The following is a 72,089-nucleotide window of genomic DNA, read 5'->3' as shown; positions in this document are numbered from 1 at the left end:
TCTTGTTTATGTTCAGCGAATTAAAGAGGAAATACAATAAAGAAGTACTGTAGGGATTCACAGGGTGCAGATTATTGGATTTTTAAGTATTTAACCCACGTGGTCATATAATGCTGTCTGGTCAGTGTCCAAATATGCAGATTTGACTACATTCATATGAATATAAATTATTATAAGTGTTCGTTAAGGACAGATTTAGTCACAGGGACTGTCCTTTCTTTGCACTTGAGGATGAGGTCTGTGTTCAACTCTTACCCTGCAGCGCCAGTGTGAGCGTTGCGGGTGCTGTTCTAGTATTACCCAGAAAGTGTCAGGTACCCTGGGTGCACTTGTAAACAAATCCAGTCCTGCAGGCAGAGCGAAGTGGCACATCCAAAATGAAGAGCTTCTGCCCACCTTTCCAGAAAAAACTGACTGATTCAACGGTGGCTCACACTCACAGGGCTAAACTAGACACAAAACACACGCACAGACCGTCGGCTATTCCCACAAATACGGAAACCTTATCACATAAATGTACTATTTAACACATGCCTTCTTAATGAAATGTCATATTGCATGTATGGTGGATAATGAGAGCAGCTACTGAAGACATATACGATAAATGTCTCTGCAAGCACATTCATGCATGTGTGCACAAACAAAGGTCTGTGGAAACAGGGAATGCTAACTAGGCAATGCTCGTGCCCATCAGCGTTAGAAGATCTTCCATATTCATCAGTCAATGGATTTATTCAGCCATAACTATCCCTTGATAAGGTAAAGAGCAGCAAGTGCACAGATGGTATATATACAATTTATCTAATCAGATGCCCTTTAATCAATATTAATGCCGAGAAACAAATTAAACGTTAGAATGTAAAGACAATCTACCATATAGATTTTTTTTCACTCAGGATTTTAAACCATGATTTTATCAGGGCTTTATATAGGCTCCTTAATTATAGATAAGGCCTATATATTTACATATAATCACACTCTCATGGATGAGGGGCTTCCCTAATAAACATAAATCTCTGATAAGGAACTGGAATTGTGCACACATTAGCCTTCAGCTGACCAGCCAGAATGAAGTTACAGCGTGCCTGCAGGTACAGTTAACACATTATTATTATGAGTATCACCAGGTGGTTGTGCTGCTAATACAGAGACAGGAGACTCAGTTTCTTAATATGAGGCTATATAGCACTGTGGATTAAAAAAAATAATAATAAAAAAACAGGCATCAAATCTACATCTTTCTTGGAAAAAGCCTGAAGGACCATGAAGCATATCTTTAGGGAGAAAAGCAAAAGCAAACGAGTTGCATAATGAGATGAAACTAGGGGAACTGGAGGAGGAGGGGGCTGATCCACCACATGTTACACTGGCTACATTATCAGTATGATGATTTTTAGTAAGTATATGTGAAGGCAGAAGCAGTGAAGAACAAGCTGACACACTGTCCTGAATCATGGCGACGTCTGAGCTCATCACTCACAAAAGGGCTTGTCAGAGGCATTCTTGGTTCCACCAAACCACATCATGCCCTGACTGTGGAAGACGAAGGAACCCCGTCCCCTGATGTCCACGGAGGTGAAGAGTTGAGAGCAATCCATCAGTGACTCTATGTTCTGGCTCTGAAACCTCATTTTCTGGAAAGCTTCCTCATGGTTATAAGATCAGTCAATGGCTGGACGCTTTGTAACCGCTCAGCTGCAGCCCTGCTGTATGAATTGATAGCTCTCCGTCGGTGAGGTTACAGCTGCAGAGCCAAAGGTTTATCACGTGTGATGCAAGTAGGTGGACTGACTCTGAATCATCCAAAATCAGATTTATTGTCATCTGGTAAGAGAGAGTATGGATAACCAACAAGAACAACCACGGCTATAAACTACTGTGAACACACAGACATATTGTGTCAGTGGATGTGTTTACATCGATATTAAAACTGTTTTCTAATCACTGTTAATAATTCATGGAAGGCAAAAATGTTGCAGTCCAGCAAGAAAATATCAGAGAACTTAAACACAACAGCTCCCAAAGAGAGGAACAGATACTTCACTATCAGCTGCTCATTAGTGACTTCATCCGGGGCAGATTAGTTATCTATAATCCAACACATGCTGTAAATGTAGAATGACAGCTTTGTTATTTTCTTTTTTCAAAGCCCCGCTCAAGAATTCATACACTTTCTGAGTTTCATTATTTTCAGCAGGCCTTCCGCCAGAACTGTTGATAAAAACGTTGACTTACAAATTTCCATTGATGGGTAATGACATGAGAGTGGTTAAGAGCACACAAATACTCACGATCGAATGGTGCGAAATGAAATATTTCTCTTTTTTTGTTGTTGTTTGTTTCTTGCCTTTTTTGCCATGGGCAGGTGGAACATACTACATCATCTGAGCAGCAATATGTCTTCAGGGCAGGACTAGGATGCTAATATCAGCAATGCAAAAGACATGATAGCTACAAGAGTTAACATGGACGTACTTTCCACCGCTGGAGACACGAAGGAAGAACAGAAAACACAATTTAAACTGTCAGTGTTGTTGCATATCTAACAAATGACAGATAGTCTGATTCCTGAGCAGAGGTTGGAGACATTTAGCACCTTGTTCCCTCCTTCCTCGTAAAAATGCAGCCGATCGCTCTAAAACCTGCAGCAAAGAATGCCTATTGTATTGGAATCCTCTTTGTTGAAAACTGTTTGAAAATATAAACTATAAAGTATTCACTGCCATTTTTAGCCCTGGTTTGGTCTGCCAAATCCTGAGAAACAATATCTGGCTCTCCTGCGCTGTTATTCTATCTTCACCAGCCACTTGTTTACTTTGGCTCGCTGCCATCTTGTCCTGTCCAGGTAGTGTATAATCAGCTTGTATAAGCTTGAGGGTTGAGTGTTTCTGCTCACAGTTTTATGAATTCTGTTTTTGGTTTGCCAGAAACCAATATTTACACTGTGACCTCTCAGCCATGGGGGCTGGCAACCACATCTCAAGGAGCAGCAGGGTTTGGTGTTTTTCCTGCATCTGAGTTCATTTATGTTCAGATATTTTACTACCTGCTGCCCTGATGAATGATGGAGCTATTCTCCATCACCAAATCCAGAACACATAATTGCTAACAGCATAATCAAGTTTGATAAATATTATTCATGTCAGCATTTTTGGAACCGCAAGTCAGCAGGATGTAACGGAACTTGCTAGATTGTTAAAGTACACATAATGAATGAATGCTGATGATTTCTTATTATTTGAAACACTATCAACACTAACAGTTTTTAAAACACTGAGTGTTTCTTTCCCTCTCGAATCTTTAGCTTGTTTCTATTTATAAAGTAAAGCAATACAGATAAATTCACGTGTGTGCACGCTAATGATCTCAAAGTGCACATTGCTGTCTGAACAGTAGCTATATATTTTTTTTATGGTTAATACACGAAGCCATTATTCAGAGTTAAAGAGTCGGGGAAAAGTGTGAAAAACTGCCATGCTGTTGCACAACAGGCCACGAAAACACAAGGCAGTAGCAAATTACACTCGGCTAATAATGTGCCACGTAACCGAGCGCATAAATCCACCCAAAGAGAAGGGACATTAAAATGCAGTAAAAACAAGATTAGGTCAGAGAATATAACCTCCAGCCTGTTAAACCCGCAATGTTTCAGAAAAAGACGACAAGAAGGATAATAAAACAGTCACATCCTCCGGGGAAATAAGTGTTGCAAGAGACGAGTTGTAAGTTGTAAGAGGAGTTTTGACACCTCGAACCAACACTTGGAACTAACAGAGTCACGCTGAAGTGCTGTTGGTTAAATGTTGGGTCTACTGATGTCAAGCCTGATGGGCTAAGTGAGCAATTAGTGACAGATTCATTAGCTTGGGATCGAAGTAGGGCACCTTGCCATTGTGGGCTTCTTAATTATTCATAAGGGAGAGCTCAAAGGACTAAAACCTGGATTTAAAGCTTTGTCCTGGGCCTCTTTTGCCACTAATGAATATTGAAAAGATAGAGACGCCACGTAAACCACTGTCAGTATATGTCACTATTAAAAGAGCAGATTTGCATATTCGTGTAGATCAGCGAGGGTAAATGAGCATGTTTCACTGGCGACCGAGCAATTTACGGTTCGGTTTAGCTGATAATACAGAAGAGCAGAGGCCTGTCAGTTCATCAGTTCTCCTGCTGGGCCTGTGGATGAAACAGTTTCTCTCCTCTAAACTCCGCTGGGCCTCATTAAGGAAAACTGTCTTCATAGAATGCATCTTCTAATCATCTCTAACAAGTTATGAACAAATGAGATAAATCACTCACAGAGAAATGACATGTTTAATTGGGGTGGCTGTTAAAGCGGACACCGCACATTAAAAAAAAAAACAAAAACTTGATCCCCGTTGTTCAATTAAACATTAAGGGATCATGACACGATAGCTTTGACCAGCAGGTTCAGATCCCGGTAGTCAGAAAAGGCAATAAATATTACATCAGTTTAGACTGCCATGGCAATCGAAACCAATGTGGTGAGTCAGCAACAGAAACTGTATGACGTTAAACAACCAATTCATCTGGATAATTTGTAGTCCTGTCTATAAAAATCCACAAGTAAAATGAAAATTTACTCCGTACAAGCAGCAAACAAGGTATTTGATATATGCTGCTTCTCTCTTCAGGACAGAAATCTAACAAAATTTAAAGTCATATTTCAATATCTAATCAGGCCGTGTGCCATTTTGCTTACTGTACCACTGATGGATTTTATCAGCAACACAAGGAAATGCAAAAAGAAGTTGGGTTTGCCAAGTGTCAAGTCTGTTATTACAAGTCTATGCATATATAATTAGATGTTATAAGGCATGCTGATGCCTTGGTGATCCTGGTCCAATGTGCAGCGAAAGAAATCAGCTGCTCCTTAAAAAAAAAAAAAAAAAAATCCTTTTCTGAGGAGATTCTTTATTGGCTATTCACGTCTCCGCTGTTTCCATCAGGAGTTGGCACCGTTACACAAGGTGAACAGGGCGCTCTCACATTGGACACTTTGACACATCAGAGCAGGGAAAGCACACGAGTAACTAATAATTACAATGCTCCTCTGAAGCCCTGCCAATCAGACCGACTGCACAAGAGCAGGACGGACTCGCACACTGGAGCTAATGTTATTAGTTATTGCTGTGTAAGATGCGAGGGAGGCCTACGACTTGATCTTTGGAGCAAAAGTAACATTATGAGAGAATCGTGTAATTGCAGAAACATATTTTCGGAAGAATTCGGCCTTGTTTTGAATAAATCCGTTAAGCTTTCTAAAAAAAAAAAAAAACAAAACAACAAACCCATGCGCTTTTCATTTTCATGCTTTGGATTAAAGTAATGAGAAGAATATAATCTGCAACATTAGCATTTTAAGGGATGATTTAGTCTTTTTTAATATATATATATATATATATATATATATATATATATACACTATTGTTTTGTCCATTCAGTGACAGTAACTGACTGTTTCCTAAAGCCAACGCCCAAACTGTGACCCTCCACTGCAGATATTGTTGCAACTAAATGTGGAAATGACAGAAAAGATTTCTCTGAACGCTGAGGTTTTCAGCATACCTAACCTTTCCAGTCCCAACAGTCCAAAATGTGATGTGTACACTGCTATTGTTTGGCTATGTTAATATAGCATTACGCTCTAGGACTGCAAAGTCTGTACTGGTGAATACAATTACAGCAAAAGCGAACAAAAGTCTCTAACTGTAATAAACCAGATATTTATCAATAAATCTCAAAAAAAAAAAACCTATCCCAGTTTAAATTCTTCACCTTGGGACTTTTCCTGTCACAAGTGGAGTGCACCAGAAAACTCGCCGCTTACAAATCCTGATGTCTTCTTGAGGATTTGCAGACCTTAAACATAATCATCTGATTGGTGGAGCTCGTTGGGGGCATCTTGGGATTAAACGCTGACCGAGGGGCTGAATTCGAGACAAGAAGGTTCAAGGATAAGAAGACTTGCTCAGTGTCAAATGACCCTAAACTGCTCCCTGACACCTTCACCTTCTTCACCTCCGGGGCATTTAAATGAGCTTCGGAGCGCACTTCTCAGACATGACAGTAAGCAAAAGTGTGGACTGCATTGATTGAAACTGATGGAAATTCTAATCACACAAGGACATGAATCATGGTGCCCGTATTTTTGTATGCTTCCCCTTTGTTTACCCTTTTAGTACATGAAATGTGTAATCAAGCCTGCATGAACACTGTCAGTCTTCCAAGGTGAGGCCACCGTCTGTGGTAATGGGTAGAGCTGCAGGGAACCTCTTTCTTTTGGGAGATTTAACCTTGGTATGCTGCTGAGGCTGCAGCCTGAAACACCAGGAAGCCTTTACCCCCATGACAGATCGGGAAAAATACAGAGGGCTGAGTGACAGGTTCGGGTTTAGGGAGGACGGATGATGAGCTACGAGGTAACAGGAGGATAAAAAGGTTTGGGAATAAGGGAGGGTTGGTGTCACTTTTAAAATATGGGCTGAGCAGAAGTGTCGACAGGGAGGCTCAGTGTTTGGACAAGAAGAAAGGGGGATAAGAACAGAGGATGGATGAGAGAAGAGGTGACGTCACAGGCTGCGTAGGTTTGTGAGTAACCCTTCACTTCATTTCCCCAGCCTTGGACCAGAAACACATCCTCTTACCCTAAAACGTTCAGAAATCATTTAAAGTAATTCCCTCCTCTTGTTCCCTGCCCCAAATGCAGACGGACACACACATATGCACGCACACTTGTCTGTCTGCAGCTGGCTGAGGTCTGCGCTGTCTGGGGGCTGGAGTACTTCAGATCACCATGGATTACTATGGGATTTTCCCAACAGCCTCTAAAATCTCTGGCTTTCAACGCTTAGGCGATTTGACTTTTTGGAGATATAATTAACATTTAGATTCTGCTCGTCCTCGGCCAGCTGTGACGTGGCCATTGTTTTCCTACGGGCTTTCAACATGCTCATGGCTTTGCACACATCTATGTACAACCTCTTTGATATTATAAGGTTAAAAACTGAACTGCGGATATTTATTTATGCAAGGAAAAAAAAAAACAAAACTGAAAAGTCGCACTATTACAGATAATTAAACCAAAACAGAAACAGCGGCCCCATCTAATGAGGGGAAATCACTGCATGCGCCGCTTGCATCAGAGACGCATTATCTAAGACGCACGCTGACTAAATCACAACAAAACAGCAGATATTTGAAGCAATGATGCAGACAGAGCGGCAGCACCACAACAGCTCCAATAGTGCTGACCTTAAGTGAATATTGTTGAAAGTAAGAAAACAAAAAGAAACTCCTTTTTGCCACTAAACTGTACAAAGTTAGGGTGGTCTTGATAGAAAGAGCAGAGAAGTCCTTTCTTTTCTCTCCCTAATTGCCAGATGAAAGTGTTTCCAAAGATTCAGAGGGGTGTAAAACACTCTGTTCCCTGCTGACTGAGGCAGCAACACGAAACTGCGACAAGCAATTACAGATGTATTAGCGGAGCCACTCAAAAGGCAGATCTGGTTAGAAATATAGTCGGGGTGTCAGCGCAGGCAACACTTTCACATTATTTGGAAAATTGTAAAATCAGATCAGTGGAACAATGAGGTCTTGGTAATATCTTCTATCATCTATCTTGTGTAGGTCAGATGACAGTTTTCTATTCGTTTCCAAAGGCCTTTTCCTCTGCTTCTTTCATTTCAGGTCAGCGGGTTGACAGGATAGGAAGACGGCAAAAGAAACGAGGGGAAAAAGGACCATCCAGCAAGGTGTTTGAAAACACAATGAAAAGGCCCAGCACATAATCACCATGACAGATTCTTGTTGGGGTTCAGGTAAGATGGTGGCATTGCAGCTTTTGGTTTGTGGCTGGACCTGCAGGTGGATGGCTAAGTCTACACACACACACACACACACACACACACACACACGTGCATTGATGAACACTGCTCAGCAAGGCCGGGATGGCTCGCTCTTCCATGACTGTTTTGAAAGACGCCACCCATCAAGGGATCAACGGACGTCAGTAAATCCATTACTAAAAATACTTGCCAATCCTTTGGGATTACTACGCTTAGCAAGTGGACACTGTGTATGCAACAAATCTGGAATTAGGCAGTGAAAGTCTGTCAATGGTGCATCAACACCTGATCCACTGTCTAGGCATATGTGTTCACAAGGCAAAGGTGCCTGTAACTGTGCCACTGCAAGTGACCCCCACCATATGGTCCATCGAACTGCCTCCACCTTAAAAAGGTTGAGGAGAAGCTGGGCGGCAACGCTACTTCAAATCAGTTTCATTGTCTTGATGAAAATAATGTGCATAAACACATTACCTGTTCCAATGCCGCTGAAGTCTGAAGCGTTTTAAAACTCAGCAAATTTGACATGCATGGAGAGGAAATCTATTATAAAAGTAATAACGCACACAAACGGTTTATTGGAAAGCCCACATGTACTGGAAGAATTGGTTGCAGTGTTTGCCTCTCTGCCAGAGAACTTGGGGGCACAGACCCAAAGGAGGTGGGGGAGGGTGGTTGATGATCTGTGAAGGTGTTCATATTGTGCTGTAAATAGAAAGAAGACTTTCATTTGCTTGTGCAAATGGATACAACAAAAAAATCTATAAACTAATTTACATATATAAAAACTCATCAGGTTCAGGTGCTGTGCCAGTATCTGATGTCTAATTGGGCTGAGCTGCATCCAGGTTGGGCAGGCTGCCCGCTGCAGTATAAACAACTAACTGTGACTCTGTGCTGCAGGATACTTGGACCTGCTGCACATACATTTTCTCCACACACAGAGGAGGAAGCCAACAGAGGAAATGAGTTGATATTGTGCAACTTCAGAATATCACAGCCCATCTGAATTCGCATTTCCGAGCTACAAACGGAGGACTCTCCCACCTCCTCCCATTCAGCATAAGTCTATGATCACAGCCTGCATATGTACAAAGTAACAATTCAACAAGAGTTTTCAAATGCAAGTCAGAAGTCATGGATAGAGTCGTACATTCACCGACTGATCGCTTCATTTATCAACAGCGACTTTACTTGGAATTAATGTCACAGATTTGTTATTTGAGGAACTTTCTAAACAAATTCAGCTGGTTCTGGGTGTCCCACATTTACTTTTTATTGGGTGTCAGACATTTAAGAAGCTGTCCAGCTGATCAATTAACTAAGAAAATAATTAGCAGATGAATCAGTAATGAGAATGACAGTTGCAGCCCTTAATGCACCGACCAGCCCAGAGCCATTCTCCTCTGACAGGACTGTGTTAGAAAATCTCATTAGCTTTGAGAGACACAAAATCTCCTTCTTCTGTGGCATTGATAAGCAGCAAAATTCATGGATATGAGCTTAAAGGTTGCGTGCAGCTGGAGCCTAGTGGCTGATAATCTGTGGAGGTTAAACAAAGCTTAGTTTGGAGAATCTAATTATGATATGCCAACTGTTACATTAACCTCACTAACATGTAACTGCTTTACTTATTTGATTGAACTATTAAGTCCTGCCCATTTTTGGTCTACATTCCAATTTGTAAGTAAATATTTCATTTTTGTTTCTAATGCCAGCAGTCACAGTTAGAGTTAGAGGCATAATGTTGTTTTCAGAGTGTCCACATCTACGAAGTGCTACCTCAGTAACGCCTTGACAAAACACAACAGTGGGATTGCGTGTCTGCACATTCTATTAATTGGGTGTGTGTTGTGTTTACAAACGCATACCTCATGACTTTGATAACCAGCTTCGTAATGCCCTCATTTGTTTATACCACTCAGTTTGCTGATTAAGTCAACTTCGGCCTCAGCTGGTCTCCATCCAACGCCTCAGCCTCATCCCCAAGTTCCATGACACCCTGATAGCCTCAGCTGGAGACGGACCAAAGCCTGAAATTCCCTTACGACACTACCATCTTCCGAGCCCCAATCATGGTTTAATTAAAGTAGTCAGTCATGGGACAAGAGTCCAAAGAGGACAAGTGAATTAGTAGACATGCCTGGCTCTGGAAGAGGAAGATTTGTATTTTTAATTTGCGTTGGTTATTGAGCTTCAGTAAAATGGGTTATTTACAAGACACGACATGTTTACTTCCATATTTCTTTCTATAAATGGTATTGGTGATACTTTGACAGAGCTGATGATGAAAATAAAAACAAATGCCATTTTACATTTTGCTGTGAGCTTAATATTTATCCGACATGCTGCCTCAAAATATTGTGACCAGAAACAACGGCTCTCTGATGTATAAACTGGATATACATTGAATGACTTGCAGAAAATGAAAAGGGGCCAAGGGGGGCATTGTAACACAATGCTGCCATCCTGTAGCTGGCTGTTGCTATTTGTGGCAGAGGCAATGGCTGGCAGTGAGGGGCTACGCAATGTTTCACATCCAGATGAGGTATCGACTGTAAGCAGAGATGGCTGAATGTAATGTAAGAGTCACACTATCAGCAGCGAGTTCGTCAGAGGAACCAGGAACACATTTTAGCATGCAGGAACAGGATATTTGGCGCAACGTTTTCTGGATATTCTATATAATACTATAAGGCAGGATTAAGTCTGACTGGAATCAGCTTAAAATGATGCAACACATAATATATTCAACTGTGTAATCAAAATTTACAAAATGTTTAAGATTAGAAAATCTCACTTCTCTCACACTGTCATCATATTCTGTAATTTCCAATTTTTGACAAGTTAACCTAAAATATCACACTTCATACTCATGTTGCTGTCAGTGTCAAATTCAACACAACACTTGGGTTTAGTGATGAGAGTTTGCCAAACCAAAATAAATCTTTACTTGATGTGAATCCATTTCCTTCTCTGTCGTCCTATCCCTTAAATGTCTCTCGTCTTCTTGTTATTTATTTCCTGACATGTGAATGGTCCGTCCGGGATTTGCACTTTGTTCAATATCAGTATTACTTTAAGCCATAAATCTTATGCAACAGCCCCCCCTTCTCTCTCAGTACCCCTCCCTGCCCCATTAACTGTGTAACTGAAGTTACACAAGCGTTGTGTGGGGGAAACAGTTGGCATGCCAACTAATCCAACCAAACACAAACCCAGCTGAGAGGGAAAATGCACAAAAATAAATAAATAAATAAATAAAAAATCAAGCGATGTCTGTTTCAATTACGGTAACATTTGGATCATTACATAATAATCCACTACCAAACATGCTAAATATCTGAGCTAATGTTCTCTCTTGTTATGTACACAGGCAGCTGCAGTTTTACGTGGCCATGAAAAGAGTTCAGCATGGGCATGTATTGGGACAATGAGCAAAGTGTGGCAGACAGGCGCTCTCTAACTCAACCATTAGCGCAGTTCTAGGAAGTGTCTGTATGATTAGGTTGTTTTTTTTTTTTTTTTTTAAAAAGGCAGAAAAAGTTAGAAAAGCCAAAAACATTTCAATTGAAAATTAAAGCGCTGCATTAAAACCTTCATCCAGTAATAGTACAGTCCAGAAAAATATCTTTTCTAAAACTGAATTATTATTACAATTGTAAGTAGCAGGTCCTTTAATCTAATTGTTGTTTTCACCTTAAAAGCCCCCCAACTGACACAAATTAGACCACATATAAATGATTTACCCTTTTGTAGAAGACCCCCAGGACCCTCACAAGATCCCCTCGGGGGCTTTGGACTGTTCAGAGTGGCCCTGCCTTCGCCAGTGTCAGCTTGGGTTGACTTCAGCCGATTCAAAAGGTTACTAAATGAATTAATAATAGCATCTAAATTGAATTGTTGTCAGAGTGTACATACGTGCCCAGGGAGCTGGGGGTTTGTGTGGTGGTGGTGGTACCATCACAGATCAAACACAATCTGGGTTATTTCTGGAGACAAACACGACTGCGAGATCTCAAGAGCTGCAACTACTGACCATTTTCATTATCGGTTCATGTCTTTGATTGAGTCATCATTTGATCAATCTTTGTGATGTCAAAGCTGATCAAATGGTCAAGACTGCTTCTGCTGCATGCTAATGCGTTCATTTATTTTTCTATTCCCCTCCAAAGTATTTAGGATTGTAATCAGAGTCATTCCACTTGTTTACGTGCCTCTTTCCTGATGAAATGCCTGCAGAGATTGTTAAAATTTTACTGATTCCAATTCACATCCTGCAGCAAATCCTCATCAAACAGACATAACAAAATGAGGACAGACATCGTTTTATTAGTGATAATATACTACCCTCCCTGCAAAGACTTGGAAAGTCTCACTGATATTACTCACATTGCTCACATCACCAAGTCATCACTCAACAGTTTGTTTTTCACCAGCCCTCTGCTGTCTCCTTATACATAATAAATGTCCTTCTCCGTCTCCTCATACCTTTTCTTATTCCAATTCCAAAGGTTGCCTGCTTGTATAGCATCTTTAATCTTGTTAGGTCTGGATCTGGGTTTTCCCTCTTTCTGTCTTTTTTCAAAAGCAAATCATATAAAACTTGATTTCTTAAAATAGCTAAACCTCATAATTTAATTAGAAATATCTGCTCAAACATCTTAGGCGCTGTATTTGAGTCCCTGGTCGTCCCAGTTTATGGAATAATCTGCAGACATAGCCAACCAACTCTGGTTTTAAAATATGCAAAGCAGCTTTTATTTTGCTTTTCAGGAGGAAGGGGGGGTTGCTTGTAACAGAGCTAATGCAAACAAGTGGAGTTTGCACATTCAAATCCTAAACGTTGGATCAATATCTGCAACAAGTTGAAAAAGCGTGATATCCACAAGATGTCCATCCGGTTCTCTCCAATGACCAGATCACACTGGCATTACAATCTGTTGCCTCCTGTTACCAGAGACTGGTAGGAATCAAACCTGCTGCCAGCTGACCCTGCAGGAAGCACACAGGCTGTGTCAGCCGGTTCATTAAAACAAAAAAAAAAACAAATAAATAAATAAAAAAGAACAAAATCAACATGTCTTCATTAACTTCATCATCAAATCCGCTCCGCTCCCACGATTTTGGCTCCCTCCTGCCATGTGTGGAGCTGATGGAGGGGAGAGAGGAGGCTGGGAGGGGGGGGGGGGTGGAGGGGGTTGTTGTTGGGTGGGGGGGGGGGGGGGGGCTATCATGAACCACATTATGTAAATAAGGTGCAGGAGCATGTGCCAGTTAGACCGCAGTGCCTAGGCAGAGGCTTTTTTGGACGGCAGCAGCCGCGGCCGTCGGTAGATGGCGGTAACCCAAGAAAGCTGATCCAGCGGGCTGTCGGGCTCTCTGTCTCAGTTTGCAGCACTCGCGTTTGGAGGCAGAGGAGCTGAACAGTTTGAAGGACATCCGAAGAAACAGGAGAGCTCACGGCGGCGAGTCCTCTCTCGAGTTCTGCGCGCAGCCCTCCAGAGCAGAAGCCGGATCGCTTGGTCGTTTGGAGAAAAAGACGGGGAAAACTAAAAAAAAAAAAAAAAAAAAAAAAAAAAAAAGCCAAAACAAAACAAACAAACAAACAAACAAAGCAACCCACCATGGAAGACAAATCTAATTCGTTCTCCAGCAACAAGGAGGAGAAGGCGGATGGGAATAATGTTTTTCAGAGGCAAGACTCGATACAGAAAAATAACACGGGGAGCCAGAATATGAAGGACCACGGCAACTCAGTGGGCTTCAAGGGGGAGCGGGAGGAGGCCATGGTCGGGTTTGACGATCTGGAGGGGGCGTCCAGGCAGTATGGTTTTATGCAGAGGCAATTTGGGGCCATGATGCAGCCCGGAGTCAATAAGTTCTCCTTACGTATGTTCGGCAGTCAGAAAGCCGTGGAGAAAGAGCAAGAGAGGGTTCAAACGGCCGGATACTGGATCATTCATCCATATAGCGATTTTAGGTAAGGGCTTTAAAAAAAAAAAAGACACCTGCACCCCCCCTCCCTTTTTTTTTTTTTTTTTTTATAACCACCCCTCCCGTCACCAAAAGGTCTGCAAGCTATATACACTCCCACACGCACAGCCTGCCCCAAAGTGCTAATCTATCTCTGTATTTAGGCAATCAGGCTTCCGCTGGCTGAAAGCTGCTCTGTCAAAATATGCTCAATGAGCGCGCGCGTGTGTGTGTGTGTGTGTGTGTGTGTGCGTGCACGCGCGTGCGAGTGTGTGTGTGTATGTGTTTCATTGCGGCATTTTTATTATAAGAGAAAACCGGCGCGTTTTAAGGCTCCTAAAGGTGCACCGGTGAAACGTCCTTGGAAAAAGGATGGTGAATGTCATGATTTTAAAAACGCGCACACAATTTGCAGCGTCTCCGGTTTGTGTGCAGCACGGCATCAAACACAGTGACACAGGTCCCCATTGCGACAATATTCGTGCTGGTGTATAGGCGACGGCACCTGGACACAACGTGACAATTGCCATTGCACCACCACAGCTTGTAAACATTTCATTGTAGGCGGCGTGGAGACGGAGGGGCCTGTGTGTGTGTGTGTGTGTGTGTGTGTCTGTGTGTGTGTGTCTGTGTGTGTGTGTGTGCGCATACAGTGAAGAATGCGGTAAAATATAGTGCGGGAAAACGGTGAAAGGGGAAATGGCCGGTGTTTTGAATTAATCAGGTAAAACTGATCTTGGGATCTGGTCCTGGACTCACTGATGTCTGTGGCTGAGGGGTCTTTGCAGCTGCCCTGTTGAGGAAATGTGCTGGAATGTGTTTGTCTGAAAGGAGCTGCAGAAGGATCACGCCACACTTCCCTGCGCTGTCATCCCCTAAATGCCACACTCTCACGATTTATTTTATTTTTTATTTTAGCCATTATTGTGTTTCTCTCTCTTCATTGGCATGTCGGTCTTCTAGCTGGACAGGCTTTGTAGTGCATTGTCTTGTGGAAAGAGGCAGGAAAGGGGAAAATATTTGCATATTCGCACATCACAAGAGAAGAATCCCACCTGAGCCCACTAAAACTCTGCAAATGAGACCAGATTCACTCAGCACCGGTTCTCCACATGCTGCTGTTTACGGTTCACCACTTCACCAATTAAGCATCTCATCTGTACCTGGCTCTGCACCTGGTTCTGTACCAGGCTCTGTACCTGGTTCTGTACCTGGTTCTGTACCTGGTTCTGTACCTGGTTCTGTACTGGGCTCTATTCTGTACCTGGTTCTGTACCTGGCTCTGTACTGGGCTCTGTTCTGTACCTGGTTCTGTACCTGGCTCTGTACCTGGTTCTGTACCTGGTTCTGTACCGGGCTCGGTTCTGTACCTGGTTCTGTACGTGGCTCTGTACCTGGTTCTGTACCTGGTTCTGTACCTGGTTCTGTACCAGGCTCTGTACCAGGCTCTGTACTTGGCTCTGTTCTGTACCAGGCTCTGTACGTGGCTCTGTACCTTGTTCTGTACGTGGCTCTGTACCTGGTTCTGTACCTGGTTCTGTACTGGGCTCTGTTCTGTACCTGGTTCTGTACCTGGTTCTGTACCAGGCTCTGTACTTGGCTCTGTTCTGTCTCCTGGCTCTGTTCTGTACCAGGCTCTGTACGTGGCTCTGTACCTGGTTCTGTACCGGGCTCTGTACGTGGCTCTGTACCTGGTTCTGTACGTGGCTCTGTACCTGGTTCTGTACCTGGTTCTGTACCGGGCTCTGTACCAGGCTCTGTACTTGGCTCTGTTCTGTCTCCTGGCTCTGTTCTGTACCGGGCTCTGTACCGGGCTCTGTACCTGGTTCTGTACCGGGCTCTGTACTTGGCTCTGTTCTGTCTCCTGGCTCAGGCCGGCAGGGACTGCCTGAGCTGCTGACGGAGCTGTCCGCGGTGCTGAGCTCTCCGGCTCCTCTCTGGATTTTTACATCCTCCTTCTACTGCTGCTGCTGCTGCTGCACAGTCAGAGCCGGCAAACTGAAATACCAACCTGCTGAACTGGTGCACTAAGAGTGACAGTTTCACTGAGCCTTGTGACTGTAACTTTGCCTGGCCTCGCACTCTCAGAAAAAGTAGACAGCACGATGCACATTGTGGCTCTGAGCCTGGCGTCTAAGAATAAAGCTAACTAGGATATCCTGAACTCACCCACACAGAGGCACAGACATATGCACATGCCCATGTGTGCAGATGTACAATGATGGTGGGCAAGGATCAGTGGCACAGCACAACAGTCAATGAGCTTAGCAGTCTCTGAAAACAATTATGTAAGGAGATGACCTCCTCTAAAAGATGGCCAAAGGGTACAACCTGAACAACTGGTGATATGTGTACCTTTTTCCACAGTCATTCCTTTTTGCTGTAATTAATTACTTCCATCAGGAAGGTTTTTTTTATTTTTTTATTTGTTGCTTTATCAGTGTGAATGCCCATTTGGATCATTTACTCTTTGCTCTTAGATTTGTGTGTAACAGGCTTTGTCTGGAATTTTTTTTTTGTCAGAAAGATGAAATTTAGCGGAAAGTGCAGTAAAAAGGCTCCATGAAAGGGCTCTGTAGTACACGTGAAAAGAGTGAGGCTAATTTCTTCTCATGGAGACTTATGGAATTTCTGCTGTTAGATAATAACCAACTCAGGTAGGTGAAGGCGCCGTGAGGTTCTTTGCTCATAATGTTTTCCCAGAGCAGATCCTTGTTCTGTATCCAGAGCAAAGATGCAAACCTTCTATGCCAGTGAGATAGCATCCTGGTTTCTAAGTGGTAGATTGTGAGCCGACATCCCAGTGCTTCAAGGGATCTATTGTGCTGGTGCATAAATGATGGAGGTGCAAACGTACAAATTCGCTTGGCAGGTCTCCTTGTACTGTGCCTTAAAAAAACAAATCTGCTTCTGCACCCTGGGAGCTGGCTTAGCATCTCGTATATTTTCATTTTTCTACAGGACGCTAACACTTTTTCAAAGTTATATTAAAACATCTATTGTCTTGCATTCATTTGGCAGACCATTATATGACCGACAGGAGAAAACAAAAACCACAATAAGGTCTTTTGCAATGTCTTACGTAAGTACAGACCATGAATGACACCACTATTCACACAAGCTTGATATTGCTTTGTGGGAGTGTTTGAAACTCAATATCCAGCATATTCTTTGTACACAGTGGCTACTTAAAGATTAATGACAGGTTAGTAATATTCATTATTCATGGGTTTTAAGAGAGGCCTCGTGCAAGGCCCCATACACCTCTGGTTCTCCTAAGGAGCGGCCATTGTGGCACTCTAAATGACTCAGTGATGTTTTATTTCAGAGTCCGCCTTAAAGAAGGTTTCTGGAAAGACCAACAGGTTTCCTTTAAACCACCACAAAGTCAAAAACCTATCAGAGCTAAATTTATCACTGTTCCCTAGAATGTACAATTCTTTTTCTGTCATTATGAAGCAACACTACTAATTTACTCACTCATTTCCAAACCCTTCTTTGCTTCAAGGTTTAAAGACAGATAGGAGCTGCTTTAGAGAATCGTATTCATTGGAACTGAATGCGCTGCCTACAGGATTAACAGGGAATAATGTGGGATATTGCTACTGAGAGATTTGTCAACTTCTACAAATGTGTCTTATTGATTTCATCAATCATATCCAAATTTTACCTTGTCAGGAGTTAACATTTATCCCACTGATATGTGACGTTGCGGAGCATACCCGTTACAATGCAGATTGATTTGTTTGGTGACGAGTACGATTGTTTGGAGTTCCCTCTGTTGTCTCTGTCTCCCGTCTGTGGTCATTGATTATGATAAAGAGAAACCTATAGGAAGAATATGAGCTGGCAGCTTCAGTGTAGATATAAGTATACTTGGTTTGTCTTTTATGGGCTCTAAAGGATGACCAGCTCCTTCACTGCATGAGTTCAAAGGGGTGAAGAAAAGGTCACGTGAGCACCTTTACACTGGGCTTGTTGTCGGGAAGTTGTGTTTTTGTCTGGGATATAAAAAGTACAAAGTACACTAGTAGGTGTTGCATGCAGATGTGAGTGTTATGCTGCAGCACCGGATGAAAACAGTGAAGTGTACGTGCACTGCAGGAGCTGATGGATGCTGAAGCAGGCGGCAAACAGGAGACTGAATCGAGTGCTGGTGTTGGAGCTGCACTTACACTTGGGCGCACTGCTCTCGCTTACTGGTTTAGCTGGAGTTGGTTTGCATCGATACAACTGGAGCACTGGAGCAAGAGTCTAATACAATGATGTGGCAGGAGCTAGATACTGTGTCAGAGCTGCTACAGTGTCACGCTTACATTTGCATTACACTGAAGACAGTCACCGAGCATTTAAACAACACAACTGCTCTTAATGTCGTTAAGTGTTTCATGGAATCTTTAAATCTGTTCACAGTGACGTCCTAATGCAGAGTATGTTACTCCCTCACAATTTCTAATTCAGGATGAGAAATATTATGTTTTATTCATTAGATAAGTGGGTGTCTTAGAGGTCATGTGCAGCATAAATACCACCTACAAAGGTCAAGAGAGAAACTGAAATATCTTCAGAGATGTGGGCTCTCAGTTTCAACACAAGGTTTTTGATTATATTAATATTAGAAAACAGCCTCTGTTTCCATGATTTGATAGCTAGCATTGTAACAAAGTAATATCTTGTGCTATTGTAAATATCAAATATTACATAATTTTATTTTAAACATTGAAGAAAAAGCTCGGTTCTGATCTCTGTGTTATCGAAAGAGATCACAAATCCTTCCACTTTAGTCCTCCTAATTGTTGTGATTGTTATTTAAGTTTGTTGCTATCATGCAGAGAATGAAAAACCCCAAAGTGCAACGTTGTCCCCTCCTAAGTCCCAACCCAAGGTGTTAAGTCAGGGCCCTGCTTATGAAGAGTCCACTCTACAGGCCCTCGTTCAATGCTTGCTGGTGTAAAAATACCTGTGGTAGATATTATGCACCAACTAGAAGACCACTGTTTAGTTGAAATGAAGACAATTATCGGACACATGATCCGTGGATATTTATAAAGCCAAGGCTCCTGCTTAATTTATTCAAACAGATCCATTACTGGGCGGCCGGTATGCCAGGCAGACAGGCAGCCTGCCAGCCAGCCAGCCAGTCCATTTCCATCTTCAACGACGGCAATGGATGGGCAACAAGCCCCGGCAGAGGCAGGCAGGCATCAGCAGGGATGGCGTCAGTGGAGAGTTTATAGCATCAGATAGGATTCCTGAAAGCTTCTATTTTCATTCATGGTTGCCCGGCCCAGGACACTAGGTGAAAAGAGCGTGGTGGCGATGAGTCATTTCTGCTTCTGTCCATCACAGAACAGAGGGCAGGGGGTTTAAAACAGACAGGTATGGTCATGTAACCAGGGCCCTGCATTCATTCAGCAGGAGGTTGATGTTTTTGAGTCAGAGTGAACTTAGAGCCTAATGAGAGTTTTGCTAGCAACACAAGCAGAGCTGGGCATCAGTTTCCCTCGAGTAGATCATGAGTATTGTTGTTTGTTTAGGCAACATGTAATGTAATACACTCCATGTGCTTAGGTACATGGAGCGCTGCCAGGCTGTAATAACCACAATGGCTTTGTTGTTGTTTTACCGAAGAGCTAGTTAGGTTGAGACCAAAATACACAAACAATTATGTAGGCGGTCATAATCCAAAAATAATGTCCAAAACAATAAATCCTACTCAACTGTAATAACTTTAATGGCCTTTGACATTCATTTGCTTTTTAGTGGATGGCTCTAAACTCACAATATTCTCTGTCAGTGTAGCAGCCGTGGTTATATTGCATTTTGACATATCATTTCAAACTTGCTTTTGCCGAGGTGTTGGAATCTGAATTGTTTTGAGTTTGGTTTCTGCCACATTCTTCCCTCCTTATTAAAAATGTTACTTTGAAATGAACTGTCCACAACAAGTTTTCTCACTCGCATTACTGATCGGTGTGTGTTGTTCCGCAGGTTCTACTGGGACTTGATAATGCTCATCATGATGATGGGGAATCTAATCATCATTCCTGTGGGAATAACCTTCTTCTCAGAGCAGACTACCACCACCTGGCTGGTCTTCAACGTGGCCTCAGACACCATCTTCCTGGTGGACCTGGTCATGAACTTCAGGACGGGGATTGTCAACGAGGAGAGCTCCGAGATCATCCTCGACCCAAAGGTCATCAAGATGAATTACCTGAAGAGCTGGTTCGTCGTGGACTTCCTCTCCTCCATTCCAGTGGATTATATCTTTTTAATAGTGGAGAAAGGCTTTGACTCAGAGGTATATAAAACAGCTCGCGCCCTGCGAATCGTCCGCTTCACCAAGATCCTCAGTCTCCTGCGTCTGTTAAGACTGTCCCGACTCATCAGATACATACATCAGTGGGAGGAGGTGTGTATATATTTGTGTCTATTTACATCAGTGAGCTGAAAGAAAAATAGAAACTGGAAATGACGTTATAGCAGAGAACGAGCAAGACAGAACCTGAGAGCAGGTTATGGTGTGTATGTTGATTCTGCTTTTCTCCAGCAGCATCAGAACAACCTTGAAAGGTTAACACAGATAAAATAGTGCACGAAAACCTATTAGGTGCTGTCAGTCAGCACTGGTCAAAAGGCTTATCAGCGGATGGCAACTGCCAACGTCAGTTTCAGCTCATTGATGGGCGAAATGAATTTGAAATTAAAAATCAAAAGGAATTGCCTCCATTTTTTTTCAAAAATAAATGCTTTAATTGCAAATGTATATGGATCTAATGTAGTTAAGTATTTTATCTAGAGACTAACAGTTCATATTCAAGGGTAAATTAATGCGATGCTGCTGTGGGTGTTCTAGATGGCTGCAGTGGATTTTGTGCGAACATCCACGAGGTTAAACCCCAGTGGACATAACCGAGAGTGATACATTATTACCCTCCCTCGAGTCACTGCGCTGCGTGACTCAGACTGTTTAACCAAGCTCTAGTGTTCTCCTTCTCTGGTTAACGATTTCATTACACCACCTCATCTAAAGATTGCACTCCTCCATATTACACCTGAAGCATTTCAGCAGGTACCACAGCTCCGAGTTCTGACGTTACGTATGAAAGGGAGCTCAGTCAACATGTAGCTGGTTCATGACCATAAAAGTCATGAACCAGCCTCGACCACAACCTGAATATCCTTAGCCTAGAGCTCCTTCTCTGTCTTTTTCACCTGTTGTTATTGTTGCTGCTTCTTACACATGTTGAAACAACTTGTGTTGGCAAGGGTCATCCTGAGTGCACGTATTATATGATTCACTGATACATCTATAGTATCGCTGTGCACCGCTTCTCCGTTTCCGGGTCACAGGGGGTGTTGGAGTCATTCCCAGCTCACACTGGGCGAGGGCGGGGTACACCCTGGACAGGTCCCCAGGGCCAACACACACAGAGACATACAGAGACCAACAAGCACTGACACTCAGTCCTACAGACAATTTAGAGTCACTAACTGACCCAAACATAAAGTCTTTGGACGGTGGGAGGAAACCCACGCAGGCACGGGGAGAACATGCAAACTCTGCACAGAAAGACTGTATGAAAATGCATTGGACATTTCTATGTATGAGCACAATCTAGCCAGGAGTTTTTGTAGTTCACACAGTGCAATTCTGAAGCGTGTCCCAACTTCCTGCCGCCACGCGATGGATCGGTGAACATTCACACAGCCATCAGAGTTGAGTAGTGTTTATGGTATGTGTTTCCGCTTGTGTATGTTTAAAACTGTTTCATATTATCCTTGCTGCATAATGTGGCATTTGACAAACAAAAACATTTTTCATCCTCGAGCGAAGCATTATTCAAGCTTTGCCAAATACTGTTTGGATTTAAGATCCACACACACAATCACACACAAATCAGAAAATGTATGCTGAAGGTGAGCGCAATATGGATTGCAATAGTTTGGAGTTATTATCCTGGCATGCACACCGTGTGAATATGAAATTCAGATGGGGCAGTAGCTTATGTTTCAATATAGTTTGTAGAGCTTTATGCAGTGGGAGGATGAGGCGGTATGAACCGGGTTAAAAAACACACATCGACAGTGCCGCGAGGTTAATGGAAATGTACAGTGAACACGCAGGGAGGCGGCGCAGTATATAAAGATGTGTCATAATGATTGGACAAAACAGCCCCGCAGTCTCAGTTAGTCCGTCTCCAGCTCATTTCTCTTTGTTTGCCTCCATGGTTATCAAACTTTGGCCCTGACTTCCTCTGGCCCCTGCAAATAGTTTTTTTTTTTTTTCCCCCCTCACCCGGTGACTCCACACATCCACCAACGTGAGAGAAGGGAAAAGGCACCGAGTGGAAAAGCTCCAAGCTGTCATAAGATGTTAGGTTTAAGATGCAGGATTAGAGCGTTAATGGAGGGACAAATGCAGTCTCCAGCCATCATAATGGGCTCCAAGCACATCAGACTTGGGATGGACTCTGTACTGTACTGTTAATTTCTACAATAAGTCATCCTCCAGACTGTATCCCCGTCATTCACTCAGCTGCCCCCTTCTGCACCTCCCTCCCTGTCTCTGTCCACTTTGATGCCATTTCTTCCCTCCATCTGTGTAGCAAAGTGCAGGCTGGACTGTCAGAACTGAGCCCGGTCAGACTGTTTCTCTTCTGTCGATACCTCCTTTCACTGAACCTTAATGACCGGAAGCCGGAGGCAGATTAATGTGTGTTGAGATTGTCGCCTTGTTTGTCTCAATTTTCTCTATAAATACTGAGAGTTCCTTTTGGGATGAGCATGTGCGATAAACCAAGGAATCTCTCACAGACTGGGAAGTGTCTGATGGTTGTTATGGTCAACCAAAAACAGCTGAATGAATATCAACAAAGGAACTGGTGCATATTATTTAAGCACCTCACACTCCTTATTAAAGGAGCAGTAGATGAGACCATCTGGCTGTCTAATTAGTTGGAAAACTTAGGACAGATAAATCAGATGCATAGTTATTTGATGGAATGGTTTATTTGTATTTTAGGATCACCAATAGGGGCGTTACATTGATGTTATACAGGCTCTGATACAGCCTTTAGCGTTCATTTTACCGTTTCTATCTTTGTGTATGATTTTCAGTGTGCTTGGTTCAATAATTCCTCCCTTTGTTTCTTTACACGTAATTATTGGTGAAATGGAGGCTGCAGCACTGTTTACACAGAAATATTTGAGGACATCCTAAGTGACAATCAGCACGTTTTCACCTGCGCCCTGATCTATGAAGCACTTTGTATATGCGCCAATAGAAATGATGGATCACTGGGTTGAACTCAGTGGGGATGGTGGAAAAGCATTTCTCCTTTGTGTCGTATTTTAGCACCTTGCAGCTCTCTTTTCAGGCAATATTTCTCACCACTAGAGAAAAAAAAAAAATCTCTAGTCATAGTTTCTGACTGCTGGCCAAAAGCGACCCCCTGAGGGTCATTTTTAATGGCTGGGTATTTAGCAATTCAGTGAATTAATGAGAAAAGTCATCGAGGGCATTTTTTGCCCTTTCATCTTTAATTTCACAGGACTTTTTGGGATTTTTCAAGGGCATTTTTACCCCCTGCCTTATTCATTCACATTACTCAACTTCAACTCTACCCCACTTGTGTTTCACTTATTATTTCATGCCCTCTCAGATACGGAGCTAATTATCCCGATTACAGCCTCCACCACCACCACTAGCTTCTACTGTCACCCTAGCATGTACGCTAATATTGGAGAGATCCTTATCATTTATGTTTCCAGTTTTAGATACCATCCAGTCCACTGCTGATTTAGGTTCATTTTGTTTAATAAAAAATGCAAAAGCGGACTAAGGGGATAACGTTTTTAAACTGGAGTAGAGAATCCCCACAGCTCCCAGTGCCACATCTGGCTCATCACGGCCGCCAGGCGCACCGCCAGATCCCGACTCCAGCACAAGGGCTCAGGTTGAGCTTGTGGCAGGGTACCAGCCCCGAGGGGTGGCACTACCCTTTCTAAAGCCCCAGGCAGCATCTGTCTCTTACCGCACTTTGGCTTAAAATGTACATATAACAAATCAGCAAACATTAATATAAAGCATTTTGCCTGTCAATACATATTAAGTCCTACCTGGCAGTGGGTTTATTGACCAACAACCATTATTCAATAACTTCACGCTAGAGCTATTGAAACATTTGTGGTAGTAATTTGAACACTAAAAACAATCTATGTGCTACAAATTATGGTAAAGTCCAAATACGCTGCATTTAATGGCTACTTTTAACTCTCAAACATAGATTTTAATGAGCTACTTAACCATTTGTTGTATTTTGAATTGTGTTCTTTCCAGAAGAGGAAAGTCATCAATAATTGCCTTGCACGACATCTACTGGGACCTAATTATGGTTTCTTTCTGTGATGCTGTGTTTTAATATTAATTAAATTTTAATGAATACATTGCCATAACATTTTGAAAGCAAATTTATTGAACTGAGGAACTAAAGGACTTACAATAGTCTAAGGTTTCACAATCCCTATGTTTGAGGTAAATAATAATACGCATGATACATGACAATATCTTTAAATGTATGAAATATAAAGCAGCTCGTGCTTTGTGATACTTTATAGTTAAACAGATATTGTGTTGTATCACAGTACACGATGTCTTCGGTCATGTTGCAGTCAACTGTATTTTGATACTGTGGTGATACACTGTCACAGCTGGTGAGTTGCAGAGTAACTGACAACACAGCAGTCAGGTTGAACACACTATAGTAGGAGGGGTGCTGAGGTGCTGATAGTTTTGCTGCAACCTTTTTTTTTTTTTTTCCTCCCAGTATATGTGTAATGCGGGCAAACACACAGTGCAGTCCCGGATTTTCTTTTCTCTTCGTAGCAGTTTTCCCATTTCTTCTTTATTGTTTCTGGATGGATTATCCTTATGATGAAACTGTGTCATCATCTCATGCCATCGTGCCATTACCAGATTAGCTTTTGTGCTTTAAGACAATTAAGACACTTGGATGTTTCATTTTTCATGAACTTCCACTGACTATAACAGAACCTACTTTTGTGATGTCGGTCATCCCTGAATCGGTAAAGTTGATTTATGTTTTGATCTGTTTCATGCAGTAACAACTATATTCATATTTCATAGGGAAATGAATTGAGTGTGTGCTATGCGCTTGGAAGCTGCTTGTAAGACGTGCCAGCTCTGCCTTCTTTATATGCAATTCTGCTTTGCCAGCATCACTGAGCTGTCCTGCAAAAGTACAACCTGTTTCTGTGAAGAGCGCTGCGACTGAATCACATCTCAAGATCGGATTTTTGTTGATATTCTGCCTTTTTTCAGCTAGCTGTATTTACAGCTGATAGGGTTGGACTATAGGGTGAGGCAAGTGATCTGTATAATCAAAACGTGTATGTGGGGATGTGTCAAGCTAAGGAAAGGTGCAAAATGGTTGATTCATGGCTGGGTCTGTAAATTGATCTGAAACGGGGGAAAATGTGAGCCAACTGACCGGGTATCTAGTTCACTGCCAGGGAACAGTAGAGGAATCCTTAACCACATTACACTGGCTAAATTTGGTCCCCACTTAAATAACCCATACAATTGTGTGACAGCCTGAAAGCAGATTGATGGGGGAAGATCTGACTTTGACTCCTTTTAGCTTTTCGCAAAGTCAAGCCTGCGCAATTTTTCAAATATGTAATACATTTCTATTGATGGAAAAATTTTGAGTCAAGTAATAAGATCCAGAAGGCTGAAGCATGGCTGGAAATAAGCATTTTGAAGTATAATTAAACAGAAATAAAAAAAAGTTGCTTGTTGTGACAAAATCAACTCAATTCATAGATTGCAATGATGTAAATCTCAGAAAAAACTAACTATGAAAAAGCCAATTTTCACATATGAGAAACTGGAAAAGACATTTTTCAATTGTTTTCCAGCAACCGACTAATTGATTAAGCACCTGACTGCTGAAGGATCATTTTAAAATGACACATGGCAAAGGCTTTGTGAGGTGAAGAGAGATCATGACAAAGCCACACTGTAATTTACCACCTCAGCAACAGATAAGTTTGGTGCCAGCGGATTTTAGTCGGATTTGATTTATTGAGTCCTGTGGACTCTAGTTACCTGCCTCAGAATAGGTTCAGCCAACTGTGTGGTGGCTTGAGGCCGCCGCCCCGGTCTCACGCAGGGACAGAGGTGCATAATCACATACACACAGGCAGATGGTGGGTGGGTGCAGAATTAGGAAATGCTGTGTCATGTGTAACTTGGCAGAAATAACGAGAAAGGGATGAGGGCAGTGTGTGTTACAATTTATACCAGAGCAGTAACTGTGGTTGATTTTCTGTTTCTTTCTGTAACTAAAGCTTGTCAGATGATGCTAAATGAAGGCAGAGCAAAGGTTTTTACATGTGAACATCTATGCACATTGCAGTACATAAAAACCGCAAATGTTCTTTTTAAGCGGCACCCAGAGAGACTGGCTTAAACAAAGCCAAGCTGGATCCATAAAGAAAGTATACAATCCATTCAACTCACGGAACTATAAATGACATTTATAGGAGGATAATTAAAAGGAGCCTGGCCTCATTACCATGTTCTCTCAAATGGCATTTAGTTGTAGGACACACATACAGTGGTGTGCAGCAGAGAAGTCGCTGGCTGCAGGACCCTCCTCTGTGCAAGAGCCATGTTGGAGCAGAGCCTCGGGCTGATGACTGTATATAACTGCTTCCTGTTACGGGACATGATTTGATGTGAACTGATGTGATGTGTGAGGCTAAGGATTATTGCAGGACTATGTCATGTCTGTGTGTTTGGGTGTGTGTGAGTTTTGTGTGCATGCATCTGGATATATCAGGCCCTGTAGCATAGAAGTGGCATATGGTAACTAATCCCCCCCCCCCAATCGCTAGCATATATCGTGTTGCAGCCCAATACTCAGTAAATGTCAGTCTGCCAACAGTATGTAGCTTATGAGCTCACCGCAGTAAAGACAAATACGATGAATAATGAAAAAATGATTAACATTTAAAGACATTAAGACAGAAATGAATCGAATGACAGTGAAATTAAAGTTGCTTAAAAAGGAAATTACATACTAAGGAGGTTTGCAGCAACTCTACCAGGTGACAAAGTCCCTGCAGGGCAAAGTGTCAGGTGTTAATGATACCTGATTGTGTATTACTGCCGAACAAGGCCAACATGGCCGGGGATGCACAGCTGGTGGTTGCTATTTGATGTCCTGACAACAGCCTGATAGTTCAGGCATTTTTCTGCAAAGCAAAGAAAGGTGTGATTTCTCTTCTAGTTATATTGAGGACGCTAATGCCTGGAGAAGTACATTTCATTTATCAAAGCAGCAGCAGCAGCAGCCTTCAATCTGAGGTGGGGTTTGTGTGTGTCATTAGTGAAGTTTACCTTTGTGTTTTTATATATAGAAGGAGGATGTGGCGGTTTAAATAGACATTTCCGCACCTAAAGAGAGAGTGTACAGCTTTTGCAGCTGCAGCCTTGATGCTCAGAGCACTGTGGTGATAACAGCATCACATTAATATCACAGCGTTTGGATGCAGTTACATGTGAGCCTTGTGTAACGACAGTACCACCTATGTACCACATACAGCTCCTACGAAGCAGCTGCTTCCCATCTACTTGGCTGATCTAAAATCTGTTGTTGGGTTTTTGTTGCCCCCCCCATTTCTAATATTTATCAAATGCTGGCTGTGTGTTTTCTAAATCTGTAATGATTCATGACAAACAAATCCAGGATTTGTTGGTACACAATAAACTGTTTTCATCACTTCAGCAAAAATGAGCACGTGTCACTTAAGAGTGTGGAGAAGGAATATCTGCTGTCCGGGGCTACAAAGCACTTGGCTACGGAACAGTGAATTCACTGCTCCTTCCTTTTCACTCTTGAATTTTTCATCAGTGTTCAAGCGCCACTGTGATGCGTATGCATGCGTTGTTGCATTCGGTTCAGCAAGTCAGTGCTTTCTGTGTGCGTTTTTTTTAACAAATGTTTTCATTTTTACAGTGGCTACGTTTGCATCTAAAAAGGCAGCCCAAGACTTTGAATATATTCAAATCAGACTGAGCTCCGCTTTGCTTGAGCCTGTGGTTGGCTGTTGGAGAGCAGCACAGGGGGTCATGGACTTTTTGTTCACATTCGAGAACCCCACCCACTTTACAGTGCTGCATGGCATGGCCAGGCTGGCTGGCGGGGGGGAGGTCACAGCCTGAGGGGGGGGGCCAAGGCGCTCCGTCATATGTCTTTATGTCTTATGTATGACAGGCTGATTCTCACACTTTTGACATATTTTGGGGAGAGGGATCTCTCCCCGTTTACCTAATAGACACCCACACTGTTCAACACAGTGCGTCTCAGCAATCAGAACCAAAATGTTTAATTATCTTTGTCTCAGAGATATTAGTCACACTAAATTTAGTTTAACGAAACAGCACACACGCTTTTTTGGGGGGGTTCAATCTTTCTTTTGGTGCATCAGCTCCTCCAAAAACTCCCTCCCCCTTTGTCCATTTCTCTCCCTTTACCCTGTCTTCGACACACACACACACACACACATACGCAGAAGCCTAATGGACTACTTCAGTTCAATTTTGTCAAGCAGACAAAAATGAAGGACAATGCTTTTTCCCTTTCATGCCGTCTGTATTCTTGTCCCCTCTGTTTTAAGACACGGCTTTCTGATGATGAACATAATGTGCCTCGAATCATGTTCTTGCTCAGCTTACTGAGGGAAGCTTGCTCTTGCCCACAGGGTGGAAAATCCCAGACTCCACTGCCTGAAAGAAAGACTTTTTCTCCTTATCCCCTGTAGATGGAACCCATTTTCCCTTGCCAAGTCACTGAGTGCTCCTTCTGTTGCTAGTTGGTCTTGTTAACTGCAGTAGAGAGTGTTAATTGCTTGACCATATGTTTTAGAGTACAGAGTTAATTGTGACACCAGTGGTGTTAAAATAGAGATAAAAGTATAGCTTTAAGCAAACTAATTATAGCTCCACAGCTTCACTTAGTTTCTGCATTAAACAGAAAAAGATTTTAAAGGCGTCACTATAAAAACAGGCCTATTAAAATTTGCATGTCAGCAGAAAAAGCCTGCAAACGATTTTTACCAAAACTCATCCCTTAAATTGCGTGTAGGTTGGAGATGACGAGCAGGTGCTGCTTTTAATATGCGTCGTACTGAAAGTACAAGAGTAAAAGTGAAAGCATTGAAATGAGACAAGATGTAGGTTAAAAATCACTTACAACATGTCCTCTGCTGCTGTGGCATCTTATTTCTGTCAGCCGAGCTAGTGAGGCAGATTTAAGTATGTATGTAATTGTTCCTGACTGGATATCTGGAAGTTAATCTACAGCAACAAAAGCCAGCTTCACTGTTACACTGCCAATGAAAGTTGAAGGATGGCATTTCAGATGGTCCACCCTTCCACTGGGAGCAGGTCTATTTATCTCTCTCTCTGTCTCTTTCTTTTCATCTCTTACTGTCGTCAGTCTGTCTCTGAGTTCAGCCCTGTACTTCATGTTGGACGTAAACAGACACGTGTGCACGGTAAGGACAGCGAGACAGAGAGGCAGTGACACTGCGAAAAAGAGAGAGGGAAATGTTTGTCCAGCGAGGAGGGTGGACGTGGAGATATTATGAACAAGCACTGTTGTAATCTCTTTTTTGGAGGACAAAGAAAGCTGATTTTATGCTACACAAATTACTGAATTGGAATATTTATTGCCGCTGTGCCCTAAAACTACTGCCATCTTCTGTTATTGAGCCTGGGGCATAGATGTTTTCATTAGCCCCACAGCAGCCAAACTAAACAAACATCTGCTCTTCCTTCCAACATCTGCCACTTATTTTTAAGCGCAATTTTGTTTTTCAGCCCGCATCATATTTCAATATTAAGATACAAATATTTTCAGACAGAACTTCATCAACCCCCTCTTGAGTTTTGGGCAGGGAAATGGGTCTATGGTTGTGGCTTTGATGTTCTGTCTGCACCCATGGGGTACCCCCCACCGCCGCCGCACATGAACACAAGCTTCCCTCTGCTGGTGTGCACAGTACAGTAAGCAGACAGATGACATATATAGTCTTGGGAGGGGACTAAAGTGATAAGAAAGGAGATTAGGCTAATCTCGGTTATTTTTGTTCACTGGGCTGTTGGTGGTGGTAGCTGTGTGTGAGCAGAGGGTATGCTCGGGGTGGGGGGGTCACCCTGCAGGAAACATGCATTGGGGATCACTGGCCATAAGATGGCTGGTCTGTTCACTTTTTTTCAACATTGTTTAATATCCCAGTACTTCTCTGACTATTCGTTCAGCTCATAAAACAATAGAGGGCAAATGTTCTAATGTGCCAGATTGTCTTGTTTCCTTAAAATGAAAGTCTGTCACCTAAAGTTGTCACACAATGGTATGAGGAGAAGCAGTATATCCTCAAGTTTTAAATGATGGAACCATTCAAAGCGAAATGTTCTAAATGATTAATTGATTATTAAAATAGTTGATTCATTTTCTGTCCAAAGACTGATCACTTCACTAATCCTTGCAAGCCCGACATACATGACTGATTGATCCTCCGTGAGGCACATAATGATCCCTTGGTTATTTAGAGAGGAAGGGGGGCAACACTGTTCATGGAAGACTTCCTGTAATGATGCCTTGTGCAAATTAATTAATTAGTAACTACTGAAGCATTTCTCCCACTTTCACTTCCCAAGAGTTAATGTGGATAGATTCTGTGAGGCAGCCTTCATTCATCTATCAGAACGGCTGGGCTGCAAGAGCTCATATTGTCTTGTATATGAGCATTATTACAGCAATGGACTATTATTACACCATAGAGTATTGTTATGGTGTGACTACAGTACAGATTAGATTATGTAGCATTATCAGGTGTAGTCCTGATGCTACAGCCAACACAGTTAGAGTTATGTAAGATGAGATGATGCGCTGTTGCTCCACTGTGGATAATATGACTGATTATATGTATAACCCCCATTTTCTGCTGTATGTAACGCGCATCTACCCCAGTGTGTATCATGCTGAGAGGAAATATGGCCACTATTAGCACCATCACACGCTGCCTTTCAGCTTTAGGGGTCTCGGATTCTCAGCTTCAAATGTAAAATGATACTACGGGGCCATCTCCGTCCGCATGGGAACATTGGAAAGGGTGCGTCTTTGCCATAAACTGTGGCATGAAGGGTCCATTTTGCTGATGTTTACATGAGCACAGCAGGTCACCCTGGTCAATCCAGTCAAATCCTTCCTCCACTCACATGGACACTAATCTTCCCCCACTGCCTTCTTAGCACAACTCAGTCTTCAACACACATGGCCTTACGCTCTTTCACTTCTTCATGACACTTGGAAAAAAAAAAAAAAAAAAAGCTAATTTCTGACTCCTCCACTTATTTTCCTTTCTGCCTGTCTTATTTCTTGGCATGCCTGTCTACCTGCCTACAAACGTGACTATCCCATTACTCAGAGTTAAAATTTAAGGTAAAGTCGACATCAACTCAGTTTAGTAAAAAAAAAAAAAAGAAAAAAAAAAGAAACACAATGTGTGTTTGTGTAATTAGTTTTGGGAAATTTGCCATTTGGCAGAGAATAAGCTGAGAGGATAGATCTGTGAGTTCACAATGGAGCCAGAGCTCAGCCTTTAATAGTTTAGCTTAGCATAATACAGGAGGCAGGAAGAAGCAGTTAGCTTTGCTGGTATAACACAAACAGGCAATTTATGATGTCCTCTTTGCAACAAAGGTCGGTGCACACCTGCTAAGGTAAGCTCATCACATCCCGGCTTCAGCTCCAAACTTGCATAAAAATGTTGCCATCTACAGTATCTCATTTAAAATGTCGAGAAGGACAAATGTATGACCTCAAAATAATATTTTTTCCAGCATTATTTACACAATTGTTGGCAAAAACGTTTGTCAAAGTGCTGGGCATTTTAAAATTTTAAATGCATATTAAATACTGCTGTATAAATATAAACTCATCAAAGCAGCTTCTAAAAATAACTCTTAACTTACACAGAACAAAGTCCCTCAAACCCAATTATGTGAGAAATCATCAGATTACATCTGTGCCAAGAGCAGCAGAAATAAGGCAGGCTGAAATCAAACATTTAGACAGTTGTGTGATCTTTCTCGCTGACCTGTTTACTAATCTTAGTACTGGCTTAGTTCTTCCCTGTTATCTTTCAGTCAGGACAATGACTTCATCCCCGCAACGATGTTGTCAAACCGTTTGTGCTGAAAACAGACTTAGACAATTGGTGGGAAAATGGATCACACGGGGAAATGGTTGAGCCCGCTGGCATGTTCTTGAACAATATGTCCATGTTCACATGTTTTCCCAGCGATTTTTCCCTTTTGCACTGACGAGGCGTTGCTGTGCGATACTGCTTGGAGAGGTCAGCTGTGTGTAGGCTGCATGATCATTTTCGTACCACCGCTCAGGTTACAGGTACAAAACAGCAGAGCATTCGCCTCCCATTTACTTGTTTACCAAATGCATCAAGATGCATCAGCATTCCCCTGTTTATACACTTTTCTAAGCCATGACAGAATATTCCAGAAGAATGTGTATAAATCAACAGCATATATTAATCCCTGCAGACTCTGCATGGAATCATGTCCACATAGGCATAAAAAGGAGGCTTAGCTGGCTGTGTGGGTCAAAATGTATTGAAGTACTGACAGGAGAGGTTTTTGGTTTTCATAGATAATTTCAGTTTGAGTCCTTTCTGCACAATCCACAAATGAGCATAAATCATAAACCTGACCTCCGTGGCTGCGTGAGCTTCTGCTCCAGAGGATGCTGCCTCTCTCTGCCAATGCAGCTCCGAAGGGTGGAGCACGGATTAAGGCAGAACAGAAGTGTTGAGGTTATCACGCTCACACGACCAAAATAGACGCAGAGCGGGTGAGACAGCGGGCAAGGCAGCTCGGTGTGATGTGCTCAGTGGAGGAACAAGAGAATTCTGCTGATGGACACAGAAATGATGGAAGAAAACGGCCGTGCTCCCGTAGGAAAGAGCTACCTGGGCTGGAAGAGTCTTAATTTTAATTTGTAACTGATGCTCTGCCCAGGGATGACTCATCCAATGAAATGAATTCATTGATTAATGGTTGCTATAGGCTAATTCAACATAGAACAAAATTACCACACACATTTATATCCGAGTCCTTGATGTTAGCAGTTGTATTTGATGATGAAGAATATTAATTGAAGGGGCCACAGTCAAACGTGAAGATAACAATTGAGCATTTGAATGAACTCATATCAAAGTGATGCAGCTAAATCCACACCGGGAAGAATTACTAAGCCTGATTGTTCCTCATCATCTTCTGTACTGTGACTGATCAGAGATCAGTTATTTGCAGTGGTGGACTAACTTTTCATACAAAACATAATCAGCATATAACATATAAAGCTGTCTCATGCTACAAATGTAACTTTGCAGCAGTGTGTAAAATGCCACAGCTACAATATTGACATGATTCCATTTCTTGCACCTGAATATGTCAATAATTCACAATTAACAAAATTACACTGAAAGGGGCCACTCTGCTTATATTACTAATAACACAGATGTGCCTGTCCTCCATGATGCCATTCTTCATTGGACATATAAGGCTGAAGTGCAAGCTGTGAAGAAATAATGATCATTTCTTTAAAGTGTTCTCAGCTACATTAATAGATCACTACTTGTTTTCTGCCCATGCAAAGATCCCATCGATCTCCACCTGCCTTTTAATTAGGTCTCAGACTACAAATTACCGTTGGGCCTCATTACCCAAATACACTGCCACCACAGAGTCAGGTCCTTTCCATGCACAGAAACCGGTGTGCAGATTTACGCAGCTTTGACGTGTTAGATGTATGACTCTGCGCTCTCTGTGTAGTCTGATACACCCCTGTGTGCGTCCTATACAGATTTGCAGACTGATTAGCTTCTCGGAGCATACAGAATGCCGCCCGAAGCTCGGAAACGATGCCAAGTCTATTTGTGTTTATTTACTTTTGGACTATATATGTATCAACATCACTACACATAGTGCATTGCTGTCACATGACTCGGAATTACTTCCAGCAAACTGCTTTTCTTTCAGGGAAGAGAAGCACCACTTGCAATGTATTTTCAGTGTATGAAATATTTCAGCTTTATCTGCTCAGACAAACATTGTCTTTAGGAGGTTTTTCGTCTCTTTCTTTTTTCTTCTTCTTTGTTTGTTTTATATAAATTGAAAGAGGAATAGCCCAAAACTTTTTCTAGTATGCAGAAGAAAAGGGACAGAAGAAGAAAATGCGAGACTGGCTAAATCCCAGTGAATACCCATGACATGGTAATATGATTTTTCAAATCCAAGTTCAACTGTAATTTTGTGATTAAGAGAAACCAGAAGAGATCCAAAAGGAGATTTACAAGACGATTTTAAGCGAGAGAATTCCAGATTTTCCTGGAAGCAGTTGTGCCATCCTTCAATGTAATAGCGAGTGGTGGATTTAATTCCGTCAAATTAGTCCCTCGCTAATCCTCACTAACCTCAAACAGAGGTCACTCATGTCCAATTTGAAGATGCATAAAGAGCACTTTGTAATTGCGTGTCCAAGGCCCACAGCTTCACGATGAGTAATTCTCCTGCATGCTCTTTTCTCTGCAGACCTACAGAAAACATATCAACCTGACTGTCAGACGCAATGTAAAGTTTAAATAAAGCACATGCTGGATCACCTAAAGGATTTTTATACACTGAATGCAAGCATGGGCTCTCATGTAGAAAATTCTGGGATTGATTTGAGGTGTACATCCATATTCTCAACCGCTCTACTCAACCATAGCGTCACAGTGAATGGACGTGGAGAAGCCTAATGTGAATGAGCGCCGCGTTGGCTGGACAACAACCAGCGTGTGACCTTGTGTCGCTATCACTTTACATCTTGGCTGTTTGTCTCCTCTGTATTAGAGGATTTTGGCGACCTCTGCCCCCGTCACCAGTCAAATTTAAGCTTGATGCACTTAATTCTAAGCCTATACTTTGCCAATGCCAGCTGAGCATATTGGCAGGGCCTTTGCCATCCTGTCAGTGCCACCTATTTCCTGTAGTCATAAGAGCTTATGGTGGCAGAGAGGGCACTCCTAAAACAAATTCAAAACTTGCAATAGACAGCTAGGTTAATGCGTTTGTTGTGTCTAACATTTGTGTTTAAAATGTGAGCAGGCGGATCGACGAATTTTCACACAGCAGCTCTTAATCTGAGGCGGGTGGTTATTATCATGCAAATGCACAAACACTGCACCAAGGAGATATTTTGCATTCATTGGACAGGATACCTTTAGGAACTACATAGGTAATCACGGCACCGATGAAGGACCAGCACAGTGACACATCAGAACCGCAAAAGAGAGGCAGGGTTTGACGGCACGTAAGGCTGAGCTTGTACTATCGACGCTCTGCTACAGCAGTTTTACAAAGCAAAGAAGACAAAGAGGCAACCAAACTCAGAGTATGAATGATACTGAGATCAGAAGCCCCATTTCCTGTTGGAAGAAGCTTGCTCACTGATTAAAATATCAATGGACAACCTTTACGTCAGTAGCACTGCTCATCTTTAATACTGTGCTTATGATGCTCTCAGTGGATAAGTCAGCCTCTTCAGGCTCTCACTGACCACAATCCTCCTTCAGAAGTCAACATGCATTTCCAGGAGTGTTAGTTTACTGACCTCCTCAAACACAATGACATTTTACTTTTACATGAGATTGGGTTTGATTTCTCTTCCAGTTTGTGTTGAACGGGCCTCTCATCAACCATTATGAGCTGCACAGACACACAACTGTGTCCGCCTGTGTGGCCTCTGTGTTACTCATTCACACTGCTGAGTGCTGATCCAGTAGGAGCATGTTCGTTGTGGAAACTGGAGACGTGACCCGAGTGTGCAGATGTACACTGCAGAAATGCAGACACTGGATAGCGATCATTGTCCAAACGCGCTGTACCTTCGTACTGTTACAAATGAAATGTATTTGCTTTATGCAGAGAATGTTTTGGTCCCAATAGAGCAATTGCAACAGCTGAAACAACCCTCTTCAAGTGGTTAAAATTCATCCTAATACATCCTGACATCACGATGAAGGTTATCCTGTATAATCCTCTGACCAGACCAGCGATCTACACCCGGAGCTTCTATTATTAAGGACTCTAATAATAGAACACTACCTTGTGGCTAGCTGCTGCCGCTGGCCGAATTTTCAAACTGAAATACAAACCCAAACAAACCCTGCACTGTGTTAATGAGTTTCTTTCCTCTCAGGTCACAGTGACTCAGTGTGACCCAAAGGTTGCGAGGGCCTCTCAGCGAAGTCAAATCAATTCTGGGAACTTGCACAATCCACTCAGCAACCTCCACACATTGTGCTGTCTCCTAAAACCAGCTCCCCATTTTTCAGAGTCTACGTTGCTGTGTTTTTCGATTACGCGTTAGTAGAAGGAGGAAAAGTGCAGACGAGCAGTTGGCCCTTTTCTATTTCTGTCTGAGCTGAATAATTTGCAATTCAAAGGGGGACCAAAGTGCTACTTCCTGTTTTCCGCTCCTATTGTTATCCTCCAGGTATATGCACCGCTACTAGTTAACTTCATCTTCTTCCTGTCTTTGATTTTTGTCTCTCCCGTTCTCCAGCTGTCTTTTCTCTCCTATCATGTCTTCGAACTATATTGAATATGGACAGACAAACACACGCAGGGAGAGAAAGTTCTGCTAAATTAAGAATAAAGATGTAGGCAGCAGAAGAGATAGTGGGTGCATTGAGACAGCCACCCTGTAAGCTAGTGGCTAATTTTAGCCTTTCAGGGCAGTGCACTCTATCCCCCCGTGGATGAGATGAACCATAGAGGGATCTGAGCATCAGCTCAGTCTCTTGTTCTCTACTGTTTTGTGTGTGGACACTGTCCTTTGTGCAGAAAGGTTACAGGACTGTCACAATAGGCCGGGGTTGGAGAGATGTGGATTCAAAGAGCTTTTTTAAAACACCTGGGGTTTGGTGGGATTCTGCTGGTAGATTGGCGAATTCAGAATTACTCCATAATTCATGAAATCCAACCTCAGGCTCCTTCTTTTCTGGAGCGGGAGCACTGCTTGAGTTTTTGGAACTCTGACTGGCTCTACGTTTAAATATAAGAGTAATATACACCATTAGAAAAAAAATTATGTAATAACAGCTTTAAAAATAAGAGTAAAATACACCATTGGAAAAAAAACAAAGTAATAACAGCTCTTTGAACTTCTTATTTAAGAAAGGTATTTCAATAGATTGTAATTGAAACTTGAATCCTTGGCATTACTTCTCTGGCATCATTCAAATCTACTTTAGATTTTGTTGATTATTTGCATTATTTCTGACCTTGAAAGCATGTGTGAGGTCTCATAACTAAAACCTACCTGAAACTAAAATTTTGGCGTACTGTGGCATACTATACTCCTGCCATTACATTTATAAGTAAAATGGGCAGTTTTCAGAGAATGGGAAGCCATCAGCTTAAAAAAATTAATTACCTGAACTCTTTCATTCAACAGTTTGGCAAATGGGACAGGTTTATTATGCAAAACCCACCAATCTTATTTTTTTTCTTTCCCATATTTAACTTTGGTCAGAATGAAAAAATGACCTTCCACGTGAGGATGACTGTGGAATAACTAACCTGGAAAGAAGTAATGGGTTTCACATGCTAATGAGAATGTCTGAATTAGTGTCCCAGCCAACCGGCTGTGAGCCAATTCTCTTCGCCCAGATCCGCTGTAAATGAAACCACTTCTCATTGCAGATGTGGTTACTCACCCTGCTGATGACTTTCTATTCTGAAACTTCCTGCTCTGATTTAATAGTCACGTCGGCGGTGAAAGTCGCCCCGGCTCCTGGTGTTTCTGCACACCCGTTCCTCCTTCAAAATTTCATTCACTCGCTCTGCATTACCTCCTCTGCGCTGTAGGTGCAGTTCCTCCACTGGTCTGTCTGTTTTGGAAAGCAGCCATGTTGAATTATGAGCAGTTCAAAATTTGTGGGCGCAAAAACTCTCCACTCTCACACTCCATGTCTCCACGTGATTTTAAAAATAAATAATACGTTTACCTCGGAGACACAACTACATGTGATGTTTAAGAGACCAACACTGAGAACATTGTATTAAAGAGGTCTAACTGAGGTGTCTCCTTCTCTCTCTTTTTCTTTGGCAGATCTTCCATATGACCTATGACCTGGCTAGTGCAGTGGTAAGAATATTTAATTTGATAGGGATGATGCTACTTCTGTGTCACTGGGATGGCTGTCTGCAGTACCTGGTGCCTCTCCTCCAAGACTTCCCTCCTGACTGCTGGGTGTCCCTAAATGGTATGGTTGTAAGTATTCCACCCTCTCCTCTTTTCGTTTGTTATTTTGACATTTGGCATATCAACACGGTATGTGTCAGTGCCACTGAGCACAGTCAGTCAGTCAATTGGCCATTCACTAAGCCCTGTGACCCACTTTGTTACTTTTGCTGTACCTGTCGAGCTGGCAGTGGAAATGGTGGCATATTTAGCAAAAGACAGGCATCTCATTTTCAGCAAGCCTACAGGAGGCAATTAGTGGTAAGAAAATTAGCCAAAACACAATTTAATGTATTCCTCAACCTTTACAGTTCAGGTTTTTGTTTTGGAAATCCATTATAACGTGAACAATCTTTAAATTCAAGGCTTGCCATTCCTTCTTTTCGACCTATATTTGAGCTCCAGTGCGGCTGGATGAACCTTTGCTGGATCAGACTTTCACCGCCCCCTTACTAGGGAGAATGTGAGGTATGATTTGAAAACAGTCGGTGATCATGTTAGACAGCATGAGCTTTGGCATGTGGGGTGGATGCTCTGCACACTTTATTGGGCGGAAATATGAAAGTGCAGTATATATAGTATTATAAATACCGATATCCATCATAATGATAGGTGTGTTAATTATAAATGTTTAAGTAAAGGGATATCTACAGATGGAGAGCAGGAACCACAGAGAGAACTGACAGTTTGTGGTGTGATACAGAGCCGATGCAGCATTCTCTTGGTGTTTTGTTTTGATATAGTATCTAATGTGGAGCAAGGGTCCGTCTGTAAATAAGAAATGCAGGCACATTTCATCAGGGATGGTTTTGCAAGTTCGTAATTGCTCTGCCGACCTACAAAGAAAGGCAGAGGAACAGTATTTTGAAGCAAAGATTGCCAAATAAATCATTTTCAGTTTGTTCAGCTTAGAAAGTGTAAGTCCCCGAGGAAATCTGAGTTAACTGAACTATGGCAAAATAAGAAAATGGTTTTATGATTTTTGAAAAAAATAAAACTAACTAAATGCATTTATTTCACGCTCAGATCGTCAAATATCTTTGCAAGCATCAGTGGAGAGTTATGACTCAAGAAATTAATTCTCTGGTAATATAGTTGTTTTGTTTCTTTTTTGTTTAGATGAGTTGAGTGAATTCTCAATTAAAACTAAACAATAAAACTGAAAAGAACAAAACATAATGGAATGAAATCGCCAAAAAGATTAGTTGCTATCACTAAATTCATGTTTTTACAGTTTGACATTTTATGTTTGAGTCAATATTAATTCTCACAGCCAGTGATTAACATTTGCAGCAAATTCATTTATTTACACATATTTGGCTTCTACAGAACTACAAAGGTGTGCATGAAGAAATTTGTTTTGTTTGAATCATTTGCAGACTTTCTCCTCCTTTTTTATCCTTTAATTGTGTTTCTTTTCTTTTTTTTTTCAATGCCTCTCTGCCTCTCTTTCTCTGAGTTGGGGTCAAATGACCGTGGTTGCTCCTCTCAGAGCGATGTGGTGGTGTAGAAGTCTGTGCAGACCTCCCGGGTAATGCTGATTGTAAATGCTCGCCCGTGGACATATTCTGCCCTCTCATCTCTTTCCGACAAACATTTCTCTACTCCTCATGCACACTGACTGCTCAGGGGCGTCAGACTCGGGGTGCATATGTCAACTCCGCTCAACATCACAGCTCTGTATCCAACACTTATCTGTACTTTGAGGCAACGACTTGCCCAAGTGAGCCTGCTACCAACTAGCATGTGTTATTCATCCAAACAGACTTGATCCATCTCTGTTTTCTCCAAAATGAATTTGCGATCTAGTGATATCATTTCATGCATGTTAATACTGTAGTTGTGTATACAAAGCCCGGACAGCTAATATTCTCAAACTTTCCTTTGATGCACTGCATTCACATTAACTTGTAACTGAGCTTAGTGATTAAAAGCTTCTTTTTCTCAGCTTAACTCCCCTCTTGTATGCAAATCAATACAGAATGGGCATCATGTAAACAGCTAATTTGCTGCCCCCTGCGTGGTCGGATCATTTGCGCCTCAGAAAGCCACAGCCACAGCCAGATGCTGCGAAAGGGCCTCTGAAACAATAAGCTAATATAAGATAACTTTGTGCTGGAAGCTTATAGCGGCTGTGATTACTGATTAAACTATGTTCTTTCTCTCCTTCAAACTGTGAAGTCATTTGTATGCAGCGTGTAGAAACAACATGACAACTATGTCAGATCTCAGATCAGTGGGGTGTGAGGCCTTATGCAGTCGTGCCCATAAGCTAAAATTGATGATGATTTTTTTTTTTTTTTTTATTATTCTTTTCTCTTGTTGGCTTCTGTACTTTCTGTCTCCAGCTGTGAGAAGAAGAGCAGGGCCAACGAGGACTGCAGATACTGCTGAGTGGTGCGGCACAGGGTGTAGGGCTGTTATCTGCTTGACTAATGGCCTGAGAGTAGCTTCTTACTCTTTAGAGGTTGCATTTACTTAATCACCCGTCAAGATAATGCTTGCTGGCACGGGCGAGAGGGTGATGGGTTGTTGCTTATGTCTGCAGGTACAGTGTGACGATGTATGTGTTGGAGAATGTGCATTTTGTGAGTGTATGCATTGTTTCTGTCGTGGCTCACATTCAGAAGCAGACAGCTGAGCAGCTGTCTGCTGAGGATTCATGTCTCAGAGAGAGTTAGAGGCAGACAGATAATGTAGGTAGGGAGACAGACACACACACACACACACACACACACACACACACACTACAACTGAAAAGCCTGACTAACCAAGCATAACCTCCCTTGAGCTTCAGTCGCCCTTCTTGGCCTCTTTCATTCCCCACCACCCACTACCACCCAAACCTCCCAAAGTAAGTGGCTTCAGTCCAGAGTTATGAATTTAGGAAGCCTTTTTTTTTTTTTAATCCCCACTCCTCTCTCGTTCCAACATGGCGATGAACTGGTTTCATGCCAGTAAAATTGCCAGACTGCTCTTGTCCTGTAGTGGAAAGCACAGTTCTGGCTTGCTGTATTTTTGGTTATGTTGACTCAGATTTCACAGATCCAGCTGACCTTAGTACTCGAAAAGACCAAAACATATTTTGGATTCAAGTTGGACCAGTCATCTGGTCTAGTGTCCGGTCCTCTGCCATTGCTCCTTTTCTTGGCTCTGATTGGCATTATGATTGAGAACCAACTGAAACCAAACTGAGCTGACGTACATCTTTGGAATCTGCATGGATATGGGTCCCCTGCTTTCAGTCAGTTCTGTTCAATCTGATTTGTTGAATCATTCAGAAATGTCTGAGTATTTCCTCCAGAATTGTTGGAGGGGAGGAACCGTTCCAGGACATTCAAAATAAGTTTCTGATGGGCACACAATCAGTCTTTAAATTTGGAAGCCATCGTTGTCTCGAGAGTTCAGACAGTTTTTCATTTCCAAACGTGGAACGGCTTGCTTCTGGGCTGAGTTTAACCTTTCTGATTGAGGGTGTGGTAATCAGTGAAAGTGGCTGCTGCACATGATTGAGAAAAAGAAAAGTCGCCTCTCTGCTCACAAAGTCATTGATGATTTATTCATAACCCTCCAGAGAAAGTCAAAAGGACGGCGCTATCAAAGTGGAAAAGTTAAATACATTATGCGATTTAGGGAAGTAAACTCATCACAAAGCAGATAATAACACAAACAGCTTTGTGTTGGGCTGCCCTGCTACTTAACCCAGTCAACTAATCAAACACACAACTGAAAAAAACTGAAGCGTTTATAAAACTAAATTGGGTATTTTTGATATATTTGTAGTTTCCATTACATTTTAAGCAAAAATATGAAACATTTATTAGTTTAGTTTAAATTTTATCTAGCTGAACTCAACTCTTAATGATGGTTAAAAATATATATATATAAATGACTCCAAACTGGGCCTTTTTTCCCCAATTATTTTCATAATTTTTTGACGTTCTTAAAATAAAAATCTGCAGATTAATCCACCAAAACAAAAATAATTAGCAACTGCACCTCCACCAACACATCAAGGCTTGGCTTGGCCAATCAAAGAAGGATCCTTCAGCAGAAAAGCTGAGTTGATGCAAAGTATGAAAACATAAGAGTCAAGGGGAACCCACGAAAATCCCCACTGAGACACATGGCTCCCTGCTTTACGTGCCAACTGCAGTTCCCATGGACGCCTGCAAATCCCTCCACTTCCATGGTCGTTTGTTCAAAGACCGCCGTGCCTTCTGTGCCCTCCCAGGGAGAACAGTTTGTAGTTTGATTATGTAATTGAAAAATGAAAATTGTGCGTCACATTTTTTTCCCCCGTGCATGGGACAGCTTGCCGGGTTTTAGAGCGTTTTATGTGATTTAGTAATTAAAACCATCAGTTAATGCGGATGTTTTGCTCATTCAGTTCCATTCTTTTCAACAACAGCTACAACAAAAAAGGCCTTTAATGCGCAGATAATGGAGAAAAGCAAAAAAAACAAAAAAACAAAAAACATCTTGGAAATCTTGGAAAGTCAACATTCTTCTTATAGTGTTATTTCCATAGGGAACAGAAAGCTAATGCATTTTCCTTCCTTCCTCTAGTAAGTTATGCTGCAGTGAAACTAGGACAGCTAATGAGTCACAGTGCATCTGTAGGAGTACAGATGTGAACTCGTGGCGATTTTAGATTTTTGCCCCATGAGTGCTTGTGGGGGGGTCGACCCGTGCCCAGCCGAGCGTTACATCCTGTTAGTCTTATTGTTATATGTAGGTATCAACAACAACCAGCGCCTCTGGGTCACACTGGGCAACGGGACGCTGGTGAATCATCAGTCCACGCCGTCCTCCTGACCACATAGCCAGTTACATCCTGTGCGAGGAGACAGCCAGAAGCACGATGTCAACGTTAATGAATAGAAATAACGGCAAATGTTTTAAATACCAAAGCGTGCACAGCCAAATCCCTATCTTAGTCTAATCACAGAAACTTATGCACTTATATTGATTGGAATACTTGCACAGTGTGTGGTATGAGATTAGTTTTAATACCGGCAATAATGACATCTCTGATTTCACTTTACCACCATTCTGCTAATGAAAGAAAGGCAGAGCGGCTGACAGATGAACGTGTAGTTCCTGATGCCACATGTTGTGTTGCATGCATTGCTTAATTATATTTAGGGCAAAGCTGGAGGAACTGAATACATCTGCTAGGTTGGCCACGTTAATTAAAGGAATATTAGAGTATAGAAAAAATAATATAAAACTGATTTTCTTGTGGGAAAAAGTGTTAATATTGCAATGACTCAGTCTTCACAGAAGGCACTACAGCAAGAAACAACAGTGGTGGTTTTTAGCCCATACTGGAGAAAAATACATGTTTATTCCTGCCCTTTGATTACAACTGTCAACAGACCAAAAAATAAAAGAAAAACAACAGGCAAGTGCATGACTGGCTGTTCCAATCATAAAGCACTGCACCAGACCTACTGCGGGCCAGGAAAAAAAAAAAAAACGTACCAGGAACAAAACTGGTGAACAACAGAGAAGTGAAAAATAGCACTTATCACCGCATCACTGGTGTTTTGTTTTGTGGTGCTACATGGAGGACTCCTGTGATTGTGTTGCTGATACGTTCTTTGTTATTAAGAGTTTATCTTTCTCACTCACACAAAATTTGACATCCACTTACACAAAATTGTGAACTTCCGTCTTTCAATTTTCACAATTTCTCGTATCGCTCTAGTTAAATGGCAATGGCAGATTTCAGGCACTATTTATTTGGAAATTATGGTCCCACCTCATACAGAAACACGAAACATCATTCACAAATATCACTGATACATTCTGTCGCTGAACTGAGAGAAAGACTCAAACTAGTTTGAGCTCAAACTATTCGATTTATTGCTCAACAGAAATGAAAACAGTTCTGATGAACACTTCTCACCACTTTCTAATATTTTCAACACACGTCAAAACAAACGCCCTCCTAAGTATTGGCCAGTCACACGCCATCTCAACCACTCATAAATGCCATTTGTTCCACTAACATGGTTGGACGCATTTATTCCCTGTCCACATTATCTGGTGCATGTGTTGTGTGGCACAGCAAGAATATTGCATATTTCTTAACATGTAGCAGCTACAAATTGTTTCATTGCAGTTAAGGTTACAAAAAGAATTAAAGCTATCAGTATGGATCTTTAAGACAGCACCATGCCGAGGCACATAAAATGGAGTTGTCCTTAAAACTGCCAAGTTTGAATGACATTATCACAAATGTTCTAATCAGTCTCCTGAAAAAAATGACTGAACTGGTGAGTCACCCAGGGTTTTCATATTTTTTTCAATAGGCCTTTTGTTTACAATGAGGTAGATATTACAGAGCGCCTCCTCGGCACTTCTTGCTCACAGGAGGTGAAGCTGTTGGAAGAGTCAGCAACTTGGCTTTGGCTCAGAGAGTTTCCAGATGCTGGGTCTTCACAGGTGTAGCCTATTCAGCTGCTCACTAGAGACCCTGTGCACCCCTGTGTGATCCATTTTCAAATTTGACATGAAGTGTGCAAATGATGAGTCAAAATCTTGGTCCGGCTCGCAGCTAGGATTTCTCTCTAAAGGCTGAAACTAACAAAAAAATAAATAAATAAAAATACAAATCTGAAACAGAAACAGAGGTGAAACAGGCAGTGAATTCTCAATCTTCTATGATGCTCCCTTGTAGGAAGTGGTTTCCTCTCGCATAAATAGGCAAAAGGCTGTTTTAAAATTGTCCTTTAGGCTCAAAACAAACTATTCCAGCTGCTCTGAAACTCCAGGCTGCGGCTGCTTCTATGGGCCTCCATTTTTGCCTTTTCAGACTATAATGCAACCCCTGAGTTTTTGAATTAAAATGAACCCGGCAGCATTTCCAGAGGTCTCGGTTATAAGAGCTCATAAACTCAGGAGTAGTGTGCATGCCAGGCATTGACATAGCAGAAATGAAGTATTATGAAGCTGAAATGGAGGAGTAGTGTGAACGTAGCTTCAGTGCAGCAGATGTAGTAAAAAAATTGTACTTTGAGGTTGTGACAAGACAGAAGCCTTCAGGACAATGTCAAACAGAGGGCTGATTCCTTCCTCACTGATGCAGGCTAATCTTTTCAGGATTAAGTCTTAACACATACAACATAGGCCCTCTGGATCTCACAGTAGCTCGGTCTTAGACTGACTCCAGTCAAATACTAATGATAAACCCAAGGAGTCACAGAAGCTGAATTATTCTTCTGACTGGCATCTCTGCAACGACTTAATCAGATTCTCCTTAAACAACTTAGTGAATTGGATTCTCATAAACCCAGCTGGAAACATTATTGGATAACAGGGTCCTCATGAACCCAGCTCCAGATACTATTATTATTATTATTATTATGTAGTTGACGGCACACGAGGAGACATCACTCCGTGAGTGGAACGCATGCTGCGAATGATAAAAGGAACTCAACCCGATGTCTCACTTCCTTCCTCACTTCCCTCCGTCTGAAACACTGAGTGGTTCAAAAGAGTCGCCGGTGGTCGAATCGGGCAGACTCTCGTAGAATTGAGCTGATGGGTTACATGACCGTCAGCTCTGCATCCTCGGCCAGCTCTCCAACCGCGTTCCTGCCTCGAACACAATGAATCCCACTGCAGCACTTTCAAAAATCAAGCCAGACTAAGAGAGAGAAAACACAAGGCAGCCAGTCCGCCCATCCTTTCCCTGTCACACACTGTGAAAGACGCCCTGGGGAATAGGGGAAATGATGCATCAGACCTCTGAAAATAATGTAGGGCCGGGTGTTTTTAAGCATCTGCAAGTGAACTGTTCAGTCGACAGATACATCCAGGCAGAGGGAGGGAGAGTGGTGAGGGAAACGTACAGTAAGCCGAAGACCGGGTGAAGGAGAAAGAGAAAGAGAAAAGGGTGGAAAGTTCAGCCACTCAGTGAGGGCATTAGGCTTTGATGCATGAGGAACATGTTGGCAGAATGTCTGGTGGAGGTTCAGTGATCCATCAAAGGAAAGCCTGTCTTTCCATCCTGTCTGCTGCAGAGCCTTCCCTGTCTTGCCTTGCAGTAACTCCTCCCAACGCCCTCTCTGTCTCTCTGTTCCCTCTCCTCTCTCTCCCCATCTCTGCAGAACGTCTCCTGGGGTAAGCAGTACTCCTACGCCCTCTTCAAAGCCATGAGCCACATGCTGTGCATCGGGTACGGCGCCCGGGCGCCCGTCAGCATGTCTGACCTGTGGATCACCATGCTGAGCATGATTGTAGGTGCCACGTGCTATGCCATGTTTGTGGGCCATGCTACAGCTCTAATCCAATCATTGGACTCCTCGCGTAGGCAATACCAAGAGAAGGTAAGAGCCCAGAGTCTGAGATTAAAAAAAAAAAAAGAAGAGGTTTATATGAATTACATGATACTGGATGTTATTCAGATATTGTTGTTTGAAGGTAAGTCATGCTAATTACCTCCAGGCGCCTAAAAATGTTAATCTGAGGGCTTTGCTCTTTCAGTTCGTCATTAAAATCCTGTTTGTTGTGGCTCATCCTAAATAAATTAGGCCTTCTCTCAGCCTTGTGGACCAACGGGTTGGACTCCACAACCCATTTCACAATATGTGAGGCACCCCCCCCCGACACACACACACACAGGCCATTGGGATGAGGAGGTCCGAGACATAGACCAGCCGACAATTCACACTTCTACATTATCGACTTGACTTGCAGACCAACTATCTCCCCATCGAAAAAACGCGCACAGACGCACACATAGAAAGGCATGCTGATACACAAAGTACACATCGGCTATTCTGCTGGAGGCTGTTGCCATAATTCTTATTGGAACATCGGTGGAGTCACCTTGGCTATGACTATAAGAGGACATGCTAAAATACCACTTCATTAATTTACACCTGCATATGAAAGCATTTAGCTGTTATCAATTCATCCCACGGTGAAACGATGGCCCGACCTTGCCAGTCTGTCTCATGGTCAATGGAATCTGGAGAAACCATCCCATCTGTATTATTTTGACGCAGTGCTGGCACTTAAAACTCACCATTAGACACAACCCTATTCCAAAGTACAAGTAGAAAAATCCTTACCAAATCATGTAAGGACAAGGCTAATGCAGTCAGCTAAAGAAGGGAACGTCAGTGAGATGCCTAGAGTGCAAACCATTCAATTTTGATTTAATTTCTTCCTGACAGACTTTGTTTCAACCTTCAGAAATTATTAGCAGGTTTCCCCAGTGCAGCAACTCTGGTGCTGACTTACACAGAGGTAGTTTTTGATGCAGTACAGAATCAGGATACAGTTTTGGGGGCTCGTTAAAGTTCAGTGAAAGACCTTTCAGCCTGAAAACTGAATAAAACACTACCAGTTACACAAGAATTTATTGGTATGGAGTTTTGTTTTGTTTTGGGTTTTTTTTTTCAAAAGCAGGTATCCATATTAACAGAAAACATAATTTAATAATCAATCACAAACAGATGCCACGGCACTGTCCACTGAAAATTACTGACAGCAGGTTGCCCACAGCGGACAAGTCAGCCGTTCAAAGTCACTGTTTGAATTAGTGACATGTCTCTTGCTCAGTATGTGATGTACATCTGCTTCATGGCAAATCTGCTTAATCTACATCCTACTTTATCCTTTCAACATCCCTCCAGGCATTGAACTGACAGCTTTGAGGCTGTGAATGCCATGTTCATCGTAACAGAGCCCCAGTGTGTAGCCAGATTCAGCTCAGGCTCAGATTTGCTGCATGGCTGTGCATATCAGCGGAGCAGGCTGAGGAGCAGCAGGGATGGGTTCAGGGTGCGCAGCCCCTAGTCATTACATCCATCGCTGCAACAGCTGTGGGGGGGTTGGAAACGTGGAGGGATGTAGGTGCGAGGTTAGAAGTTAGCTAAGGACAGAGCATGCTCATAAGATGGGCAGAAGATGAGAAAGGAGGGAAGAGATTCTGATCAATATAAACTAAACTTGCCCAGAAAAATGGGTCAAGAGAGGAGGGCCATCAGGAAACAGACAAAGAGGGAAGTTATAGAAGAAGAGAGAAATCAGAGAAATGAAAAGGAGTGGGAGGGAGGAAATGAGAGTGGAAAGCACGTGTGATCTCGGCCCGCTCTGACGGCCTGGTGCTGAATTACCATAAACAGGCTCAGACTTACTTTGCCAGACATGGTTGAGCTCATCGAAAAAATGTCCACAATATCCATTTAAGTTAACCAATAGCCTTATTCATTTACAGATCACACATGGAAAACAAAACAATCCTACATGCTGGTGCATTTGCTTTCTGTCTGAGAGTTACATGAGAATATTTATGATTCATTGTTTTGGATGTGAAGCTATGCCAGTGCCTGAACTAAAATAAAGACAGCTGCCATGACTCTGCAAAACCTCAAGTAGAAAAACATCACGTCTTGTTTGTTTAATTGATAAAAAATACCAAAAAAGCCAAGAAATAGTCTGGGACAGAAACCTACACGTTGTCGAGTTTCTTTTGGAACAAGAAGGTCTAGACATATCCAGGATCTAAAGCCGGAGGCCACACATCAAACCTCAGGGGTTAGAGTGTGAATAGGCAGGTGGGTGAACCTTATGATCCAGTCTAGCGGTGCAGCAGGGAAAAAATGACTCATCTCAATAGAACTCCCAAAATTGATTTAGCTTAGTGTACCCTACCAGTAGAATGGAAGACAGACAGCCGAGTTTCGCAGAAACCAGCTGGGGTGTTTTGTAAGAGCAGCTCCACTCTGTTTGAGACATCACATTAGAAAAATACCCATCGGATTACAAAACGACAAAATTCAATAGCTACAGGCAACACATTAATCAACATCTGATAGGAGGCTGAGACTCATTTCTCTGCGATGGTCAACAGCAATTCTCCTAAATAAGTTTGATTTAGAAAAAAAAAAATGCACTCACACACAGCCGTGATGCTATTTTCAATATCACGGGAGCACAGATTCTGAAATTTCATCATATGGAGGGAATGAAATCGGGGAATTGAAATTCAAGAAGGGGAGCGAGGTGGCAGGGCCGAGCGGTGACATCGCTTTCTGATTTGTTTGCGAGTGTCTCGACGGCATCAGCTAGAGGGAACACCGGGCTTCAGCCCAGGAAAAGTGACCTCACTTCACATTGTTAAGTATGAAACTGATAGTCAGATTGATTTACTCTTTACTGGTAGACACCGTATCGCCATTCTGAATCGTTCCGGCCCACTTTAACCGATCAGACCTGACGTAGCAAGGATTTCATGACATGCATTGTGCCAACCCAGTAAAAATAACCTGGCTGAAGCACTACTGATGTTCTCCAACTTCTCAAAATAAATCAATTTCCTGCAAACAAAAGCCCGGCCTCTTATCACCTTTCTGCAGCCAGGAGGGGAATCAATGAGGGAGGCATTGTTACTCAAGTGTCTTCTCTGTCGCTGACAAATTTCATTTTGTGGGCAATACCTGCGTCACATCGGTCACAGAGCCCGCCACCGGAGCGGGCACCCAACGTCACTACTGCTGTTGGTTCTCACTCACTTCTCGACTTTGATTCCAAGAGGCAGCCTGAGAGATCGTGCTTATTCTCCGGTGTCAGGCGGGTAGGAAACCAAGACTGATCAAAATAGATGAGCCTAAGTATTTTTTCTCTCTTTTGGGTCAATATATTCCTGCAGGTTCATTTGGACAGATTTTTTTTTTCTCCCACATAGATTTAACTAATTATCAGGATATTTCTAACATCTGTGTTACTGGCAGCTGTGCACAGGTCTGGCATCCGACCATGATTGTACAGTCAAAGGCCATTTGGCTTTCTCACAGTGAGGCTACAAAACATGCCACCCACCACTCTGTCTACTTTCTCATCATTTCCTTCATCCCACACTCCCACCATTCCTCCTCCCCCTTAAATCAATGGCCATGTGAGCGATCTGGCCAAACAGTAGCACAATCTTTTCAGATTTTGTCTGAATTGCTAGTCTGCCCACAGATTTTGTTGAACTTGTGATCACATGACTGTGCATATGGTTGCTGGCCACTTCATAGGGCCAACACAAAAGTCTTCCATCCTGCCTCCACTCTTCTAAAAGTCTAGACTAAGGGTTGTGATTCATATCTCTGTGTTCTTTGTCCACTTGTGACTGCGCTGAATCCTTCTTTGCATGTCCTAATAATCAATGCAGTTTGTGTTCTTCAAATCTAAAACGCCAAAAGAAATTATTTAAAAGTAACAATGCAAATAATTACCACTTTAACAGTCATCAGTACCCTACCATCTGCTGAATTTTTGCTACAGCTCTGAAATCTCTCCAGGTATACCTTGCCAGTTCACGTCAGATTGTAGCTTGGTTGTGTATTACAACTGGGCTTCCTGCATAGCTGAGATAATCAGAACTGCTACCTTGGTCTGACATAGCCCCGGGCTTGTACTTGTTCCTACTTTCTTTCACCACCTGCCTCCCTCGTTCTGGCTCTCCCTCCCCACACACAGAACCAGGACATGACACTGCGACTATATGAGATCACAACTTGACCTCAATACACACAAAAACAGTTTGTTGTAAAGACTGTTGTTTTTTTTTCTTTTTTTAATGCAGCTATGCTGTTTATACAATGTGGATTTTGAAAACCACTGCTTGTTTTCATGAATGAAAAACTATTAGAATAATATTTGGTGTTTTATACACGGACGGGACGACCCTTCGCTGAACAACTCTCTCTCTGCTTTTCTTTGCCTTCCTAGTACAAGCAAGTGGAGCAATACATGTCCTTCCACAAGCTTCCAGCAGACATGCGGCAGAAAATTCATGACTATTACGAACACCGCTACCAAGGAAAAATCTTTGATGAGGACAACATCCTGAGTGAACTCAACGACCCCCTCAAAGAGGTGAGACAACTTCTCTCTTGAACAGGATTTAAGCATTGGCGCTTTCCTCACTTTGAGGGCTTTGTTTTATTTTTGACACCAATAAAAACAATGCACAGATATATATGTATGAAAAGTACCTGAAAGGTAAGCTTTATTTTAGTTTTGAAGCGGGAATGAGTTTATTCACTGAAGATAAGCAGCGGACCTTCATTTGGCACCTTTAAATGTCTAGTACGTGAAACTGAAATAGCAGGACCTCTCATCTTTCAAGGTCAAGGAGAAAAACTACAAAACAGATTCTCCTCAGCATCCTGGTGGACCCAGACTAAAATGTTTTAGGTTTTGTGTGTGTGTGTGTGTGTGCTTTGTTTTTTTACAATCCGCAGTTTCAGATGTGCTGAAAATGTGTTGTGTTATTTGCAATATGTCAAATCTTAAGTCACAACTGCAGGATCGACGGAGTACAGAGGCAATGAGAGGGAATATTGAAGTGACCAATTTTTACGTCTCAGATTATCAGCACATAATATGGGACTATATGCACAGGTACACGTGGAGAAGAGCAGGAGTAAGGTCATAACCATCAGTCATGTAACCCCATTAAGTCACCTCACGTCGGACACATTGGCGTCGGGATTTGGTCCCAGACGCTCTCAGGGAGGTGCGGTGATTTAAAAGTATGTCTTACACCCCAACACAGAAAGTCCTACAGGCTTAGTTCACAGTGCACAGCAAGCAATGTCAAAATCAGCACAAAGACAGTGTTGCACAAAGAAAGCTATGCCCATCGGACCAAGGGGTAAAAGCAAACTGCGATGCACCAGAGCAAAACGGGATACACAAACCAGCTTACGTCACCATTTTGCTACCAAACAGTTCTTAGGATGTGTCAGTTATGGATTAGTCAACAGTCTTTGCCTCCCAGAAAATGTATACACTATCTTTCATCCAGCGGACCTCTGCATGAAATCATCATAAAGAAACCAGATTGTGTACATTGGCCGTTTCCCACACATTTCAGTCCAGTTTTTCACTTTGGTGGATTTTTTTTTTTTTTTTTTTTTTTTTTAAATCAGTCAGCTTCTTAAAAGTGCTAATACAACAGTATACAATTCCAAATAATACTATACTATAAGGAGAGAGAGAATCTGAAAAAAATTCAGCAGCAGAGTTTATTTCGTGGACAAACATCTGGCTATTCTTACTGTTTGAATGAAGATTGATCATTTTCTGCTTTAAATGGACCCCACTCCTACCTCTTCCTCTCATTTGCTGACCCATTTAAAAAGCTCATTGACTCATTCTAAAAGGTGTCACCCTCATAAACGGAAATAAAATAGAGCTTTGCTCAGTTATTTAAGACTTGATTTATCAGGTTGGCACAACTAATGGCCCTTAATTGTCTTCTTGGCTTGTGTAGTAAATTGGCCACAAGTTTTGTTCTAAAATAAATGGAGGAAGCTGCAAAGTTTCTTTTCTTATTTTTCCCCTCACTCCTTTTCTGTAGTCTGTATCTCAGCCTGCAAAAGAAAAAAAAAAAGAAAATCAATGAATGCAATTTCCAGTTTGACCCATTCCAGGTGGACAGAAGCACTGAAGTAGAGTCGGGCTGATTGCTGCTGAAGTGTCAGTACATCATGCTGCTCTGGCACAATTTTAGGAGTTGCCAAGTTACAGGTCATTTTGGGATCAGAATCAGCCCCACTCAGCGACACTCAGACTTGGTACAGAAGAGGGCCGTGAAATCAGCCCAAGTTTCTCTCTGGCTGATTCAGGCATGTCATTTATCACACGATTTAAGCAGCTGTTGGCTCAAGCATGTTTTACAAAGTGAAATTTGCATGACAGCCCTGCTTCAGTTGACAAAACAACTCTTGCTTCACGTTTCCATGGTTGGATTGGTCAGAAGTAATGATTAGAAGATCACTTAAAATCTGGTGTGCCTTCATTGAAAAGTCATGCTCTCAGAAAACATGATGTACAAAGAAGAAGCAAGGTAGAAAAATTTTGTTCTTGCATTGAGTGCACATGCAAATTTGCTATTCGGTCTCAGATGACCACTGATCCACCTTTATACGTTTTCCCAAACTGCACCTGCTTGCAACTGTGTAACAGCACAATGACAACATGATTCTGATAAATAAGCCAGACTGTTTTGCTGCTCTCTCTGTCCACCCATTTCCCCCTTTTCCTTTCCTGTGTCGGTGCCTCTTATCCTCCACCATATGACAAATCTTTAAATAGGCATAGCCAAAGATTGTTTCCCCAAGAGGACCACTGGCTGGGCATGAGAACTGCTTACTATCTAATTCATTAGTTCTGGTGTGTGATTGAGGTCAGAGCCCCATGGCCATAGTTGACACCGGCATTTGAGGGTGAGCTAACATCTTTTTTGCATCTAGCTAGCGAGCGTCCCAGAGATTGGTTATCTCTCTGCTAATGTCCTGTTGTCACTGGAGGAGAGCTGTACCACATGGGAGGGGGTCAACAACAAACACTGCCACAGATGCCAAGTGCCCCGGCTTTCCATCTGCACAGCAACAGAGATGTGTGGGTAAACAGACAACAAGCTCCTAATCTCCTGCTGGGTCTGAGGGAACAGGATGAGACCGAAAAGATTGCCTGCAGTCGGCACCAGAGGGCAAACTCATCAGGATCTGACTCCGGTGCCAAAAAGTTTCTTCTCAGGAGTGATGGGAAGTGCTTTAGAAGTATTAGGGATAAAGCAGCAATACTCATCCAATTCATTTATGCTCTCAGCAGCAGCAGAGATGAAGGATTTGTGGTGGCGATTTGTGTCAGACTGCGCTCATTTTTCATGTTGTATGTGGAATGTTGTAGTTGTTGTGTTGTAGTTATTTATGGCATGATCTCCCCCCCCCCCATTTCCTTTTTTTTTTTTTACCCTCCACTAGGAAATTGTCAACTTCAATTGCCGCAAGCTTGTGGCCACCATGCCTCTCTTTGCCAATGCGGACCCCAACTTTGTGACGGGGATGCTGAGCAAGTTGAAGTTTGAGGTCTTTCAACCCAATGACTACATCATCCGAGAAGGCACGGTCGGGAAGAAGATGTATTTCATTCAGCATGGCGTCGCAAGCGTCATCACCAAGTTTAATAAGGAGATGAAGCTGACTGATGGATCCTATTTTGGAGGTAAAAACATAAACAACAAAAATCTCCACTTCTATACCCCCCCCCCCATGGCCCCAAATGTGAACAGGAAATATGTGTTTTTGATGACAAAGAAGAGCATCACAATCTTAGTCACACATGCATCCATGCATTATGTTCATATAGTTCAATATATTCAGACATGATTCCAGCCTGAGGTCTTGCGTCTGATGCTGTTTGAAGTTAAATTGTTATACATGTAGATTCTCATTAACCAATGCTGGACATAAGTCAGCTTCCGCTGTTATGTAACTTCTCATCTGGTTGTTGGAGTAGGCCAAGGCATGGATCAGGCATCCCTTAGGACATACAGAGGTTCCTCCCCTCACACACGCACATACACATACAAACACACACTCACACATGCAAATGCATGAATTTTTCTCCCCATCCACACGTTCCCATTACGTACACTTGGCAATAACAAGAGCAGCTACTCTAGATGTTCATATTGTGTAATCTCAGACAATATTCCCTCATTCTTTTCATTCTCTATCATCCTCTTTCTTTCTTCTCAGCACAGGCCCCATTCATTCATTTTTAAAAATGTCAAATGTCATTGTGTTGCATGTTGTTTACGCTGACAAAATCTGCAGGCAGACATTGTCGTGTCTCTTGGAAAGCAAAAGCAAAGCTTTCCTATTTTAGAGGTTCTTGCATATTTTATCTCATGAGTTCATCCCCACTATGGAGAGAAGCTGAGTCTAAGAATACCTTCACTTTGGTGTGTTTGATGCATGCAGCTCATGTCTAACAGGCGAGCCAAGGAAGACAGTGAATCAAAAAATAAATGTCTTTTTTTTTTTTTTTTTTTTTTTCTGCCTGTTCAAACTGCAAGATTGCTGTCATAGACCCTCACATCACGCCACACAGTTTGCAAAGCTACTCGCTTTGAATATGGGACTGCCGGAGGACCTTCAACTCAGCATAGAGTGGAAATATCACTCAGTGAGATATGTGGCAGGCGTAGTGCAGCAGTACATCTCATTCAAACAATTCATACGAGACATCAGAGATACTCAGAGAATCTTTTGTCAGGAGAAAAGCTCTGGCCAACATGGCTCTGACTAATGGATCTTACCGGCAGAGAATGAGCGAGCATTTATCGTTGGTTAGCAGTTTGAGACAAATAAATAAAGAAACCCCAAGTAGTTTAACTGGCTATTGTTTCCATTTAGAAGAGAAAGTAACATTGGTACACTGTCAATGCTGTTTAATGATAAAGCCCTAAATTTTAAAGTCTCCAAACTTCTGATGACTCAGATCTGGTATTAACTGGAGTACAGCGTCAACCTTTTTTTTTTTCTTAAAAAGCAGATTATATTCTTGATTTTCTAAGCTGTTTTTCTGTCCGGAAAATATCTTAATAGTAAAATATGCATTTCATAAGTACATTAAAGCAGTTTCATACAAAGCAAAAGAAAATCATGATTATCAATTGAAAAAACTAAAAGTCTGCAATTTTCAACTCAACTCAGTTGCCAGCTGTGTGACTCCAGATTGGAGAATAATGGAGGCCTGTAGTAAGAATGAGCAAACTGCTAGGCTTCCTGCTGGATATAATGTGCTTAACTGTTGACTAACAGGAGTTTCAATGAACTGCTCAGCTATGAAGTGACCTCTGGGGACCAAATTTAGAAATCCAGGAAATGTGTTGAGGCGGCCAGACGGTTACTGCTTTTCAGGGATTTTTGGATTATCTTTTTTAAGCTTTGCCTAAAACATTTTGAAGGTTATAACACAAAATATTAACCAGACATTTTTATGTGTGTTTGCTGGTATTCTCATTCAGTGCAGACATTCCCAGATAAAAGCTCGGCCCTTGATTGATTTAGAGGAATACTAAAGAGCTCATAAGTGCACTTGGTTGTGCAAATAGCTGAAGGAGAGTTTAGAGTGGAAGATCATGTCAGCATCTAAAATAAGATGATACCCAAAAAAAAAAAAAAACTATTCTAAACAGAGAATCTGCAGCCGATATCCCCATTTACTGAGTTATTTAATCTTTCACTTAAAAGCTATCTCGTTCACTTTGCTGCACTCTGTCACTGCCCGGCTACCCGCTGCCCATTATATGGCATTTGCAGATGAGTTGGGATCAGCTGGCTGTGCATCTCACTCTTTCCTCAATTTCTCAAGATGATTCAGGCTCCCCTTACAACTGGGCTAAATGGCAACTAGAATGAGAAATCAGTGAAGGGGGATCAGACAGAAAGAGAGCACAGCAAAACTGAGCCTAGGAACAAGAAACTATTAGCATAGTAATGAGCGGGACATCTATGAAAACAGTAGGTCACAAACCACCTCCACCCATGGTCAACGCCTGCATACCAAAAAGGTATCAGAGCCATCTCTCCTGGGCCTCCATGAGCAGGACTGAATATCAATAACATCGCCCCAAAAATGACGCCACTCTGAGGCCAAGGGACTAATAGAGTATAAAAGTAGGACAAAGACAGGTAACGCATGAAAATACCTACTGGGCTTGAATGTATTACTCATCTGGGACTCTCGCTCGTCACCCCAGTCACTGAGAGGTGATGGGTAAGGGGAGCTGGTTTCCAAGAGAGGACGTGACACATGAAGTGATCGAAAATTATCTGCAAAGCTCCTGGGGTCAGCGGTAATGCTTCGTGACAAGGCAAGAGGCGCGTGTCAAACTGCATCATATGAAGTGTTAACAAGGCCAGGCCATACACCCACACAAGTACACACAACGCTCTTCCAGGTGACAGTGCACAATTCTCCCCTTAGATGGAGGTTTTCAGTCAGTCCGCAGACACAAAATTTCCATCATTGGATGTCAAGTTCATTCATTCATCTTCTACCGCTTGTCCATTTCCAAGTCGCCAATTAACCCAAACATGATGTCTTTGGACGGTGGGAGGAAACCCACACAAACAGAACGGACTCCGCAAAGATAGGGCAACAGCGCTAACCACCCAGCCTAAAAATAGAGGACATTTCCTGCTCTGTTAGCTGAGAGAGCTCTTATCAGATAGCACAAACATGGATTCAATAAAAAACAAATAAATTAAATGTGTTCAAATGCTGATATAGGTAATACTGTTTTGGTTTCTTCCATTTTATCCATCAAGAAGAAGATTTACAAATTGCTAATTTTTGGTAAGGGTATTTGAGAGAATAGCAATAATTCCCTCATCCAAGCCTTTAAAGATAAGCTAATAAGCAAACATCAGCTCATATTGGTTCTGCTTGTCAGTTTAAATAATATCAAGTGAGAACAGTAAATTCAACACATCAGTTTGCCTCAACAATATGTTACAAACTATTTTAAAGAGTGTTTTTCAATATGAGGTGAGAGGGCAAACCGGTAATTAGAAGCTTTTGGTGCTTGAGGGAGCGGAAGTTGATTTTAGCTATGAAAAAGTTTCCAAACTGTAGATGGCAAACGTCCAGATTTCATGCCATTAGAGGCAGCCTGTTGTTTTCAGCCCCCTCCTCCACCTTAGCCTCTGTAGAGCCCAACCAAGAGCCAACTCACTGCCAACTAATACATTTACCTCTGCGTGCATGAAGAAAACACAGTCTGATTTACCAGCATAGAGCCTCTCGCTGTCTGTTTCCTGCATTGTTTCCGTCCCTCTGTGAAATTGCAATTAACGAAACACATTATTTTTGTTTGGCTCTCTGTGTGTCTTCCTGTAACAGAGGTTCCACTAAGAGTGAGCTCTTCCATTATAACAGCACTCACACCTTATTCTCACCCACAGCTTGAGAGCGTGGCTCTCATATGTCGCACAGTCTTTGCTCTATTTTCATGACAACCCGTGTCATAGCCAAGAAAGATCGCACCACAAGTTAACATTTAAAGATTTTAATTAACATGGAAGTTCGGCTGTAGATTGGATAGAAGTGCAAACGTGGGTGGATGATGGGCTGAGTTGTTGGCTGAACAGGAACCACAAATGCAATAATGTTTTATATTGATTATCATCTCCATACATCTATGTTACAGACGGGAATCTCGCAGGACAACTTGTCATTTGAAAACTGTAATCTCGCTGTGTGTGGTTAATTTTTGAGGTAAATGTAGCTCATAATATACACTAACAGGAGACAAGATGCACACTATATCATTAGCTGATGTGAGGGGGTTAGTCTGGATGCATTGTTCTATTGTTGTATACACAAAGCACAGTGACTGTGTAACCATACCCCTCTTTAGTTATACGTTGCATTTGAGAACCGACGCAGTGATCGGGTGATGCCTGACAGGGTTGTTTTTGTAAAGCTGGCTTGTGTATCACATTATGGGACCATTAGTGCTCTGCAGGATGATGAATTATCTTGGTTTAATTCAAGTGACAGCCGCGCCGATGGGCTTCTTATTTTATTTACATTCACATTAGCTTCTGCTTCTGTACCTTTTCTCGCTCCAGGATCATGTATATGGTAATCTGTGCTGTAATTACCGGGATGATTTCCTTTGTGACCCTCTGCCATCTCCACTGCGGTTGGTTACTGTGTCTCCATGTGTCTAAATGTTTTCCGCTCTCACTTTTTGTTTCCCCCCTTGTGCTCCTGCCACACAGAGATCTGCCTGCTCACCAAAGGCAGACGAACGGCGAGTGTGCGCGCGGACACCTACTGTCGACTCTTCTCTCTCTCTGTTGACCATTTCAATGAGGTGCTGGAAGAGTACCCCATGATGCGACGTGCTTTTGAAACCGTTGCCATCGACCGATTGGACCGCATCGGTAAGACCTGCTTACATCTAATGGTTCTCTCTGATTGGTCGAATCTCTTGCCTGTCATCGTGCCTTGTTGTCTTGTCTTTATCAGTATTTGTTTGCCTTCTTTCTTCATAAAAGCATTGTGTCTGCCATCTTGTGCTGCATGACCTGTATGCTATCTGTTGATTTTCTTACTTCCGTCTCTTTTTTTGTCTTAACATTTTCCAAAAAAGAAAAGAAAAAAAAAAAAAAAAAAGTTGTTATAACCAGCATTAATCCTTCTAAAGAACCAAAGTAGAGTTTTGTGGTTGGATTAACTGGAAGGCAGTGCATGTCGCTGTCCGGGAGGGAGTCAGGTCGCCCCCTCGTTGGTTTGGTGTTGACCCCCCCACTGGATGCCAGCGAGTGGATGGAAGCTAACCTCACATGCATGTGTGTCTGGCCCTCTTTCCACTCATCTGCACTCCTGGGTATGAGCAGCACCCCACCCCATATCAGAGATGTCAAAATCAACCAGACACAACCCCCCCGTTGAAAGAAACAAAGAGCAGGGCCAGGTGACATCAGGGAGCTATTCCCATCATCCACCAGGTCCAGCCCAGTTTACTAGTAGGAAGCAGGACGCAGCTATACCACATCATCAACAACGCTTCCTTATTTTCACTGCTAGAGATGAGCATTTGAAGAAGAACTTGGCCATGACAGACCATATTTGAAACCGAATCAGCGAGGTCGCAGATTGATCTGTTCCAGTCTAAAAAAGGGGCACATGTATGTAACACAAAACAGGGCAATAATTGGTTGCACAATTGGTCCACTCCTTTCTGGAGATGTGTTCAGACTGATACTCTGATTTGGAATTGACGCATTTTTAAATGAAACGTTTAGAAGATAGAAAGATGTGGCAATATGGAAAGAAGTAGCACATACTGTATGTCTTTGTCTTGCTTATATTTTGCTTCATTTACAAACACGTATGTTTTAACGTTTCACGTACGTACTTTGGGTGTGAACATAATTATTGTCACACTTTGGTTTTATTCATTTAGTATTCTCAAAACAATTTAAAAAAATAATAAAATGACAATTTTTCAGAATTTCAAAGAGAGTCAAGGCGCACTTAAACATATGAACAGCTGAATAGGATGCAATCTCTTTTAACAATAGTCTTTCTGCTAGTTATGTGCCGTCAATAAGACAGTAGCGAAAGGTTTCAAAAATATGTGGCGACCCTAACGTTGGCGTGTATTGAACATTTAAGAGGCCTGACTTGTACATTATCTATTGCAAACAAGTCAGGAAGATGCAAGCTCGTGTTTAGAATAATGGTAATCTACCAGCTCTCTAGCTTATATGGCCTATTTTATCAACTGCTTCATAATGTTTATTCTGATTGGTCCCTTTTATAGCTTTTTTTATTTCTACTACTTGAAATATGAACATAAAAAGCTATAATACATTTAACTGTCTATTTTTCGTCCAAAATTATTAAGCAAGCCACTTTAATTGGCGGCTCATATTACCGGTTTATATGGCTTAGCCTATGTTTCCAATTTAGCGAGTGTATAATCGTTATCATAAAATAAATAAATAAATAAATAAATAAATAAATGCCTCTCCAGGCTACAGGTGGTGACACCATTACATTTTTATTACTGCTTTGTAACACAAAGATGATTTAGTCCTCATGCAGACACACACAATGCACCATCCCCTGTATATAAAAGTAGTTGAGTAGAGTTTTCATAACGACAGTGTGCCGATGTTGTCTCGTATCAGTGGTTAAGCTTTGAGTCTGTATCTACTTTTCTATCCGTTATTGTTGTTTTGGGGGTTTGTTTGTTTTGGTTTTTTTTTTTGTTTGTTTGTTTGTTTTTTTCCTTCTTTGTCATGGCTTTGTATTTGTGTATTATTTTGCCTGACACAGGCACGTCAGTATTGAATTGCTTTGCGACCAAAGTGTTGTCTCAGCATTAAAATAACTGCAGACCTCTCCAAGTCAATCACAATCCCAACAACAGATGTGTCAGTGTGGAGGAAGCCTTTTCTCCTGAGTTACGTTCATAAGCAGAGATGTTTCAGGTTGTGGAGGGGGGGCATCATGTTGCCTGGATGACTGGATTATTTTAATATTATATAAAATATCAGAAAAAAAATATTCCGTAGTTAGAGTTTGGTTTGTGTTTGACAGGTTCATCTACTTGGTGCAGTTTAGGGAAAGACTGTGGTCATTTTTAATTTCACGATACTTCATAACACTGAATTTCAGTTTAATAAGGCGCACTGTCTTGATTCATCTACTCAACATGTCACCACCCACTGTTCCCTGTGCTCTACGAAGACCAGTCCATTTCTTACATTACAACTGAATCACAAATTGTGAATTATCTGCATATGAACGTAACTCACAGGAGACAAGGTTCATTTCTTTTGGATTAAGATAATATATATAAAAAAAAAAAAAAAAAAAAAGAACGAAAGACAGACACATGATCTGCATTTGCCCTGACGTTAAATGTAAGAATTTATCTCCACTGTGCCCTTCGCAAGATAGTGTATGCCTTTTGACCTCAACGGTCCTAATCTACATTTGCCCTTTTTATAAGAGCTACCAGCTGTGTTAGCGTTTCATCATCGCTAAAAATGGTAGAGAATGAAAGCTGCCCGCTCTGACTGACACCTCTCAGAGTGACATAGATTGGATCCACCTTTTCAGACTAACCATGAAGGGGGTTTTGTCTCATACGAGGGAAGATACTTTGTCATGATCCGTGCTGGTTGTATCGTTTCTATATATGAACTGCATTTGGTTACATGCTTGTCTTGCTCTAAGAAGGAAAGAAAAAAAAAAAAAAAAAAAAAAAAAGTAACCATGCTTTGAAAACAATAACGTGTTGCACATTTGACATTATCTTTTATCTATCTAAAAATTATTTGACCAGGAGTCCGTCTTGAGACGAGCACATCTCGTTTTCAAGAGTGTCCTGGCCGACGAGTAGGCATCAGGTAAACACTTTATTCCAATTCCAGCATTCGAACAGGGACAAACTGACCTATAGAGGCTTGCTAAATGGATCCAGTCTCAAATTCAGCCTTCAAGAGTTTGACCTCTTGCTGAAAGTGACATTAACTGTTTGACACATAACTCAAGTCACCCACACTAGTCCTTGCAGATGTTTTGATGGACACATTCAAAATGTCGACAACTAAGACAATCAAGGAAACAAAGAGTTCTCATTCAGTGTCACACGCCATGTTTATTTTGTAACAGTTTTCTTCACAGCTGGATTGTGAACACATGCTCAGCTTGATTGGTGTGACATTTTTATTTTATTTTTTTTACTTTTAATCTTTGAATCCTCTGTTCAAAGTGTCACAAATGAAATCATGTCTGCAGATTAGTAAAGACTTTACTAATGCAATGCCACACACAGTTTTCGTTACACGCAAAAAAAAAAAAAACACATTTCATTTTTATTCATGAGTTCACCAACAAAAGAAGGATTTGTTTCTGATTGTCTGACATGAACTATAAATTCACTCTTTTCTGTTTTGTTTTTTCTTTTAATGAATACTTTTTGAGAAAACAAAAATAAAAATACCACCACCACTGAACACCCACCAGCAAAAAAGCTAAATTTCATCTTTTCACCTTCGCTGTTTTTAGAGCAACAGTGATGTCATTCTGCCTGCATGCGGAGGAAAAAAGTTTACGTAACCAATTTGAACAACTTCTTCACTAATGGGGCAGTAAATAACCCTCAATAATAAGGAACTCTAGAGATTCATCTTCCAAATTCATTTGCATAAATTTATTACATAATATGATTTATCAAACTGCATTATAGGTCAAAGTGAAAAATGTGGAAATGCTTTGTGAAGCCTTGAATGTATCTCTGTCTGTTTTTTTATTTATTGACTTTTTTTTTATGTTAGCCTTCATTCTTTATATATGATGCTTGTTAACATTATGATGTTTGTGTTTGGATCGTTCTTGAGTTGTTGTTTGGTGTGTGTACTTGACTTTGAGGCTGATTTACTATTATTTTTTTCATATATGGGTTCATTACTGTATTATTATTTGAAATTATTTTGATGGTTTTAGTCTGAATACTGAAATAATTGTGCTGGTTCAATTGTGCCAGGGAAAACTAATTATTAAAACAGTGCACTAATTTTATTCTTTTCATAATGCAGATTCAACCCATATCTGATCTATCTTTATTTAAACATTTTTGTTTTGTATATATATATATAAAAAAAATAGCTCTTCACCCATGAGTGGTGTTTACATTGTGTTCATGTTTTTGTGCATTTGTTTTAATTTTTTATTTTTTTTTGTTTATTTGTTTGTTTTTTAAGACAGACTTAGCTCCAGAATGTGTAGATTATTTATAGTTGTATAGACATCGTGACTGACACTGCCTGAAAATCCAGGAATATTTCAAGGGGGAAAATGTGTAGTACGAGTCAGAGCTTGAAAAGTTCTGAATTTTTGCTGTTCTCTTGGTAGAGTGAGTCTTAAAACCCAGAAATTAGTGAAAATTTACTCGCTTCTACTTCCCTTTTCAAAGTCTATGGGTGTTTTCAACGGCTTTTTGGTTAGGTGGTTGAAATAATATCTGTGCTTTCCAAAAACTAACAAAGCAACAAACTCGGTTGTCAGCAAACAGCCTTTTAAAACGCCAAACAACACAGAAAAAAACTGCTCTACTCCACTTTTTAGAAGTTTTGGAGGTCAATCAAAATACATGTTTGATATTGTTGTTTATAGCCTTTACTTCTGCTGATTGTATTTGAGCTTGTTGCCCATTTCTAACAAAATTGTGCTGAATGTAATGTTTAGCAACTTTATCATCTCAGTTGGCCTACAAAAATACATCATCCCTCAATCCCTGTGGCACGCCATTATAAATCCTGTCTGCAGAGATTTACTCTAAAAAAGTAATGGCGAAGGACAGAGTGGTAGTCAGAGCAGGACAGTAATTATGCACGACCGAGGTGTGTGTCTGGACACAAATTAAATTCCCTTTCAACCATAAATGTGTGTTTACATAGTGTATTTCAGAAGGGGTAGTTTGAGTAGCACCAATATATTTCCCACTTTGCAATTGGTTACTTATTCTCTAAAAAGGGCTTGGGATTTCAAACATCGTTTGTACATGAACTTCATTTTCACAGAATGTAAATTTCTAGAAATTCCACCAATGCACGGTGGGGGGGGGGGGGGGCTTTTCACGTTATATATTTTCTCTCATGGGAAGTGATCCATATCTCTTGCACATCTGACAAATAGTCTAGAAGGGCAGCATCACTGACAGCCTTCAACAGTGCAGTTTGTATAAGCTGTTCTAGTCAAATTTTAAATGCTTAGAAAATTTTAAGAAGCCTGTTACCCTGAAATTAAAACAAACTGCCCATTGTCTAACTACTCTGTTGTTGTTCTGACAAAAATTCACATCCTCACAGGTTCTGTTTGGAGAAAAATTAAATTGTGTTGTCCTTCAAATCTGCAGAGTTTAACCCTGTCACCTTTAAAAGTGCAATGAAACAAGCCTTGTAAGTGAATAGTAGTCTTATAGCCAATACGTGTCACTAGTTTTAGCTCTTTACAACCTGACCCCATAGTGACTGTCGCAGTAAAAGTGAATGTCAAAATGGAGAGATCGATTCTGATGCAGACTGAAAAGAAAGAAAGAAAAAGAAAAACAAAACACAACATCAATCCATTTTCAGCCACTGCAGCAGAGAAAGTCCTGTCTTATAGGTGAATGCACGGCTTGTTGGCAGCCTTGAGAGGAGTGAGCATACCGGTGAGTGCTGCTCAGCGGCAGAGAAATTTCCTGTCCTCAAGGACGGGGCTTAATGATTAAATGACTGTGGCGAAAGCCTTCAGTAGACTAAAAGTCCACTTTGTCTTCTTTACCTACAAATGCTGCCTCACAGCCTGTCAATACACAAGGTCAACAGTAATTACAGGAAACATCTTCAAAATAAATTTGGACATAGTCAATCAAAGAGAAGAAATTACATGCACCTTTATTATTATTATCGTGATTGCCAAACATTCTCTCATCAAAAACTGTTTTGTTTTTTTAAGATTTGTCGATCTCTGAGTACATTGAAGTATTTTACCACAGTTTTATTCCCAAAGCCACAGAAGTGATTGGTGTTAAAAGATGCCATCTGTCAAGCCTTAATTATCATGGTACATGACTTATGACAGGCCTGCAAAGGCTTCCAGGCCTGTGGGCTCAAAGCGCTCTTTACAGAGGCCAAATGAAGCAAAACCTATTTATATATATATATATATATATATATATATATATATATATATATATATATATATATATATATATATATATATATATATATATATATATATATATATATATATATATATATATACACACACACACACACACACTTTTTATACCTTACCATTACATTTATTATTAGTATCGTATACAATCTTGCAGATAAATTGATTAAATCAACTTAATTACAATCTCAAGAGATTTCATGCAAAGATCAATAAGATAGATAAGTAATCATATTCTGTGGCTAAGGTGTTTAAAGTTTAGTTTTATTGAATATATATCAGCTATGGTGAGGTACTGCAGTGTGTTAGGAGTAGATCCTTATGGTTTTCTGTTTTATTTTAATTTTTTTTGTGTTTCTCTAACGTTTGAAATCTATAGAAGGTTAATCCGAGTGTCCTTGTGATGTGTGATTTAAATAGAGTGTGACTTTAAATGTGTTCTTAGAGCTTAGACTCGTTGTCTTTTCTTTCTAAAGACTGTCCAGTAATGTGGCGTATGGGTACCACTCATCTGTATTCTTCTGTGTTTCATTGTCCACATCAGCGCCATCACAGTCTATGCTAATCACGTCACACTTTCAGTAATCTTTGTCTCCTTATGTGTCCTTCACTCTTCTGTATACTTCCCATAGTCATTACTATTCAATGTCCTTCACATTTGATATTCTATATGACAAACTTTAGTGGACGTGAAAAGATGCAGCTTGTAAGATTAAAAGAAAGTGTATAAATTTAATGGAATCAAGAAGGTGAATATTCTCTCTTGAAAGGTTCGGGGTCTAAATTGGGCTGAAGTCTCTGCCTGAACTGTACATGCTGCATCTTTATAAATACTGTCCTGAATGCTGTTCCTGTGCTTTAATGCAACCAAAGTTTGCCATGGCTGTATGTGCTCACCTCTCCTGACTACGTCCCAACAGGGAAGAAGAACTCCTTGCTCCTGCAGAAGTTCCAGAAGGATCTGAATGCCGGCGTTTTCAACACACAGGAGAACGAGATATTGAAGCAGATTATCCGTCAGGACAGGGAGATGGTGATGATGGTGGACCGCAAACAGTCAGTCACCGGGATGAACTCAACACCAATGTCAGGAAATTCCATCATTAACTCACCAGCCCAGCCACCTTTCTCCACTGCCTTTGGCACCAATCAGCTCCAGCAGTCCTCTGTACCCCTCACCTACAGCGCGTCAGCTATCGCCAATGCTTCTGCTGCCCGCTTGCTGCCAGCCGCTGCCGCTGCTGCTGCGGCACAGGGGGTTTACCCCGCTCCCAGTGTTTCCCATGGCAACCTGAATTCTTCCTCCACCAACCCTCAGACCCCACTGCAGCAGCAGGGAGCAATCATGTCGCCTTGTTCCTTCACGGCTGCCATGTGTAGTCCCCCTGTGCAGACCCCTCTGGCTAGCCGGAGCTTCCAGTACGGCTCACCAACAGCCTCCCAGCTGTCACTTATCCAGCAGCCCATTGCCCAACCATCTCTGGCTGCCCAGCAGCAGCTTGCCCAGCAGCCTGCTGTGTCAGCTGCAGCTGGAACCTCTGCAGCACAGCAGCAGCAGCAGCAGCAGCAACAGCAACAGCAGCAGCAGCCGTCACCTCAGCAGCAGCAGGTCCCGTCACCTCAGAGGGGAGACATCCACAAGAGCACACAGGCTCTCCAGTCAGGCAGCTTGAGTCGAGATGTCCGACACTTATCGGCCTCTCAACCATCACTGCCACATGACACATCTCTGGGGCCCAGAGTGCACCCAACCTCAGGAGACTCTCTGGCCTCCATCGTGACACCAACAGCGGCGGTGATGCAGGGAATGAGTCTGCAGAGCGGCATCCGCACCACCGTGCCCCAACGGGTCAATTTATTCCGGCAGATGTCATCAGGAGCTTTGCCCCCGGTTCGCTCGGCCACAGCGGCGGCGGCGGCGGCGGCAGCAGCAGCGGCAGCATCATCATCATCATCATCATCCTCAGCCCAGCACAGGGAATCCCCCGGATCTAGGAGAGATTCTGTCCTGAGCAGTACGGAGACTGAGCAAGACAAAATGCGTTTTGCATCAAATTTATGATCCCATTTTACCCTGTTCATTTTTTAAACTTAAATATGTTTCGATTCAATTTTAAAAATGGAGATACAGCAACAGAGAAAATAATGAGGAACTTCAGCATTTTTCTTTCTCTCCAGTTTTCTTTTAAAAGAACCCCATAGAAATCCTGTACATACAAGTCCCTTGTATTATATTTTAGACACACATCTCCCTAAACTTAAGAATGTATATTATACAGACGCATCTCTTTTCTTTTATGCCATATTAATCAGATTTATATATACACATATATATGCATACACACACACACACCCACACACACAAACACACTCACACGCATACATCCACAAACACACACACATATATATATATATATGTGCGTGTGTGTGTGTGGGTGTGTGTTTATATGTCTGTATATATATATAGATGTGTGAAAGACTGAGCGTGTGTGTGTGCATGCGACCCTGTGTGTAAAATCCAACTACAAGATTTGGCACTGGCAATTTAAAAACTAGTATAAACATGAGTCTTCCTTTCTGAGAAACGTAAAGAATTAAAAACAATGTATGAAGCTTTTATTTATTTATTTTATTTTATTTTTTTAAACTGGAATGCATTATGGACTCTGACAATGAATATTTCGTTTTTTCTCTCTCTCTTTTTTAATTGAGGAAGAGGATATTCATCTTCTCCTATTAAGCAGCTTTAGGCACCACTGTGGAAAAAAAATGCAAGCGACAAATAATCTCCAAAAGCACACACTCGTGAAGTCAATCTCAAACCAATGTCCTGAACCCTCATTTCAGAAGCCACCACAAACACTGTAACAAAGTGTTATGTTGCTGCCAGTACCGAAAATACAGTCTGCTGAGCCACTATATCCCCACAGCGGTTCACGTACCAATCACAACAGTGTTATGGGTCCAAAGGGAATAGATAATAAAATGCTGCTTTTTTTTTGTTTGTTTGTTTGTTTATTTTCAAGCAGAGTGGAGATTGGAAAAAGATATGGATGGGTGTTATTGTTTTCTATTTCTGATTTCAGATGGCTGAGATGTTATGTAATGTTGCTTAAAAATTCTGTGTATATTTATAATATTTATAAACTAAAGATTATCACCATTATGCAATAGACTGTGACATAAAGATTATCTATATGTGTGCTGTAAATAGTTTTGTAGATCTAGTATTTACAGATACTGTGTGGTGCATTCTCTATCATAACAATGTCTTACTTCTATCAGGAACCTGGATATCATCTATAAGCGACAAAGGTTAAGTGACAAAATACATATGTTTCATAAGAGATAAACAAACCTTAATGCAATAGCTAGCACTACCTGATGCTGATAAATGCCTGCTTGGAGAACATTTAAACACCCCCTTAACCCCACTCTGTCTCTTTGTATACTATTTCTCGTCATAGAGTAGTTTTTGATTTCACGTAAAGTGAACATACACGATATTTACCACATATACAATTCAAAGTAGTCCTATTGAATACGAACATGTTTTTTTCTATCTCCTCGTTTCCCCAAATCTGCTTCACTTTATATGAAAAAGGTGAAATTGATTCAGCCTATTTTATGAAATGTATTGTTGAAGGATAAAAATGAGGCTCATGCTCATTATGCCTTTTTTGAGGGGGGGCGAAAAAAAAAAAAGATTAACGATTTGATTCTTTTTTTTTAAATTAAGATTTCGTGCTTGCTCACCTGCTTCTTCCATAAAACTTTACTGTTTGCCACCATATCACCGTTGCTGTAGTTGAGAAGCTTGGCACAACATTTCCAACATGCATGTTTTAAGTTAAAGGAGTCAGATATCCAGTTACTTCAGTGTGCAGGGGGTCAAGTTTTTTGTTTGTTTGTTTTTTTTGCACTGCTCCATATGTCGGGGGAAAAAAATGCTGGTTTGCATTAAGGTTTCTGTCTCATGTAAATCCACTATGTGGGCTTAGGCACTCTAAACTGACCTGGACTGATGATTAGGCTGGGAAGCAAGGTCGAGCCAGAATATTGTGACTATAAAAAACGGATAAAAGCATAAGATGTTTGACAGTTTTAATACAATAATAACTAAAGTAACTGATGACTCTACTAAAAGAAGCTGGCCATTATGGCTTTGATATCATTTTGTTGCACAAACTGTTGATTGTACATTGTGCTCAAGGCTTCCCGTGGTCCTCTAATTCAGACCTACTCTAGTCAAACTCTTTGACAAACGTCAAAGAATCTTAACTTAGAGTCACAGTTTTTATGGCACCAAATGTCCCATCGGTGGTTGAGAGCGACTAAGCCCCCAGAGACACTGTTTTAAAAAGATTACAAGTCTTCGCTACAGATTGTGTCGATAGTGTACCAATACAGTCAACCCACCAATGTCATGAAAGCATGCACTGTCACAAATACTTAAAAAGATACTATCTCAGAAATGTTGACGTTAAATGTAAAGTTAGATTATGTTTTGTTCATTGTCTGTCTGCCTAGACGTTATCTGTGTGTGAACAGAAGCATTGACTTTTCACATGGACATTCTTAAGTATTTGTGCCTAAACTATAGCCATGTTCCATCCTTTGTTAAAGAGTGAGAGCTCAGTGTGTATGGGGGAGGAAGAAGGATGGAAGGAGAGGTTGGGGTTGGGGCAGGGGTGGGGGGGTGGGTGGGGGGACACTTCTGCACACAACTGCGCATACATTCTTACAGTACTCTATGTGTTCTATGTCTCAGTGTTTTTAGACGGGAAAGGAGTAAGCAATGATGATGGCCAAATGTCTCAAGTTTGTCCGATTGGTATCTTTGCTGAAAAGGTTTGTTTTTCCTAACATTCAAAGTCAGTCAGTCAAAGCTGTTTAGAATATTTAATTGAGGAGTCGTGTAAGCCTCGCGCTGAAGTTCACACTCACTGAGACATTGTGCAAATTTGGAGAAACTTTGTTACCTTTCTTTGTAGCGAGCCACCGATGTTTGGGTGGATTACTGATGTGTGGAAGGAAACTGGCCAAAGCAAAACACTCTAAGTCATTGTCTTTTAATTTGCACTTTCTGAATACTGGTGACAATAATTAAAAAAAAAAAAAAAAGTATAGATTATTTCAGATAGGTTAAATGCTGAGTGAGTTAGAAAGGGAGCAATATCCCGGAGAGTTTGTGCTGCCCTGATCCTGCAATAGGTTTTAAAGAAGGGAGGGGGAAGATGTTCTATTTGTGACGGAGAGCGCTTAAATCGTACAAATGCCATAGTGTGTAGGAACTAGTACACAGTCGAGATGGACAGCAGCACTGTTGGTTTGTGCTGTTTTTGATACTTGCCTTTGGAGGGAGAGCTTCCCAACTATGTGCTTTTTTTTTTTCCACTATACCAATCACAACTAACATACTGGAATGGGCATTAATGGTGATGTAAAACACAAACTAATGAGCTTACATATTAGCAGTATAGACTCTCAACAAACCAGCACATATATTTGTATATTTCTTTGTTTGTTTTGTTGGTTTGAGGAAAATATAAAAAGAAAAATTAAAAAAGAAAAAAAAAAAAAAAAAAAAAAAAAAAAAACAGAGAGAGAGAGACAGATGCAAAAAGAAATGAGAATAATGCCCAGACAGGACAAACCAAATGTTGATTTGGTTTCGAAGAACACAGGTTTCATATGTTTACTGATGATGTGCGCAGTGGAGGGAGAGGCGACGGCGACGACCAGCCGCTCCGTCCTCTTTGACTCCACTCACACAGTCATTGTTCAGCTCATTCATGTAATCCAAGGCTTAGAGAAAACAAACTATTAGTTGGTTACTTGATACAGACGAAAGAAAGATAAATGTAAACTTTCTTACAACAATATGCAGACAAACAGTGTTTGTCAAAAAATCTTTTTGATTTTTTTCTTTTTGTTTTATTTTGTTTGTAAATAATAAACCTTTAAAATATAGAAAATAAACGACATATTGTCATTTAAGAAGGAAGTGTGTGTGATTCTGTCGCCGGCCGGTGTGTCTGCACTTACTCCTTTTGAATTCTGATCCAGAGAGAAAATGGAGAAATGATATCAGAGATGAGGCGGTGAAGGAGAGGGTCACAGGGTATTCAGGAATAGTGTCTGTCAGCAGTTAGACCAGGTGAGAAATCTGCCTCTGCACCCAGCGGGATTTCCATTTATTACCCACAAATCCATCTATCAGTCATACAGTCCTCTTTGAAGAGGAAGATTTCTCTTTTTAGCCCTGTACTCATATTCTGCGGTTCCTATATGTAGGCTAATGTGTGACATTTCTGGAATAATATTCAAGCTATATTAACTTTTGCTTGTATGTCCATTTAACAATATTTATATTTAACAATTTTCTGATTAATAATGTTGATTAACAAATAAAACAATCTAATAATCTTTATATTCACTTATAATCAAAATAAAGTTCATAGGTTCATGGCCCACAACATGAACATTTAGAAATATATACACCAGAGAACTTGTGACGCTGGATGAAATCTGTGCGGATAAACCTTACACTACCAGGCTCTCCGTTTTCTCCCTGCCATTTCCAAATAGAAAATAGAAGAGAGGCAGTTGGCGGTCACCTTGTGAAACCTGGGCTCACAGCAGATAAACCAGGGTGGCTCATACTTCAGCTCATCTGCGGCTCCGTTATTCCAACAATAAGGCATAACTTTCAGTGCTCCAAGTCATTCTACTCAGGAGAAATCACTTTTTCTTTAGCATGTCTGTGTGATAT

General features: G+C 41.5%; 1 protein-coding gene across 1 annotated transcript; it reads left to right on the top strand.

Moving 5' to 3' along the window:
• The first annotated feature begins 13,485 nt into the window (after positions 1–13,485).
• Positions 13,486–67,376, top strand: hcn1 (hyperpolarization activated cyclic nucleotide-gated potassium channel 1). The gene is made up of 8 exons (XM_029516116.1): positions 13,486–13,851; positions 19,836–20,259; positions 38,123–38,284; positions 46,375–46,593; positions 50,993–51,139; positions 54,037–54,277; positions 58,852–59,016; positions 66,235–67,376. The coding sequence occupies exons 1-8, from the start codon at positions 13,496–13,498 to the stop codon at positions 67,374–67,376; spliced, it is 2,856 nt and encodes a 951-aa protein (XP_029371976.1). The 5' UTR covers positions 13,486–13,495.
• The last annotated feature ends 4,713 nt before the right edge of the window (positions 67,377–72,089 follow it).

Source organism: Echeneis naucrates, chromosome 12 (assembly GCF_900963305.1).
Source record: "Echeneis naucrates chromosome 12, fEcheNa1.1, whole genome shotgun sequence".
Taxonomy (NCBI): domain Eukaryota; kingdom Metazoa; phylum Chordata; class Actinopteri; order Carangiformes; family Echeneidae; genus Echeneis; species Echeneis naucrates.
This window is presented reverse-complemented; position numbering and strand designations above follow the sequence as displayed.

What these genes read in the sequence shown, in the direction of transcription:
- hcn1 (XM_029516116.1), top strand. Translation starts at nt 13,496, where the DNA reads ATGGAAGACAAATCTAATTCGTTCTCCAGCAACAAGGAGGAGAAGGCG. An exon ending in CATCCATATAGCGATTTTAG is followed by an intron (nt 13,852 to 19,835) that starts GTAAGGGCTTTA and finishes GTTGTTCCGCAG; the next exon opens with GTTCTACTGGGACTTGATAA. An exon ending in ACATACATCAGTGGGAGGAG is followed by an intron (nt 20,260 to 38,122) that starts GTGTGTATATAT and finishes TTTCTTTGGCAG; the next exon opens with ATCTTCCATATGACCTATGA.